Source organism: Epinephelus lanceolatus, chromosome 8 (assembly GCF_041903045.1).
Source record: "Epinephelus lanceolatus isolate andai-2023 chromosome 8, ASM4190304v1, whole genome shotgun sequence".
NCBI classification, from domain to species: Eukaryota; Metazoa; Chordata; class Actinopteri; order Perciformes; family Serranidae; genus Epinephelus; species Epinephelus lanceolatus.
In genome coordinates, this window is record NC_135741.1 from 7,519,514 (window position 1) to 7,591,602 (window position 72,089).

The 72,089-nt window shown below is 40.8% G+C and overlaps 1 protein-coding gene and 1 long non-coding RNA gene across 2 annotated transcripts; one reads left to right on the forward strand and one right to left on the reverse strand.

Moving 5' to 3' along the window:
- Positions 1–2,581: 2,581 nt before the first annotated feature.
- zfp64 (zinc finger protein 64 homolog (mouse)) lies at positions 2,582–5,922 on the reverse strand. The gene is made up of 6 exons (XM_033628146.2): positions 5,684–5,922; positions 5,385–5,543; positions 5,140–5,286; positions 4,892–4,954; positions 4,547–4,798; positions 2,582–4,450 (listed from the first exon to the last, which is right to left on the reverse strand). Exons 1-6 carry the CDS (start codon positions 5,703–5,705, stop codon positions 3,030–3,032), a joined length of 2,064 nt encoding a protein of 687 aa, XP_033484037.1. The 5' UTR covers positions 5,706–5,922; the 3' UTR covers positions 2,582–3,029.
- Positions 5,923–8,520: 2,598 nt separating this feature from the next.
- On the forward strand, positions 8,521–22,088 carry LOC117257817 (uncharacterized). Its single transcript, XR_013491923.1, has 4 exons — positions 8,521–8,657; positions 10,032–10,109; positions 12,519–12,581; positions 21,213–22,088. It is a non-coding gene; the product is annotated as an uncharacterized LOC117257817 (long non-coding RNA).
- The last annotated feature ends 50,001 nt before the right edge of the window (positions 22,089–72,089 follow it).

Genomic DNA, 72,089 nt, shown 5'->3' on the forward strand with positions numbered 1-72,089 from the left:
TCATTTCTTTTGTGTGTTAAATCCGAAAGAAATGGACATTTTGAGAAATGGCTTCTATTTGAAAAGCTACAGCGAGCAGATGGTTAGCTTAGCTTAGCATAAAGCCTGGAAAATAGGGGAAACAGTAAGCCTGGCTGTGCTCAAAAGTTCTGTGTGCAACATTAAGAGTATCAATATAGCAGCAAAGCACAAGGAGTGGGGGAAAAAATCGATACAGCATAGTATCGCGATATATTTGTGTGGCAATATCGTGTCGGCACACAATGCTTAGTACCACTTTTTATCATGTAAATGATCAATAAAATACAAATTAACTTTAGATAGCCTACTGGAATAATATAATCAGTTGCTTTTTCAGTTCACTACATACATTTTGCTGCCACAAAAAATGTCTTTAGTGAGATGAACAGACTGAAAACTTTATCTTATTAAACACATGTTGACAGTTTTCCTTTAGAGACATAAATTGAAAAAAAGGTCATATATCACAATATATTGTGCGATATATTGCAATACTTATATTGCAATATACTCATTTAAAATTGCAATAATATCGGATCATGATAATATTGTATCATGGATCCTCTAGTGATTCCCACCCCTACATACCAGTATTTGTTATGTGAAGATACAGTGGGGTAATGGCATCCTGAGCAGAGAATTAAGTCACACTCCCTCTATGTGTGTTATAACACGAGCTTCTCTGTGGTTTGTTGTGGTGAGCTGGTCTGTCATAGTGTACATGTTAGCGCATGTGTGTATCCCACTAGCTAGCTCATTGCTGCTGCTTTGCACTGTGTCTGTACAGCAGCATTCTCGGAACCCATCGGCTGTATTTGGCGTCTGACTTCCGGCAGACAGCGATATAGCCTCTGGGGGCAGACCCCCGATTTTTCGGCATTCCGGTTTGATTTGGGCGGAGGAGGCAATTTCCGTTTCCGACTTCCATTTATATATAAGTAAATATGCTGATCCATTGCGATGGATTCAGAGTTTGCAGTGACACCAATTGTGTTCCGCCTCGTTAGTTCACCGCACGGACCGTTTAACCTGGCAACAACTGCAGCCGGCTCAAACATGATTGGTCAATATCACGCGGACTACAAACAGCCTACAACCAGAAACCAGGGCTCTTCCGCTCTTCTTCCGAAGGCAAGGTCTCCGGGGTTTGCCTACAGACTCTACATTCACTGAATGTAGAATGTAGAGACTAGTACAGCAGTAACTGTTGATATCGGGACAGTGTCGTAATGGAAGTGTAGCGCCTATCCTCTGATTCCCCCCTGGTTAATGCCATTAGCTCTCTCAGCACTGTTGCCAGTTTAGCGCTAGTTATGGAGTTAGCACTGTTAGCTGCCAGCTCCGCCACCTCAATGAGAACCATTTGCAGACACTCATACATTCTGAATTTCGCATAGAGTCCCCTTAATAAAATCAACCTACCAGCACCTCTATAGCTCAGCAGTTACCAAGGTATATCTCGTTGATTTAAATCCCAAATTTAAAAACGACCAGTTGCAGTTTTACAAAACCAGGCTGCAGCTTCAAATATAACAGAGAGATGTGAGAGCGGTGTCAATGTTCTCATCTACCTTTGAACAAGAAAGTGAGTAAGAGTATTTTTACAAAATGCCCAACTATTCCTTTAATCTACTAAGTAACTAGCAATCAACTAGTAACTGTCAGTAATGAGTAGTGTAGTAAAAAATACAGTACTGCCCTCAAAAATGGCAAAGTATTAGAAGCATTAAAATGGTAAAACTCACGAAAAGTATCTGTAAAATTACTAAGTGTGGTAAAAGTACTTAGTTACATTTTACCACTGACAGTTTCACATCAAGTAAATGTATAAATTGAGAATGTTCTGCCTCTCTCAGACAATAAATGGAACAGAATAAAAGGCGTCAACAGTTAAAATATATACAAGCTCATCAAACACGTCACACCGTGTTAAATGTAAACTACAGCAACAAGAGGCGTGTGGTCTCTATATTCGTTTACTAGTAGTACCAGTCCCCCTTTGGCAGCACAAACTAACTGTGAGGTGAAACTTCAGTGCGGGCAAAGAGTCGTCCATCAAACGACTTCATCGAAATTTGTGGCCGTGCTGAGCCAGAGTCTGCATCAGCAGAGCCATTAGTGCTGAGGGACGAGAGAGAAATCAATGGTCATTCTGTTCATGGGAGACTCCTATTCAGGTGCAGCCTTCACTCTGTGCAAATACTAAGTGCTGAAGTCTGGAGTGTAAAAATGGCCACAATAATAGATAGCCACAAGCAAAACAGGCACTTTATTGAAAAATCTATTGGAAGAGCAACTTGGCTTTTAGAAACTGAGACCTTGATACGCAGACTAATGTTTTCTACGAATGGCATCTACTTCCTGGATTCAGGATGAGGACTTGAAAATGCTCATTTCAAAAAGGAAAAAAAAGCTACTGATACAGAGTATGTAGAATCAATACTACAACAGAGCAATACTCCAGAACTTCACTCTGTATCGTATCACTCTGCTGCCACCTAATGGACACACTGGAGAACTCCATGATGGCACAAAGACATCCATTCAATCCCAAGTTGTGTCAGTTTCTTTCACACTTTTATTCACTTTTTTTCTAAGATGCTGCCTGAAAATAAACCGTAATTAATTAAACAATGACTTCATTGATTCATCACTCTTTTCTCAGCTCATTTTGACGCTGACGCCTTTAAAAGTGACCCCTGAAAGTAGAGTGAGTGAAATTACATCCAAATTATTAACCTTAATATTCATAAAGTTAGTCAGTGTTAAACATGACGACATTCTGGATTCAACTACGGCGCTACAACAATGATTCATTATTCTAAAATCTGAAAACAAGTATGTCTCCGAGTCAACAGTTTTGTTATTTCAGTGGTTAATGATTAAATCGCTAGAAACAAAAGCAGTTACTGTTAATGGCCTGCACGTACGTAACCTACAGAAGAGTTCTTACTGACAAAGAAATAGCTTATGTTACAGTCTTTCTGATTTCAGTCTGAACCCTGCGCTCACTGTGGGATGCCTTCCAGTGTGTGTGTATCTGAGTAGAGTGTGTGAGGAGAGAGCTGCTGTGGCTGAGTGGACACTATGAGTGGAACGCCGTGGATGACCACGTTCTGGCTGCCCAGGCTGATGTTTGGCACCAGCAACGCACTCTCCTCACAGGGTAAGGCACTCTCCCCGACCGCAACTGTCCCTGCTGGCTTGGACATGTCCTCTGATGGAGCACACACCATGTCAGGTGGAGTTGCTGTGGTCATCATGGTGGTGTTGCCCTCCGTCACCACCGTCACCTCTGTGCCACCCTCCTGGATCAAGGCGTTGAGGCCCTCCAGCTCAGAGCAGGTTGTGATGAAAGTCTGCGAGCCGCTGCTGGAGTCCTGAGCGGTTATGGCCGTGTGCAGCAGGGCCTGGTGGAGCGGGTGGTTGGTGTTGTCGGGGCTGAGCTGCGTCAGCAGCACCGTCTGGGGTTCGAGGGTTGTGTCTGCAGTTTGGGACGACCCAAGGGGCTGCATGGGCGCCAGCAGGTTGACCTGTTGGATCATTGAGTTGACAACCATGTCCTGGTTTTCTGGGCTGAGCAGGACCATGTTGGTCTTATGCTGACTGTCCACACCTGATGGAATTAAAGGGTTCTCCTGACCCAGAGGGTGAGACACGATGATTTTGAGCTGTGCACTGTTGTAAGGAGCCATTGCGTCATGTGGGATGGGAACTTCGAGCTGGGTGTTGCCCTGTGACGTGACCAAGTTGACTGAATCGGCCGGGGTGGAGAGCTGAAGCTGCAACACATTCTGAGTGTCTCTGTGCTGCTTCTTGTGGCTCCGCAGGGAGTCCTCCCTCACAAACGATGCGTCGCAGGAGTCACAGCTAAAAGCTCGAGCTGCTTCTAGTTTGGCTCGATACCTTGAGCCGACAGGTTTCGGAGAATCGCCTCCTCCACCTTTCCGTCCACCTCTGCCACCCCTGACACCTTTCCCACCGCCACCTTTCTCAGGCTTATCCGAGTGGCACTTCTTTTTGTGGATGACGAGGTTGCTGCGCTGTTTGGAGGCGAAGTTGCAGAAGTCACATTTAAAGGGGCGCTCCTCCGAGTGGATCCTCTCGTGGACTTTGAGCGCCCCCTTGCTGGCGCAGGAGTAAGTGCACTTGGAGCACTGGATGGGCTGAGTGGGTTGGTGTTCTCGCGAGTGCTGCCGCAGAGCATTCTTGCTGGCACACTGGAAATCGCAGTGCGCACAGTGGAAAGAGTTCTCGGTGCCATGTTTGATCTGAATGTGAGATTTCAGGTTGCCTTTCATGGCGCAGCGGTACTCACAAAAGTCACACTTGTAAGGCTTTTCACCGGAGTGGATCCGGATGTGCCTCTTCAGGTCTGAGTTGATTTTGAACTTTGCATCACACTGTTGGCACTGGAAAGGTGCGTCCCCTTGGAGTGAAATAAAAGACAAGACAAAAACACTCAATGATTCTGAAAGCAGTCCACAAAACAGCATCATCTCACAGTTGGTTTTTTACCACCTACCAGTGTGCGAGCGGAGGTGGACTGTGAGCTGGCTGGAGTTGCGGCTGGCATACGGACAGATCTGGCACTTAAAAGGCCGTTCGTCATAGTGGATACGCAGGTGCTTCTTCAGACTGCTGCTGTCTGCTGCTGCGTAGGGACAGTGTTTACACTTGTGCGGCTTCTCGCCTGTGTGTGAGCGGCTGTGCATGTTGAGCTTGTCCCGCCGGCTGAAGCGCTTGTGGCACAGCTCGCATTCAAACGGCTTCTCACCTGGGTGACAAATGGAAAACACAATGTGTGTCAATATCTGATTCTGTGGTGTTTCAGCAACAGGACAATCACACGTGCAAGGCTTTGATGTACCAGTGTGGGTCTTGAGATGCCGCTCCATGTCTTTTTGGCCATACTGCGTCTTAAAAGTGCAACCTGTGGATCGACAGAAGACGTGGTTTTATAAGGTGTGCAGCCTGGGTGCATATGGAAAGTTAATCTAACAGTGTCCTAAATAAATAACAGCTAATGACATGGGACTTGGCAGAAGTGCTGTTTTCTCTGCTTGGCAGCCGAAAAGCAGGAATGTGTTACAGTCGTAAACGGCGAGAGGCACCAACCTGAGAAACAGCAGCTGTGTCTCTTTGAAGTCAGGGAAGGTTTTAATTTTTTGGAAGGTGTTTTCTGTGCTTTGGTCAGGATCTTTTTGACACCTCTCATAACACAGGTCTGGTAGGTTTCCTCGAAAACAAACTCGGCGCTGGAATCTGAGCAGAACAGGGACATGAGTGCATGAGAGAAGCAGACTGTAGATCAAGTCTGCATGTAAATTATTAACAATAAAACCAGAAGTTGAGTGTTTTACCAGTGAGGGCGGCTGTTGCAGTAGTGGCTGATGTGTCAGAGGTGGGCAGGGAGCATCCATTTTGCTTATGGGCCAGAAAGACCTCGAAATTATTATACTGCTGCTTGCAGAAGCCACAGATGTGGATGTCTGGGCTCACCTCCACCACCACAGAGTGTCCTGCACCGACACCAGAAGGCAGAAAACACAAAGCAGGAACATGTAATGTCAACAGGAAGAAGAAACTGGCAACAACATGACTTCAATGTAACGTCACAAAACCACGTCTGAGGCGTTAGTGAGCAGCGGTTTCCCTTTACCTTCGGCGTTGTATGTTGCCATTTTCGAGCTTGTTTTGCTGGCTATCAACTCATCTTCTGCCTCCTCAGAAACCTAAACGACGTCCACCATGTTGTTAAAGTGTCGCCGGCTCGAGTACAGACGCAGTTACTTTAACTATTATCATGTTAAATGTGAGAAATCAACCGTTGTTTGATTATAAATGGCTTTAACAGTTTACTTCTCTGACAAAACTGATACAAATCGGTTTTTACGACACGCTACGGGGTTTACGGCAGCGGTATAAGCACGCGTTTTGTCTAGGTGACGTCACATGATGCTTTTAGGGCTGTGGGAAAAAATAGACTTCCCCCTCAGTGTGAAAATTTGGCAAGTTGGGGACAATATCTGTCGTTATAATAACGTTAGAGAGGTCTTCTTTAAACATTTGCATCGGATATCTCTAGGGAAAAAATTAGGCTTGATATGGAAGATTCTTACTTCTGTAAATGACAAGAAGAAACAATCTGCAATTTGTTTTATTATTGTATATATATATATATATATATATATATATATATATATATATATATATATATATATATATATATATATATATATATATACCAAAATATTTAACTTGATATAAGAAAACTTACAAAACTGGGCAAACAATTCAATTACAGGATAAGACATTTTGTGTGTTTTGAATTTTTCTTTTTTTTGTACATTTAATTATTGGGAAAATTAATTATTTACTTTATATTTTTCTTTTCTTTAATTTAGTTTTTATCTGTATATCCCTGGCATGGACAGATCTGTATGTACATAATGTTTATGTACTTATGTTTGTCCAATAAACAAGTTAAAACTAAAAATAAAACAAAGTATAATAATAATAATAATAATAATAATAATAATAATAACAACAATAATTTATCCATTCACTCATTTATCTATTTATTTATTTTTGCAAGAGTTGTAGAAAATATATTACATGATATAAAATAATGTAAAAATAAATTTAATTGTACAACAAAGAAATAAAATGTAGGGAAAAGAAAAAAAACAAAAAAATTGATTGATTAAAATAAAATGTCTAAAAAAACCCAAAATAAAATAAAATAAAAACAAATAAAAAAAAGAAGTTATTCCTTTAAGACAAATCATTTTATGTATTTTATTTTATTTGGTGGTTTTTTTTTTTTTTTTTTGCAAAAATACAATAATCAAGTTATTTGTGTACTTTTTGTCAGCCAAGACATTGGGATTGTTAAAAATGAGTAATATATATTTATTAGTATGAAATCTTTATCAAAATGTTTTGAAATGACAAACTTGTCACTGTCAAAGGTGATATCTTAATCTTTCTGGACTGTAGCCAACATTGCACATCACTCCAGAGAGACTACACTGATTCACAACAGAAAAACACATGTATTCACATCAAATTAAATCTCAATCTTAAGAATTAATTCTTTCCATAAATCTCATTTAAAATTTTGAAGTTCATTCTTTTACCTTAGTAGGAAGTGGAAATAGATATATCTTTTTCTTATCTACATAACCTCTTCAACATCAGAAGTACTGAGAATATAATTTTACTGGGTTGAGGAAACATGCCTTTAACAAAAAGTTTCTAGTAACTCTGTTTGTCCCAAAAGTCAGTTCCTTCGATGCAAAGCTGTCTCAGCCCAGGAGAAACCTTTGAGTACCATAATTTCTTCTTTACCATTTATCTCATCAGTCTGTTATAGTTCTTAACACTGGAGTTTTCCTCAAAAATGCATTTCTATTCTCATCCATAAAATGAGCAACAACCCAAATCCCTTTGGAGCTACATTTCTCTATGTACACAGATTTCCTACTGAGCAATATCTATCTGCTGTACCAAAGTGGTGTGTTATGTGGTAGAATAAGATAAGATAAAATAGACTTTATTGTCCCAAATGGAAATTTGGAGCTGTTGCTATTCACAATCCCTTATACTCAGTACCTACTGTACATGTACAGACTGCCATCAGCCAACAAATTGCATGCACCACACATCTGTTTAACATAGTCATCATAAATATTAAATGGATAATATGGTGTTAAGTTGTTTTTATGTATCAATTTCCAATAGAGAAGGTCTTGCTGATGGAAAGCATGAAGTTTAACCGATAAAAAGAACTCTTTAGAAAATGTCACTGGATCATTTTAACGTTTTCACATTTATTCTGATGAAATTTCAACATTGAATTAATCACCTCACTACCTAGGATACAACTGTCTATATAAGGCAAGAAAACTTAATTTTACTTCTCTTTAGTATATTTTGATCACAAGATTAAGTACAAGTATAAGCCAAATGTACTGTTTCTTACACTTGTTAGTATAAGCCAAATATTCACAGCTATACTCTTGGTAAGATTATCTCTTATAAGTACAGAAAAAGTAAACTGAAAGTATACTCTCTTTTAGTTTAAAAGAAGTACATTAAAAACATACTTGAATAAACCTCTTTCTTTTAAGGGGAGTTATGACCGTGGGTATTTACGAGCACTTGAACGCACCATTGCCATAGTTGTAAGGAGTACGATTCAACCACCGCGCCATTATTCCTCCTTAAAATGCTATTTAACTCTTTTTAAAAGTACAAAACGCTAACTTATATGAGACTTTAATATGCAAGAAAACATTTACCAAGGAGTGAAAGACAACGGAGAAGTTTTTATGTAGTTATCACCGTGTTTTCTTCGTGTCGAAAAAGCCTAGCGAGACCGTTAATTACACGTTACCGCCACCTGTCGTCGTGGAAGTCTCATAAAAAGGCCCACAATGGCTTAACATTCATACCAAAACTCTTCATTTGTTTGTCCATGTAAATAATATGTGATACTCACCAACGTTGGCCTAAAAGTCCACTGTTTGCTAGCTGTGTTGTTCAGAGAGTAGTTGCAACACTCCAGCACATAGCCGCAGCCCTCGCTGTGGCACCTGCACCGAGTCAAGGAGTATTCCTGGTGTGAGGAGGTAAGCTTTCAGATGTAGCGCTCGCTGTAGGGCACTTAAATATACATACTCCACTATCTTTCAAGTAAGGGCAATTTACTGGGTTGTTGGGGTGAGTGAATGAGAATACCTCTTTTTTATGCCACAGCAGTCGTGCTGGTGTGAATAAGCCATGAAAGTGACTGACACACAGCTCCATTTTCAGTGGCAGGTCCTTAACTGCCTGATTGCCACTGTGAAGCTCAGGAATTTCCTTACGCTGACTTTCTTGCATGGCAAAGGCACAGGACTGATTCCTTCCCTGCTGAAACAGCAAATCCTGCAGAAACACACACACACACACACACACACACACACACACACACACACACACACACACACACAATGCAGGGCTTTTCATGGGCTGCCCAAACGAATCTGACTGGTTGATTACTGCTGTCTTTGAGTTTGATTCTGTCAGGTTTGTCCCCACAGATTCACAGAAATGTATGGTAACAGTTTATGTCATGTCAGACGGAAGCAACTGTTTTCTCAGGGCCTTTTTGAAAATTGATGACTCGGTCCAGAAGGAGGGGAAAGAAAAGAAAAAAGACATGAGAAGGAGATAATTAAATAAATAATTTGATCTGACCGAAGAGTGTGCAAATCATATGCACATAAATCCCCCCACGAACCCAGTAGAGTTAAATGTACATCAAAGACCGCATTCACATGTGACAGACAAATGACTCAGAGATGGGATAATTAAAGAAAGACTTATGTCACCAACCCTCCCCCAGCGATGGAGAACAGGCCAGTATGCTCTCTGCTTTGATCTAGGCTTCAGTTTTACTATCAAAAGAATTGTAAATCTGGTTTTTCAATTTTCACGCTCACAGTTTATGAGTCTTATGAGTGAGCGGTTGAGTCATTATAAGGCCTCATTTATGACAGTAATGTGTATCACTACAAATGTTTCCAGTAGGATGGTTATTTTCATTATTGATCAGGATGAAAATTATTTTCGGATGAAATGAAAATAATCTCCATGTTGGAATATCTACAACTACTACATTTATTGCATTTTTGCTTGAAAAATTACCTAAAGAAACTGTGTGTAAGATTTAGTGGCATCTAGTGGTGAGGACTGCAAATTGCAAACATCTGAAACTTCTCCCAGTTAGAATTCCTTCAGTGTTAATTGTTCAGGAAGTTTTTACCAGGAGCCGAATTATCTGCAGAAGTCTCCTCCTCTGGTAAACAAACAGACCATCTGATTTAAACCAGTAAGAACACTGAAAAAGCAGTTCCACGTTACAAATCAGTGTTTCTCTGATGCTGTTTGGCATGTTAGAGATGGGCTGCTAGCCTAGCACCTGGTAATGTGTGCTCACCTTTTTTCTCTGATGATTTCAGATCCAGATGTTCCGGAGGTTTTAAGCAGGAGCTGAACTATCTGTAGATGTCTCCTCTTCCCCAAAACAAACACACCAGGTGAGTGAAACTGATAAAATCACTGAATACAGCTGTTTCACATTAAAAAAAAATTGTATTTTACCAATGCTGCTCATCATGAAGGAAAAACTAACTCCGGTGCCCAATGCAAAAAGCCAAATGGCCCTATCTATAGCCAGTGTTTGCTTTGTCTGTTCTTGGCTACTGTAGAAACATGGCGGTGCAACACGGTGGACTGGGCCCCCAGGAAGTTCGCCAGGCTTTGAAGCCAATTTTTCTAGTGGCCAAATAGTGGTACTGCGATTCCCAGGGTCTGTCACCTGATGCCACTGGACCCAAAAGGACTTTATAGACTCTATTTCAATATCAAGATTTAATCCATTCCAACCGATAACACTCACAAAGTTTAAAAGAGCCACAGGATTACATTTTTTAATCCTCATTCAAGTTAGCGGAGTGCTAAACAGGAAGTTAGCTACTCAACTGGTGGTAGTTGGCTGCTTGGCTGTCCTCGATGGCCTCAAATCCCTAGTGGGCCTGCTCTGTGGGCCCAGTGATGCAGAAGCAGTGCTGATCATCTGGGTAATTTCAGACCATAGAAATAGAGCTTTTTTGGCTTCATGTGCCACTGAGCAACTTTCATAGGATGAACAGGAGCCAACCGCCAGTGTTGTATTCAGGTCTCTCAATACATCTATGACGAGGACCCGTTTCTGACATGGCTACAAACAGCTCATTCTAAGGGTGCTTTCAGACCTAGAGTCATCTCCTTTGGTTTTGAATCAGGGACTTATTTTGTTCCAAAGTTGTGTAATTGCCTAGAGTTGGTTTGTGTTCTCACGGCAGCATTTACAAGCGGACCAGATCAAATGCCTTGGGTGAGAAAGCTGCTCTTGATTGGTCAGAATTTCCATGTGGGAAAAATCCAGGAAGTAAAGCAAACGTTGAAGAAGAGTACACTTGCAAGATAAATGTGACACTTTCTAATGTCACAATGGAGGGACAACTACGCAGGTTGATTTTAGCGCTGCTCATCGTGGACTATATTGCTGTCATTGTTCATTTTAGTCAAACCATACAGTTTGAAAACGAGGCGCGGCTCCAACTAGAAAACAATGTTTTGATGCACTGGATGTGCTGAATGTGCATATTAAGGCAGTACAGGAGGAGGTGCACATTAATAATCCTCCAGGACTGTAACGTGCTCATGTTTAACCCAAACAATGTGTCATGTGACTGCAGTTGGTTCACATCCAGGTCGGAACACCTTCTCACCACAAACCAACTGCACCAGAGTTCATTTGTAACCGGATCAAGACCACCTCTTCAAGAAGGTCTCGGTCTGGTTGTTTGGTGCGCACCTGAGTGTGATTGTTGTCACACCTGCCCAAATGGACTGCACTTAGGGGGCAGAGGAACTTGAGTTTCATTGAACTGAACCAAACAGGGCAGGTGTGAAAGCACCCTAAGATAACAAAACCTTAACAATTCTTATTTTCAGGTGATTATACACCAAAGAAACCATGCTTATTATATTCAGTTTCTGCCATTATATCGTCCTAAATCCTGCACACTGGACCTTTAAATGATTAATTAATTATCATAATTGCTGCCAATTAATTCCCTGATGATTGACTGATTGTTTAGGCTCCTGTTTACAGCATTACCATTCTCAACTGCTGAAGCACACTGATGCTGGTGACTGTTTTTTCTCTGGAGTTGTGGGGGAACTCTGTGCTTTTAAAACAATGCGCTCTTTTTCATTTGTTGTACTCAGAAACAAAGTATCATTTGGACATCCTGCTGTGCCAAGTCTAATTTGTAGACGTGCCCCTTTCCCATTCATTGAGACGCCCGAGAATTCAGTGAGTGATGTAATGTCCCTCTTTTCCCCAATGAGACAAGGGCAACAATAGGGGGGAGTGCCTCTGTCACATTATTTTCCCCCACCGAGGCACGCCAGCTGCTTACAGTTGCTTAATGGCTACGAGCTGTCACAAGGCATCACAGCCCGCTGCCACACAGGAGCGGCAGATGCTTTAATTGCACAATGACTTGTAGGTTGTCAACAGCAATTATACCAGGCTTCCACCTGAGGGCACCCAAAGAACACCGTCTACTCTCCTCACTGGCAAGACACGAGGCTCAGAAGCTGGCTGCTACACATTAAACCTGATCTCTGAGTCTTGCTTCTGTCCAGACAAGAGCTGCAGACGGATTCCAAGTCTCTTTTTAGCTTAATGGTTTATCCATGTGCTGCAATAACCTGGGCAGGATTGTCAGACAGCAGGCTCAGGACCTCAAAATCATATTTAGACATAAAATATTTATCTAGCTTTGTCACCTTAGGGCCCGCTGCTCACCGTGCTGCGGCAGGTCGTGGTGTGCAGAGTTTGAGTAATTTTGCTCATTATTAATTCATGTCATTTTTTTTCCTTTGCGATTCAGGGGAGGCTCATTCGCCGCTGCCAGCCCTAAGATTATTATCATTAAGAGGAGGCAAATAAAATGGTGAGTTCAAAGCTATGCTACAACATGCCTCAGAACACATCGGTTCAAATATGTTGATAGTGTGTTATACATACATATACAGGTCTGAGACAACACTGTGTAATGTGCCTAGATTTGGTTCTATTTATAGACAGCACTGAAATTCTAATCAACTCAGGAACCAAACACACGTAGCGACCTTCTGTTTGTGTCACGTCAAATCGAATGGGTAAAAGATGTCCCGAGTCCCGTGTTTGTTTTGAGCCATAAGACAAATTATACACACATGTATGAATTCCTTTGGTCAACAGCTGCCATCTCAGCATCAGATAAAACAGAGCCAAAGTCTGGGAACCATCACATGCCTCCAACACTCCCACTTTATCATATAAAAAAAAAGAAAGAAAGAAAGAAAGAAAGAAAGAAGACAGTGTACACAAGAGCACACACAAACACGAGCAAGTGCAGCAGTGCTACACACAAAAGGCGCACATGCTCACACGCAAAACAGCGCTATGCTCTTTGTATCTGCCAACTGATGCAGATGATATGGCTGCAGATGAGTGCAGGCTAACCAGAGACTGGAGGGTACATGTGGCTTCATAGACAATAGCAGGCCGTAGCCTTAGGAGGAGAATATTCAACGCTCAGAAACATGCTGAGGTAGAAATGAAGATTTTTAATGTAGTATAAAATCTTTGATATTGCTAAAAATTAAGTTTTTGGTGATACTGGCAAATAATGCAGTCACAGCGGCAGGTGTATAAAATGTGAATGTTACCTAGAGGAAGGAAAATTAGCTTCATGTCTCCTTATTAAAAGCGCATTTCCATGCCTGTATCCTTAGTGAAGTCCGCCTTTCAAGAGAAGGTAGTGTAGGTGCCGTGTATTTTGCTGTAGTGTCAGCAGGGGGTGTCCAAAATCAGGCTAGAGAAAGAGACCCTGTGCTTGTTTGAAGCAGCTTACAAGGCAGTGCTCCAGTTTGTAGTAGCTGACATTTTGGAACCAGTGGGTCAGCAAAATGGAGAAGCCATGGAGATGTATCAAAACCAGTGAGACTTTTGATTACAGGATGGTTGCGTGTAATTTATCGCGTCTCTTTGCTTTTTTTTTTTCCCTTCGTAGCCAGCTCTAATTACGGTTGCGGTGGGGGAAGTGACCGTTGCACAAGTAGGTTTCAGGTGTTCCTTTTCTACTCCCAAGTAGGACAGAGCAGGAAGTCGTGCACGGAATATTTTGGGTCTACAGAGCTAAATCTAAACAAAAGATGTGTGCATGTGTGCGCGCGCGTGATGTGCGAATGCGTGTTGTCAATGATGTCATGACGGAGGAGGGAATCTTGATAGTTAGACAGATAACAATGAGCCCGCCGTATTCATGCCCTGCACACACACCTACAGACACACTCATGGATCCAGACACACACACACACACACACACACACACAGGGCATCATCATCGTCACAGAGGGAGAAAGGCTCATAATTGGACAGAGGTGTCTGTAGATAATGAAGCCAGACCTCACACCTGCCAAACCTTGGGGATTTCACTTGACTGGCCACTTAAATCTTCCTCACTCTGCGGGTCTGGAGGGCAAGAGAGTGAGTAAGGAACTAATGGAAAAAAAAGCACGCGCTACAGGGAGGATCCCTGTCAGCATGAGTGTAGTGTGGACCCCCCCCACCACCCCATCACACACACACACACACACACACACACACACCCTAGCTAGCTCAGCCCCCACAGCTCGTTCCATATAGCACCCACCTCACTTCACTTCACTGTAAATCCTCTGGTGTCAAGGATTTCAGACGGAAATGGGGAAATGCTGCACCAGCTATTTTGTTTCAAACTCTCAAAACACTCGCTTCTCCCAAGTTGTCTTTGGTGACAGCGTTGTGTGCGGGAAGCGTATTGTGCCAGCTTTTAGTGGGGTGTCATTCGAGGTGCTGAAAGGGAAATCAGATAGACGCTTCAACGGAGAAATACTTCTATATAGAAAGTTTACCTGACAGTCATCAGTGAAGGCGTGACACTGTATCAGTGGTTGCAAAAAGCTACACCAATTAGGGATCGAGTTTACCCTGGAAAAATCTTAACAATTTATGAGAAACAAAATGGGATTTCACTCTGTCTTTCTTCATGACTTGATCCATAAATGAGGCTCGGGAATCATTGTCATACAAATAAGGTATAGATAGAGAGGAGAAAATTCTATTCTACTCTATAAATACACAGACAGCAGTGAGATACAGCAGGGGGGTATCACTCTTTGTTAGCTTGTCATGAAGTCAGCCATGTCAGCTTTTACATACGTGGTTGTGTCTGCTGTCAAAAGGTTGTAGTGGTAAATGGTAACAATCAATAACTTTGTAGTGCTAACAGACACAAATAAAGACTGGTAGCTTGGCTTGTGGGTTAGCTGTATCCAGATGGCCGTGGTATATCTGTCATATTTTATCTTTATTCTGCAGATAATGGATAAAAAGGATAAACACGCGCTTGTCAAACTCTGCTGTCTTGTGGAAGTTGTTTTGTGCCTCTGTTGCTACCCGAAGTCAAGCCGTGCATTAATGCATTGACTTTAGGGCTGAAGCAAGGTTACTCAGAGAACCTCAATCATATTTCTCAGTGAACGCAGAGACAATAGCGATTTCTGATGGAGATCTCTAATGCACATCTGTATATGCTGCAGCAGCACACAGTCACTCAGAGAAGTTGTTAGGTGTCAGGGAAACTGCATACAATGCATACAAGCTGGCAGATTTATAGCAGGATAATGACACAAGTGCACAATATTCAATTGGGTGCAAAATCTGAATGAATTTGAAAATCATCCCTTTTGACTGGGGCTCTCATTCAACCTGAAGGGCGCCAGAAACGCCAGCCCAGTATAGTAATCTTGGATACTTTCAGTTTAATTTTCCAATGTCCAGGCCAGGTGGGAAGGTAAATGAGCCCAGGTGGCTCGCCTGGCCCGCGGTACCCAGGAGGGAAACCTTGCAATCAACAGCAACAAAAACTAGCTTCCATGGTGATGGATAGTGTCACATGTCCACCTAGTGTCTGCGCTCTAAGTGCTGTGCATGCTGAGGTGATAGCTCGCCTCATCCTCTCCTGTGATAGATTATAGATAGACAAAAAAGCTGCGTGAGCACAGACAGATTTGGGAAATGTGCTGTAACCGTAGACCCCCCGGATCATCATCGTCCCATCTTTTACCAGCTTAAACTGCCACAGGAAGACACTTTCAGTAGTTGAGCAACATTGGCAAGCGTGGATCTTCTTTCCAAATTGCGACGATAAGCAACGCTGAAATGAAATCACACGGAAACCGAAAGCTTATCAAGATGAAACTGTGCAATAATACAAGAATTATCCATCACCATCCATCATGTATTTGTTTGCAGGAAACAGATTACATGGATCTTAATTGAAATATTATTTTACCTTCATTTGAATTATTTATGGGCTCGCTGACTAGATTCATACCTCAGAGAAAAACATGAACACATTATGTGATGCAAGAATGTGTGTGTGTATTTGTGAGCGTTTCTCATATATTATTCAAAGTGTAGAGTCAGAATATGGTCTTACGTGGCCATATGAAGGATTTCAAGGGCCTGTCTTTGATACAATTTACTTGAGATCCACTGGCCAGAGCAGAGCTGTCCATTGGCCTACCATTGCTAATGAGATCGGGGGGTAAAATTGAGAGTGGTGGGCTGGCTGTCATCCGCTAGGTGATGGTTTTAAGACTAAGCAGTGATACTTCATTAATTAACCTTCACATTCTATGTAGATCTGCTCATCAAGATGCAGTTAATTAAAGAAAGGTCATTCCAAGGGCTGCTGGGAAGCGGCATTATTACAATGGAGGGATGGCACTGCTTTGAGCGAGATAACACAGGGGAGGGGGCAGGGAGAGGGTGATCACCCAGCCACTACTGAAATGGCAGATGACTTGCCAAAGCCAGTTTCTGAACTCCTGACTGCAGAGCACCTTAGTCCTGGAAAAAAAGAATCTATTTTTTAGTTGTTTTTGTTTTTTATTTCTTACATTTCCTCTTTTTTTATATATATATAGAAAGACACTGTTGAAAAGCTCTAATGGAGAAAGCCTCGGTAAAATATTCATTACACTCAATCGACAGCATCTATCTTTTAGCATCTCGCTATAGTTTTTCTACCTTCTCTCCCTTTTTTTTGCAGCTCTGTGTCTTCGCTGCCAATTTCTTGGGTGAATTCCGCTCTGACCTTGCAGAGAGGAAAAAAAATGTCATCTTGAGTAAATAAAAGGCCAGGAACTCAGCGGGATATAAAATAGTTATGCGTCATCTGTAAGTGAAATCCACTTCTGTGTGGTGACTTATTCATTTTGATTTCCGCCTATCTATCTATGTATCTATCTTTGTCACTGTCTGCTAAAGCACAGCTCAAACTGTGCAGACTTGTTTTGGAAAGTGGATCAAGTAGATACTATATTTTGTCATAAAGACACTAGTGTATAAAATGTTCCTGTTAGGCTCTTATCAAACAGGAAGCGGTTGTTTTTGTGCAGACCTGCGTACTAACATAAGGACGGAGACAGTTAAAGGCAGCTTAGTATGGAATAATGTGTGTGTGGAATTGCCTCTCAGCCAATCACACAAGTGAGATCAGACTTAGTGTTACAAATGGCTTTCTATAATGTTTTTGCCAAGCCTTATTTTTTGATAATGGCGCCCACCCCCCCTCTTCTCTCTCAGCACCGTCTTGTTTGGAACCTTGGCGTCAGTTTTTCAAAATGTTGCTTCACTGCAAAATTGTAGCGGGACATCAGCTCCTCCCCTGTGTCCACTCAGTCCTCCTGCAGTCATCCCTGAGTGTCTTTTGGCATTGCTTCCAATGGCAGGTGTAGAGACAAACGAGAAGCGGTGTGCAAGCACGCACGCGCATGCATTCAAGCGTGTGTGTGTGTGTGTATACGTGTGTGTATATATCCCTCCCACCCTGCTACGATACAGTAACTGCTGACCCCGGACACAGTGCCATTATGGCAGACGAGGCAGGGCTCCCCTGGCAGCGGCTGGGGCGGCTGGTTGCTAGGTGGAGAGACATTACCGCGGGCCTCTGCAATAATTTATCCTAAGAGCGCGGCGAGCCGTCATGTAGCCCCTGACAGAGAGCTGCAGTACTTTATCAGCCTGCCTGTAAATCAGCCATGTGTGGGTGCAGACGGCAACATTGTTTGATCTCTTTCAGACACTCTAATAATCTGCTCCCCTCTGATTGATACCTTCACACAACAAAGCACATTACACCAGCAAACCACAGCAGCCATCAGTGTGTGTGTGTGTGTGTGTGTGTGCGTGCGAGTGTGTATGTGCATGTACTAATGTCTGTCCGTAAGAAGTGTGTGTGCGTGCCCGTGCGTGTGTGTGTGTGTGTCTTTCTGGTGGTCATCAGTATTGCCAGTGGCCTGGGGAGGGAGAGGGAGGGGATGAATGAGTCTTCTGCAGAAACACAGGGTCATTTGGAGTCTCTAAACCAATGACAGGCTAACGGGTTCACAAAACGATCACCGGATGAAGGGAGGGGCAGGGAGGGAGGGAGAGAGAGGCAGTGCCACCAACCTCAACACAAGAAATACAGCAAACAGATAAAGAGCTACTGAGGCAGTTATTCTTTTCTTAAATGGTGGCTGTTTTTGTAAATGTAAAGACGCCAATAACATTACTGCCACATCAGGAGGAAAACAGTCTCACTTTTGATTTAGATGCATGAAAATATATTTTATATGTAGAATACACACTTATTGTTTAGATCTTTATGCTTACAGGTTGCACAAAGAAAATGTCCCTACGTTTTCCTGTAAAACTACAAGTCGAAAGAAGAATTCAGCCCTCCTCTCAATCTCAGTATAGCCAATATTTTGGAATGTAATATGCAGTCAGCGCTTTGAAAAATACAGCAAATGTAACTACACAGCTCAATGCATGTATCTTTTCTTTGAAATGCTGATATTTATGTTTTTTTATTCCATTCATGGCCTTCTATCAAATCAAAGCGAACTGCATCCTTTTCCAAATTGCCTCCCAACTCCTTGCTTGATATGGCTCATATACAAAGGAGAGCAATGTCCCGTCCAACAATACCCATACCATTTGTGCCGCTCAGCTTCAGAATGTCATTGGTTTGAGTGTGACAGTAAAACATAACTCTACCTTTTTCTACGGGTTGAATTGGAACATGGCCTCCAATTATTCAGCTCCAAATTCAATAGCAATTTTCTGCTCAATGAAATAGTGGTTTCAATCTCTGGAGTAATGTCACTTTAGAGAGATTTTCAAAATGGCATGTCTGTGAGTGAATAGATGGACGCAGGAGGATTCATTTTGCTTGAGGAAATGATACTTGTCTGCTGAAGCTTGTCATTTATTGATGAACAGAATACCTCTTCACAAACTATAGAATCTACAGTATAGTGTTTTTGCTCCAGTCACGGCATCCGCATTAGATATGTCTAATTTTTAGCTTTTAGTCAGAATTTCTAAAAGGATAAAAGATGCCAGGCAGATGCATAACCTTATGATTGTGTTTGGTCAGATGGAGCCCATTTTGCTTCAGTGCAGCATTAAAAGTAGCACTGAACAATAAAAAAAAATGCAATTATAAGTGTGTTTGTGTGTAATGTATCAGTAGCCCATCCAGGGCCCCATAATGAATGCAATGCAACGTGCGATCACTGAGCCGTGCGTATGCCCCGCTCAATGCATCTCTGAAAATAAACAGAGCAATGGAAATGGTTCTCATTAGTGTTGTTTTCATATTAAGTCCCTCAGACAAGGTTGACAAACCCAGCTCCCTGTGCCAGGCTCCTCAGGGACCATCGCTTCAATACAGCTAGGGCAAACAACACCAGCCGATACCAACACCATTACCACCTCCTATAGTTACTTATCCTCCCCTCCCTCCCTGCGGAGTGCTCTGTCTACACAGACCAGAGGAAAATGCATTAAGATCTTCCAGCAGCATAGAGAAAGAGTCCTGCTTTCATTTATCACCATTGCTATTGGCCCTAAAAGGGACAAATGTCTGTTCTCCATCTCTGTGCTATTAGAATGGGAGAAGTGTGTGCCGTGTGTGTGAGATGGAAGTTATTTTGTGCTCCAGAGACGATCCACTGCGAGGCTGTTTAGCAGGGAGGGAACAGGTGTGCTGAGCTTCTGGCTTCCACCATGTGTTCCAGTTGTTTCATCTGCACCTGTTTCCCAAGTCCTATATATGATGATCAAAACACTTTATTAACCATAAAGTGCTCCCGTTCGTATGCTGCTCCGTCTCTGCCTCTAAATGTTTCACAGTCACATATTACCATCAAGTAATTAATTGATGGAACAGAGGTTATTGCATCAAAAATCATGTATTAACCAGGAAAATATCGCCTGACTAAAAAAGATAAACTTTAATTTGCTACTTTGGAAATCGATTGAAACTACAGTGAAACCAGCTCATGAAGGCATTGACGAATTTTTTAATGAACAAGCTGTCTTGAAATGTAACGTATGTGCTTCATGCATGAAATCAGAGCAGTACATTTCTGCTTGGTGAAATGTGAAGACAATTTTCATTAGGACCAAAATCTAACCACAACCAAGATGAAATCTTTCCACGTGCTGAGCTACAGCAAAGATTCCTCAAACAACTGGCTGCAACAAGCGAGTATTTTTGTTATTTATTAATCTGGACGGTATTTGTTGATTAATGGATTAAATGCTTGGGCTGCAGAGTGTCAGGAAACAAAGAAAAATGCCCACCAGAATTTTGTAAAGCCCAACGTGATCATTCAAAGTGCTTTTTTGTCCAACTAACAGTCCAAAACCTAAAAATATTCAGTTTAATATCTATAAACTAAAGAAAAGCAGCAAATCATCACAGGGGACCAAGTAGGAGCTGGAACCAGATAGTTTTTAACAGTTTGCTAAAAAAAAAAAAATAAAGTCCAAACAGTTAATCTTGATCAGAATAGTTTCCTTTTAATTTACTGTTGCTCAAATAATTGATTAATCAACTAATTTAAAGTTATGTCTCTTCTGTTGCTTTGTAACTTGAACACAGGTTGATGCTACACTGCTACACTAATGAACTCCGAACAAATGATTTGACATTTCACCTTTGTCTTTTGGGCCAAAACTCCAAGGCAGGAATTTCACGGCCCTCTTTGTGGCCTTGATGGCCATCTGAAAACTGTATACTCGTCAGCCACCGTGGCCTTGGTGTCCCACTCTTCGCCTGTTTTGATTATTTCCTTCCTCTCCCCACCCCAGCACCAGAATGTTAGCACATGCACTAGATTGGTCAACGGTCAGGTGCTTTCGTAAATAGTCACTCAGAGCACCAGAGCTAACTCTAGTACAAACTTGGAATATACTGGTGATGCAGAGCACCACGTGTTCAGAGTGGCTGAGCCTTTTTGTAATTGTTTTTAATGAGAATGAAGCTTTTTGCTCGCGGTTTTTGGGTTGCGAAACTTTGTGTTTTTGTGCCCTCGGCGCCTGGTGTTTTTGCCGGAGCGCTCTGACCTCCTTTGGTTGAAAAAACTGCAACTCAAAGCAGAAACTCACCCCATGTCATCTCTTTTTTCATCATCTTTTCTCTATTGTCTAATAGGATGATTTGAGAGGCGGGCCTTCTGTGGTGGTCACGACAACAAGTTTACAGTTGGTAAACAATGGAGGAGAAACTGGTGGCAGCAGTTGCTGGATACGCAGAGCTATATAGCCCGATGATAGACAGCAGGTTGTCAGACTGCCTCTGAGTCACCCTAAAATATGCCTGGAAAGAGCCATCATGGAGGAGAAGCTCCTGGACCAACTGGTGGTACTCCCCATGATCCACCATCTTTTTTAGGGTCTCATGTACCCACACAGATCTCTGTTTCCCTGTGCCCAACAAACTATTTACTGACAGCCTCTCACCCTCAACCAGAGCTACAGCAAGTACCCTCTGCCTCAACATCGTAGCAACTAGATACTAATTACTGTGAAATAGATAAAATTAATAAATTCACTGTAGACTGATTACACAGAAAGGTTTGGATAAGGAGGTGATGGCGTGGTTGCCTGGAAACAATTTTAAAGCAACCTGCAAAACGCTCTCTGCGTGATCGGGGCCTGAGGAGACAGAGCAGCAGAGTGCTAGGCAACGTGAAAGTGGACGATCTATCTCTTCTAACAGCATTGCTCATACAGTATTTTAGTGTCCTGCATCTGATTGGAGTTTAATCAACACGTGTGGTGTGACGAATAAAAATGCGAACGTGAAATAGCTCTTATTTTGAAGTTTCTCACAGGTTGATTGGTATATGTACAACTATCAATGAAGACGAGAAGAAAGTAAGATGGCTCACTTGTTAGCTACATCTGTCATCCGCTCTGGAAAAAAACTATGTGCTATTAAATGTTATTTATGTTAATATTTAATATTATAGACTATTTCTCCATAGGGAACAATCCCATCTATAAATTTAATATATGGCAAAATATGTTAACTACATACAGTACAGTAACATTTTGAAATAAATCTTTTAATAAAAAGTGTTTTCATTTCTGTAGAAGTGTTACACTGTGTATTAAAAGGGCATTATTGCTTTTAAAAATGAATTTCTCTATTCACTCTTCTATGGCCTTGATGCCCTGGCATGTGGCCTTTGTGCCCTCCAAAAAATTACCACCCCCCTGCAGGCCAAGTCGCCTTTCCTCTAAAATTACTAAATTTCCAGGCCTGGTTGCCTCTAAATGTGACCATTCGCTAAGGTGAAAAACGGTCAAGCTTTTGTCCCATAACCTTTTATTATGGGGAAATATACTCTTCACTTAATTTGCATTCACAGGACTTTATCTGCATTTCAGTTTGTGGTGGTATCACCAAATTTTTTGAGACTGCTTTGTTTACTTTATTTGCTGTTTCAGCAGGTTCCTTCCTGGGAAAAGTAACCTCTCAACAGCAGCTCGGTGGTTTGTCTGAGAGAATTAAAAGAATAAAACACTGTTTTTCATCATGGCTAAAGTAAACAATAAAAGAAAATGCCTGTTTAGAAATGTGATTAACAGAAAACCGAAGGGACAAAAAAGACAATAGGTCACACTGATCTCTGTAAAGGGCACTTAAAGGAATATTTCACCCACAAAATGATGATTTGCATATTAGTTACTCAACCTGTGTTACGATGAATTTGTTTTTCTTGCATGGCTCCGAGGTGAACGAAGAATCCTAAAACAGAACATTCTTGATGACACATGCTTTTTTGCTAAAAACGTATTATTTAAAACAGTGGTTCCCAACTGGTCCAGCCACAGGGTCCAGATTTCTCCTTAGGCATTAATTCAAGGTCCACAGTTTAATATATTTAGTGCCATTCTTGCGTTTAGCCATGTCGTTGAGCTAGTTTGTTGTCTATGTCAAGTATCTGTCATTCTGCACCAGAAAATCGCATTTCAAAATAAATGCTCTGTGTGGGAAACTCACTGTACTTCAAAATCAAGTGTTTTGGTTTTTTTACAAATTTGACACGTTTGCGAGTCAGTTGTGGTCCATTCAGAAAAGACGCCCGACCCACTTCTGGACTGCGACCCACCAGTTCGGAACCACTGATTTAAAACACTTCCGCATATGGGTGGCGTGCCTGGGCAAGCGTTGAGCAGAGATCAAACGCATGCGCTTGCTTGGGTGCAGAGGTCGTCCATGTGTGAGACGCACAAGTAGTTTAAATAGTAACGTTTTAGCGAAAATATATGTTTGGGAAGAACTGATCATATGACTGGATAAATGTGGATAATACTAATCATATTTTATGATTTCTTGTGACAAATTACTTGATTGATTGATACTAAAAGTTTTCTAAATTGATGTGTATATTTATTTTGTAACACTGGGTGGTACTTGGACTGTAAATAAACTGGGTATATTATTTATTTATTTATTTAACTGAGTGGTAAATAGACTAAGGATAGTTATATATTAGTTGTAAATAAATCTGGGAATTTGTTGAAATAATATATGTGCTAAAAGAAGAAATGTAAGAAAGGGGTAGGGACATATAAGTTTTACTTCTGCCTATACTGTTATTATTATTATTTTTTTTTTTTAAATTTTGGTTCGAAATAAAGTCATTCATTCATTTATTCATTATACTTTTGTTGATGTTCAACGTGGCCCCCATTTACAGCAGTTCATCAAGAAATTTCTTTTGTTTTTGGATTCTTCGTTCACGGTGGAGTCATGTCAAAAAAACAAAGTTTTCCTCTCAAATTCAACGAAACATGGGGTGAGTAATTGATATACGAATGATCATTTTTGGGGGTAAAGTGTTCCTTTAAATCATTACCACCAGTCACTGATTTTAAGGCACAATTACGTTGATTACTGTTTAAAGTTCATTTGTGAGATGCTTGTAAATGCATCTCTCTGACACAGTCTCGTCCTCTTCCCAACACGGAGGAGCTCCTTGGCCCACCTGAGCTGTGATTTGGCAGGGCACATCACACTGCTGCAGGCTACTGTAAATATCACCTTTCTTGTTATCTCCAAGACCTGCTTTTCCAGTAAATAGGGGAACATGTAATTCAATACACTGTGTCGGGCCATTTGCTTTCAGAGGACATCTAGGTGACATGACTTAGTGGCCCCGGAATGAACATAAAGATTAATAAGTAATGGCCATATAAAGATGATATTTGCACTCAGATATCCCCTTTTTTTACGTTAATGCTTTTGATCACAGGGAAACTGGTAACACAAAACGAGCGGCAGACAGCAGAAGGTATGATATCTCAACACTAGCTGGCACATTGGGATCCTGGAGGGCCTCACATTGTTGATTCAAACTAAACTTAGGAGCTGGTGATTTTTTTTTCCCTTATTATAATCAGGAATTCTCCTGGTCTTGCATGATGTTTCTGACACATAGTGAATAACCCAAGCTGATCATGCAGCTACCTCATGATTTTATATATGACACTGGCGGTGATGACTCCAACTAGCTTGCATGTTACAATTTATTGACAATAACGATAGTATTGAACTGCATGTCCCACACTGAAAAATGAAATGGTATTCGGTCGTCCTCTGTAATACTGTTGTTGGTCCCCCTGGCATTTTGTAATTTGTTGCAGTGTTTGTGTTCTCTTTCACACTTTAATATCACAGTATTGCTTCAATTTGAGCTGCAAGATAAAGTTCTATTTCATTTTGTGGGATTAACTTACTGGGTAGCACACGTCTCAAGGTATTTGTTGTGTTTTGTTTTATCTATGAATTATTTAGAAGCTTCAAAAATAGAGAATGGGTTACAAGACTGTGCGTCCTGTCTCTCTCAGCAATCTCAGTCAGATGTTTAATTTGGTCTGCTAGCGTGGAATAGCACTCACCACGACTGGGATTAGGTGGTTGGCTATGTAATTTCCCTGAAGGAGGGGCATGTTGAATTGGAGAATAATGATAAGGGAGGAACTGAACATTTGGAACAAGGAAAAATGAACCCATGATTGCTACGTGTGCTTGAAGTTGTCATGGATTTTAGCTTCAGTACAAAATACTGTGCAAAAAGTAGATGGTGCTTTAAAGGAACACTTCAGCCCCCAAATGATTATTTGTATATGAATTACTCAACCCATGTTAATGTTAAATTGGGATTAAAACTTTGTATTTCTCACATACATCTACGGTGAATGATGAATCCAAAAACTGAGAAAACTCTTGATGAATTGAAGTCATTGGGGTCCACGTGTAACAACAGCAAAACCGTATGAAAACATCCATTCACAAACTCTCACACAACTTGTACAGTGTAATCCAAGTCTCATTTATCCAGTTGTATGCTCAGTACTTTATGAACATATGCTTTTGTGTATGAACAGTCTTAGGCATGTACGAGTAGTGCACGTGCACTGTTAATGCAAAAGTGTTTAAAGTAGTAAAGTTTCAGTGAAATGCATGTGTTTGGGAAGTACTTATCATCAGAAACCTACACAGGTTTGACTTTCAAGACTTGGCATCTCATTTATAAAACAATGCATAGGATCCATACTAAAAATGTACAAACAAAAACAAACAATGCACGCCAAAAATGGTGTGCACCAAAAAGTATTTGACAATTTCTACAATCAGGCTCCCTCCTCACCATCTGCGTCACCAATTTCCTGTCTCTAAAATGTTTGTAAACACGGGTCAAAGTTTCTCTCATCAAGTTTGTTTTTATAGATCAAAGCTTTTGCGTGGGAATTGATGTATGCCTCTTTCGGGCCTTTCGTGCATAGGCAATGCTTATAAATGAGACCCCTGGACCCGAAACACAACATGCAAAATCCTATTCCCCCCGCCACCCGCACATATGACCAACTAGTTCGGCAACCCAACCTGCTAAAGCAAGATCCGCGACAAGACCCGAAAACCAAAAATCTTAATGATGTGGTTTGACAGCACATTTACAGAGATAATTTTGGGACATTTCATACAAGTGAAACTAAGATGATATATTTTAAAATGAAGGTAATTTAGGAAATACAACCTGAATTATTTTTTTGTTTATTCTCATAATTTTGATCAACAGATCTCCACAGTTAATGTGCCTGAATACAATGGCTCCCGTATTCCAGCTGATGCCGAAGACAGAGACAACACACAAAGTCAGCAGTCAGAGAATTAAACATTAAAACATTAAATGATTCTTCTTCTCATAATATTTTAGTACATTTATCATCCAACACCTGCAATCCAACCCATATATTCTTTCTTTCACCCGGAACCGACCCCGGAAATAAAATGAAGACAAAATATCACCTGCAAATATTTTTTTTCCAGTCGAATGAAGATTCAATGAAGGACTGTGCGAGTTGTGTGAGTTTGTAAAAGGATGTTTTGATGTAGTTTTACTGATGCTAAATACGGCCCCCTTTTACTCCGATTCATCAAGAATGTTCTGGATTCTTACCGTGGAGGCAGGCAAGAAAAACAAAGTTTTCTCCCCAAATTCAACATAACACGGGGTGAATAATTTATGTACAAATTATCATTTGGGGGGTGAAGCATTCCTTTAACAATAAGTCTGCAGCGGTGCTATAATCATCCTGTATCAGCTCATTTTTCATAATTTACCCAACATGCTAAAGTTCACTAGGTCTATTAATGAAAGATTCCCTGTTTTTCTTTAGTCTGTAGCACTTTTTAAAAATGCTAATGGACTCCAACAAGCACCTGAGCAAGGATGAAAGTGCCCTAATTCCTGCTCAAAAGGTCACAGAGATGAGTTATAGTAGTATAAGCACCTGAAAGCTATTCCCTTGTTAGATTTGACAAAGGGAGGCTGCCATTTTCCCCCTTAAAAATAGTGTTGGGTAATAAATGATCATTTGTGGAATGTGGTTGCTACCGGCAGTGACTTTTCCTCTGACATAACTTTACTGCCGGCTGATTTACATCCCGATAGTTGTCCCCAAAATATTTAAAATGAGCATTTTATTCATGATGCACAGCAGACGGCGGTGACACACGCAAGAGCTCTTATTGTGCTTCTTAGGGGAAATGGCTAATTAGTTGGCCATGAAAAATGCAGGCGTGCCTGTTTTACTATCATCCTCTATTTGACTCAACAACACTTTAGGCTTTTGTAACAGATTTGCAGTTATACACACAGAATCAGCACAATATGAAATATCTGCATGCCCACACTTTGCTTTCACATCATCGAGTTACTGACACATGCATGCTACTATCAATTATGGAACATATTGGTCTCTGGATAGGCGTGCCTTCTGTACAGTAGGTGCTGTGTGCACCTCAGCATATGTGATAGTCCTTCTCAGCAGCCCTTCACAGGTCCCTGAAAGGTGCTCCTGGTGTGGATGCGGGGCTGTAGAGCAGAGATCACAGTGACAGTTTCAGGTGGAGGAGTCTATTAATAGTTTACCTCTCAGCCAAAGCATTTCATCATTTTTGGTGTCTGAGGGCTTCCTGCTTCAAAAAAAGGGGGTGAAGTTATGCATCTCAATCTACCCCTTCATATTTCATGCTGTTGAGGATTATAAATAAAAGGACAGATTTTGACCTGGGCTATTAGTTACCCGGGATCCTGTGGGTGGATGGTGCTTTGTCTTCTGTCAGCTTCTGGTGTTTTTCCTTCAGAAAGCAACAGGATTACAATCAAAGTCGTTGGGATACAATATGAGATATGATCTGCGCTGCCTAGAAGTGAAAAGGAGGAAGATGGTGGGGCTGAGGAACAACAAAAGGCAAAACAAAACAAAACCAATCAGTCAAAATCAGCCAAAAGGGAGCGTCAGAATGGAACAAGGTGGGGAATTTGACAGCAGGTCAAGCTATGGGTCAGTCTAAAGTACCACTCTGGTGATTGCTGTTTTCCCCCTTGTGCGACTCTCTTGTTTTGACCACACAAACTGGCCCAAAGTCTCCAGAGACGAGCCTCTCTGACAGAGTGATGAGGAAAATAGTAAGCTAGAAAGCTCTCACTCTCTCACCTTCCCCATGGTCTGATAGATGGGCCCAACATATGCCAAAGCAGCCTGTCAGTGCTTCTTGTTGTTGGACAGACCTTTGATCTTGAACAAATAGAGAGAAGAGTCTCAGAGCGCCCGCCTCGGGGCATAAGGAAATATCGGCATCACAAAGGGTCAAATTCTGGAAGACGGCAGTAAAATTAAAACCTTTATTGCCATCTTTATGGCTTCATTCCCTATGGCAATTACATTATCTATGGAAAATGGCAGAGCTTTGTTCCCATTATCAGTGAAATCTCCAGCAAGGAGTGTCTGATGTGCTGAAAATGAAAGTGATGTATGTCAATCTGAACATATCACAGTGGATGTGGACATATGTGTCAAGGCGGCTACGTTCAGCAGTTTAACACGCTGAGGTTTGATCACTTTTTGCAAATAAACACAAGTGCTTGGATATAAAACTCATCAAAGAATAATAAGAGACGTTTTTGCAGCTCAGAGTTTTTCTATCAAATCTAGATTGACAACCCTCACTTGAAATTAATGATTTTTTTTTTCTGCGACCACTCAGTCGCTAACCACCCGAAACCTCACACATTGACTTTTCTCCACAGATTGCAACTCATCCATTTTTTAATTGTGTTCATTTTTACCTGGGTCCCACCGGACCTGCAGCAGTGGTGGTCGTTGTCATCCGTCTGCTCTGACAGGAAGGGAGAGCGAGAGAGTGGCGCCACGCCACTTTCCACCCCAAGCTGATGTGTCAGGCTTATCACACAGCCGAGCGATCCTGAGGTGACATCCTCCACTGAATCAGTGACATTTCACGGACGGTGCAAATCTATCCATCTTTGTCAAACATCCGCCTCGATTTTAGCATTCCCGAGTTAGCATATTGATCACTAAGAAACGCATGAGTGAGGACTTCTTGTTTTCTGCTCCTTAAAATGGGCATTGTGAGTCCACTGGACTCCTCTGTCAAAGTCTACTGCTGTGGGCCTTAATCTGCCCTCTTCAAAGTTGCATAAAATATGGAGGGCTTTTGTCATTCAGGACCAAGAGGCTCACCGAAGACTTTCTTTGCCACTTTACTTTGTGTCAGAAAACTTTACTGGAGTAAAGTTTCAACAGAGTTTACTGCTGCAGCATTTTCATTATATTGAACAGTATGCCAGTCTTCATGGTAATATTTTAGACATTTGAAAGCAAGTGTATAAAGATAACTTGCCTCAAGATTTTGCTCTTTGCTCCCTTTTTCTTCTTTGCTTTAATAGCTTTATTATGGAATATAAAGTGTATCAGCAGTCAGGTTAAAGAAGTTTGCTAATGCTTACCATACACTAGAAGACTTTGAAAATACCTTCACAAGATTAATGTCTGACCCCTTCTCACACCCAAAGACTGAGTTTTTAGTCACACACTGAAAGATCTTGCAGAGTCACTATTGGCAAGATTGATGGATCTATCAATCTTGCTCGATATATTCAGTGATCAGCGATCCAGTATCATCAATGCAAAGTGAAAACATAGATCCATGTGGTCATCTTTAGGGTACGCCTCTATTTTGAACTTCTTTGTCCATCAGACAGAGCCAGGCAGAGCATGGCAAGCACCCAAAAAAGATCATGAGTCAGCAGTGTAGAAACTTTTTGGATTTTGAAAATACATGTCAACGGACAAAGCACATGCCGTGTGTAAACAATGGCTTTTGAAATGAAATACACAGGATATACGGACGTACCAGCGTCGCCGGGCATCTCACTCTACTAACTTCTTGATGCAACACAGCAATGTTAGCTGCTCTGTTTTAACAATGTCTGGCTGAAATAACTTAGTATAGATAATACATTTAATTTTTTAACGTATGAGTGGTGGAAAACTCTGCTAGCTGCTGAGCTAATTCATGCAATGTAAAGATGCTAAAGCTAATAATGTGTGACTAGCGAAAAACATTTGTTTTGTCTATGAACAATGACAGTTATTGAGCTGAATTTTATACTTTTGTTAAATGATCTTGTTGTCATTCCATGTTTCATGGCTGTTGGGAGAAGATTGCCTTCAGGGCCTTTAAGCCAGATAACTCTAAAGTTTTAGGATTTAATTTGTCCCATGTGCTGTTTTTTGTTTGTTAGTAGAGTCAGTTTAAAGTAAACTTTACTGTTCTTAACTGGTTACAATATTTTGCATTATTTATGTGTTGTTTTATGGCTCAAAGAGGAAAGTGGTGGCAGCTTCTAGTATAACCAGTTGTGTTAAATGAGCATGAGATGTAGTCTCATATCAATTTTCAATCAATCAATCAATCAATTTTATTTATAAAGCCCAATATCACAAATCACAATTTGCCTCACAGGTTATCAGTAGCAGATTGCTGAATTGAACTGAATTGAAATCATATCATGGCAGACATAATATTGTATTGTGATAAAACTAGTGATTTACACCCCTATTCGCAAGACCACAACTAAATTACTCTCGAGATTATTTCCCATCCCGCTCCCGGTGAAAAATATTATGCCAAACTCCTTTTTAGGAGTACGACGTATTAACAATGCCTTACATGTCCACAAAAACATGAAACTCTAAAAAACACCAGATAAAAGGCATCATATGTCGACAGTATTCTTGTCAAATTGGAATCAATATGATCTATACAGATAAACGGTATTTTTGTACAACCTTTAGATTTTGGATTTTGCTGCCTCAGCTTGGTACCAGCCTCCTTTGGTGAGATGCACTATTTTAGTCGGAGGAGACTGAGGGTATGACGGGTGAACCATTTCCCAAATTAAGATTTCTTGCTAAAGTAAGTGCTAGTTGGTGGGTCAGACACACACCGAATTAAACACAGACTCTTGTTCACTCCACAGCTCCACCAGTTTCTTCACCTTTTTCATAGTCCAAGAGAAAATTTGCTGCTTCCTGTTTAGTGCTTTAAAGAGCGCAGCTATTGGTTGTTGATAGTGTACTTGCATGAGCCGAGACCAACAATAATATTTAACATGTTTGTCAAAATGGTTTAGGTGTTCAGGCACAAATGTGTTCAATAAAACTATTCCTCCTCCAGCTGCTTTACTCAACAAATATGAAGCTTCGTTTCCATCAGTTAAATTGCTGTGATGCATTACGAGAAAACACACAAGGAGGAACCCTGTTCATGAGAGAAAGTCCCAACCACCTGGGTCCAGCCGTGTGTAAACTATGGCAGCTTCTGTTATTTGTGTTGGGGCGTGCAATGTAATAATTGATTAATAATGCAAAGCTTTAGGGGAAACTATAACCCCTAAAATGAGGGCGATGATTGTGCTTGCGCCGAAGCAAATCAACAGCGACAGAATAGCACCAGGGATTACAACATCTGCAGTCTGTGGTGTCGAGGTTAACTTGTCCTGTGATTACAAAACGCATTTCCCGGGAGCAGGTGTTACATTGACACCGTTGCGATCATGTATGTGCAAATGCTGGTGCAAACTGAGGCGCGCGCACACACACACACGCAGACAGATAAGCACCCAATCACACAAAGAGGGTGAGAGAGCAGAGAGAAAAGAATGGCTGCTTCCCTAACCATATGCTTTTGGCCTCTATGCCTGTGAGACCCGTGTGAAAACATGAATGAGAAGCCTGCAAATCGATAGGGACAAGAGATCTAGTGTCTAGCAAATCCAGTGCAGACTGACATGTTCTCCATGTAATCTCCTGCATTGTGCTGCGAGGGGAAAGATTATCCTTCTCCGACTGGCTGGTAAAAGGTTGCTTTGCTGTAGTTCATGTCTGTGTGAAGGGAGGGAGCATATGCCTCTCTGTAAACGATGCTGGCTCCCCCTCCTCCTCTGTCAGAGGCTGGATTATGTCCAACATTATCCACCCCCCCTCACACACACCCGACTCTCCAATAAAGGGCTTTCTCTCTCCCCTTCCCCTTTCAAAAATCATCGGATTTATGACAGTGGATTTCGGAAAAGTTCTGCGCCAATTTTGATGCCTGCTAAGTACCCCGGCAGGATTAGAAGAGGCCTCTTGATGAGTGCACTCCAGCGCGTTGAGCAGTGTATTGTGGTCAGGGTTATCAACTGAGGAAAAAAGGCAGTAGTACATAGTGCATAATGATAAGGCTCGTTATACACATCAAGTGCCGAAAGCAGAGAGTGAGGAAAGAGCATGCGTGTTTGTTTAGAATCAATAGAAAACACTATCACGTTTAATTTGTCTTGTGCTGCCTTTTTCCACTGCTTTGCTTTACATTCATAAACAGCAGATCGGGGAAAATGGCTAGCTCCACTGTAGCAGCACCATTATGGCAGATGCAGGGGAAACGGCGTAGGGCCTGCTTGAATGAAATGACCGCTTCCATTGACTGTAAATTGAAACTTAACACTGCGGCACAATTTACAAACGCATAATAAAAAGCAGCGACTAGCTCTGGATGGACTTGTAAAAAAAGCAGTATACATGTTGTAAATTGTAATGAAATACAGCAATGACTTTGCGATGATCTCGAAATAAACAGGAAAAAGTTGTGCAATATCTAATTCGAGATTTATTGTGCCACGCTCCTGTTGGCATATCTGTGTGTGTGTGTGTGTGTGTGTGTGTGTGTGTGTGTTCTTTAAGTCTAGACACAGGAGGCAGACAGTCACCTTCACAGCCAGCTATCCCTCCGAACAGCCCGCATGAATTTCTCTCTATGATGATGCTGGGTGGCCTGTATGTGCAGCTGTAAATTCAGGATCGCTGAAGCAGTTTTGACGGGCCGCCTGCAGTCTGACAGAAGGTCTGGTGTTGGAGCTTTGGGCAGGTGTGAGACGAGGAAGAGCCAGGTTACACTCAGTTAATAAAGCCTCAACCAGTTCCTCAGTCTGCCCTTGGAGATCACTTACATCAAAGCACCAATCAAAAACTGGTGCAGATATAATTTGTCATCAGGGATTTCCTGCTGGAGAATTATAGAGAAGATACAGGCCGATCAATACTATGGATTTTCACTGCAGTGGCTGATTGTCCAATTGCCGTGAAACATGTACCGAGATAAAAGGGCACGCCTGCCATTTTGTAACAGACTGCCGAGTCAGCATAGGGCTTGTCAGATACTTATAGGCTGCTGTGATAGAAAATTATCATGCTGCAGTGTCCAAGTACTATTTAACACATTTTCCCTCCATGGGACGTGATTCATCACAGATCCCCTCTCTCTCTGCTTTTGAGGGGGCATCACTCTGCGTCATTGTCAAGTGCGACTCTGGCCACACATGGGTGGTGTTTAAAAGGAGCAGACACACACGGATGCCAGCGCAATGCAATCCCTCCGCCAGAAGATGTCAACCAGAATTAGGGAAGACGTTGGGGGAATATGTTAAATCCCCCAAACACCGCTCAACGCTGACCACTTAAAGCTTTTACTACTGACTTCAAAAAAATCCTCATTTTACATCAACTTCCCAAAAAAACAATTATTATTCGAACAATATATTGTTAAGCATTTTTAAGAATCTGTGCTTTTGAGGACCTGTTGCATCCTTTGACACTGCCCTTCAGTCTAGACATGGAACATCAGTATATATGGTCAGAGCAAATCCTTTAGGCTTTCCAGTGCTGCTGATAAAGGTGTGTCAGAGCACTTGGTTGCAGAGCCTCTCTCTTTTTTCTTAATCCTGCTCTAGTCTGACACTGATCATAAAAACTGATGGACCAGAACCAAATAACAGCCTTGTGGACAGTACAGCATGTGGACAGCAGGGTGGCATAGTGAGTAGCAACACCCTGAGTTCACGGCCCCAGCATCGACCAGTTCATGTTCAAGCAGCGAGGCCAGCAAAAAGTCACATCTCTCTTTCAGGGATGAGCAGAGTAGCACAAGCAGGTACATAAAGGCTAGCCTCCGCTAGGTAGTCTCAGCTTGGGGCACTTTTTTAGCTGCTGGTCTGTTGGTCAGTCCCATAGACTGAGACTGTAGTATATAGAGATGTATGACACGTCTCTAATTCCTCCCACTGTTCAAAAATTAAGCCAAAATACGCTGGATACCGCTGTTGCACTCTTGCGCTTTAGGAGCCAGAGTCAGCGCAGTAGCGATCAGAAGTGGAGTTGCTGTATCAAGTTCCTGCCCATACATCCATCCAACCCAATCGTGAGACGTGATCATGACATCACACCCCCTTTTTATGGCATCAAATAACTAAGTAAACAGAAATAAGACCTAGCTTAAATAACAAATACGATTTTTGGGAAAAAAAATATTTGAGGTGCACTTTGAGTTTTTAGTTTGGACCATGTCCTATCCCCAAACCTGGAGGGGGCGGTGTTTATGACCTACACTGCAGCCAGCCACCAGGGGGCGATTGAGATCTTTTGGCCTCACTTTCCGAGTAGGTAAAGCTGTGGCTAGAGTAGCTACGTGACCCACCAACCAGCTACATGACTCCCCCACCATCATTCCACAATCAGCCCCCTTCGCTCCTTGGTCCAGAAGCAGAAGCCGTGAAGGAAATGCTAAGTTAGCGTCTACCTAGCTGGGTTAATAGAGAGGTGGTTATGGTTAGGATTAGGGTAAAGGTCAGGGTTCCATCTCTTAATTTATATAAGTTGAACCACGTCGTAGTATCTAATGAATACAGTCAATGGATAAAGTGGATTTTTTCTCAATTTGCCTCATATTTGGCCACTACAAGCGACATTGTAGCAGAGTTCAAATAACCATCACGATAGTGGGTTTGTCTTGTACTGGTAGTGGGCGTGGTTTGTAAGGGACGGGTTGTGTAGGCTTCAGACAGAATTTGGCTGCAGCTATACATGTCTCTAACTTTCCGGGAGCTGGCCCACTACTTTGGTCCAGACTAAAATATCTCAATGACTTTTAAATGTCTTGTTGTTGAATTTTGTATAGACATTGATCCACAGAGGATGAATTCTATGGATTTTGGTGTTCCTATGACTTTTCCTCTATCGTCATGAGGCTTACATTTGTAGTTTTGAGAGAAATATTTCAACAACTTTTTGATGGATTTCTATAAAATGTGAACACACCTTCATGTTCCCCTGAAGATGAATTTTAATAGTAATAGTGCCATCATCAGGTCAAAATTTGTACAATATTTTGGGTTAATAACCAAATGACATTCCAGTCAGCCTCACCTGTACTTTGTGGTTTAATGTTATCTAGCAAATGTTAGCATACTAACACATTAAGGTGGTGAATATGGTAACATGTCAGCTTTTAGCTCAAAGCCCTGCTACCTGAGTACAGCCTCACAGAGCTGCTAGCATGGCTGCAGACTCTTAGTTGATTGGTCCGAAAATTGTAAAGTGAGATGAGAGATGTTCCGATCCAATGCTGTGTATAATATTTTATTACACCATTGTCAACGTAAATAAACAGACCGAATTCTGATCCTTTCTTTACTGAATTTTACTGTGTTCTGTTCATCTCAGTCTGCTAATGTTGCAGTGCTGCTCTCATTTGTGACGGCCTACAGCATGTACATTTTCCTCAAATGTGAGTGAAAATTAGAGGGTGAGAATGTGAAAAATTATTTGGCTGCGGCAGTGCAGTTGATTTTGATTTCTAGATTTGCCAAAATCCTATGCTCACAAATCATGACTGTACAAGAATGTTTGTGGGGAAGGAATTCCACTGTGTAACACCACTGCACAAATGCTTCTTTAGTTCCAAAAACTCCAACAAATTGATTTGTCTTGTCTCATGCTGAGAGTCACATAAGTTTCAGAAGTTTCATTTACCCAGTTTAACTTTTATTCATATGTGAATAAAAGTTTTTTGGGTAAAATAGCTTGTGGTGCTTCAGATTTAGGCTACAGTTGTTATTTTGACTAGTTAGATACATATTTAATCAACAATTAGGTTAATATAAGTATCTGATTGGACTTGATTTCAAAGGTTTGGGATCGGGGCCTAAAGTGTGTGATCAGAACATCCCTTGTAAAATGTAATACCACTTGGAATTAAAGTTTCCATGCAGCCGTGTGATCTTAGCAGTAAAGATAGAAATGCACAAACTTGATGAACAGCCTAATTTATCTCCTGGAGGAACAGTTTTGGGGAAATTCCTGTCAGATGGAAAATACCGTGGCTCATGTCATAGAAAACAAGCGTTTCAGAGTGGGTGGGCCTTGTACCATGCAGCACTAAACGGAGCCCAGACTTGTCTGTCTTTGTTGTATACGCCAAGCCAGTCTCCGGACTGAGGGCAGCGACTTACAGGGCTAGATGCCAGGCAGAGAAAATGAGAGACTGCAGCTCAGTGACAGAAGCAATGACCCTCAACTCAACCATCTTTTACTGTTTACGGATGTGCTGTTGCCATAATGACCCACTTTTAAAGCCGGTCTGCCAGTTTAGAACATTACATTTTCATGTATTGAGGGAGAGCTGGCAGTACTCCCCACAGGGATGACCAAAAGGTTGACGCCGCAAGAGTCCGTATAGCAAGAATGCACAGAGGTTTTTCATTTATTGTGCAGGACCAAAGTGAGATGAGAGTTACAGTTTAGGACAAATGCAAAAATTTGATGTGACCAAACAAACTGAAAGATAAAAAGCACACAGTTCAAGAAACTTTTATTCACCTTCCCACTGGCACCAACACCCACGAAACATAATTCTCCAAACTTATTATCAAAGCCTTGCAGGGCCACCTCATACTTTAGCAGCCCAGCGTCTAAATATAGCAGCAGTTGGTTTTTAACTATGCCAGTGGTGTGGCTGGATGGCAGTGACAGTGCTGTGGATTAGTAGTGGTTAAGCAACACTCTTATGGTGTGAATATAGTGGATTTACCACAAATTATACATGCATGCACACTTCATTTACACTTTATTTTTCATTTTTATGAGGAGTTAAAGGAGCTGTTGTAAATACTTTCTCACATTTAAAATCTCAAAATGTACCTTTTAAATTAACCTTACTGGTATTCAACACAGATTTACAGGAGTATCCTTGATAATTTTACAGCACTATAGAGTTATCTCATGGTCGTCTGTCACAAAAGGTTCAGGATAGTTTCTGAGAAATGTTAAGGTGCATTGCTTTGTAGTTGAGATCAGCAACAAAATTCAAAGCTTTATTCAACCAAAATTGAACCAAAATTCAAAACTGAAATAAATAAATAGAAATAATTAAATCTGGTAGTGATGTAGTGCTTGAAAAGATTTTTCAGTCAATTTCTTTCAGTCAATTGAGAGAAAATTAATTACTTTAATGACAACTTTAGATAGATAATAAACCATTTGAACCATTAATTCACCCTCTACAATGTGAAGACCTGCAGATTTTCCCTCTTTCTTTGTGCTATTTTGAATCATATTTTTGACTTTGGTAAAAGGCAGTTTTACATCAAGCTTCTTTCATATTTGTTTGAACACATTGTTTCAATATAGTAGTGAGTTTTCAGGTGATATGTTTATTTTAGTCTCTACTAGAACATAGTGTGTAACTGAATATGCCTGTATTTACACTCTGTCTGCAATGCTCCATTGTAGCGCCTGTGTCTTTAAGCCTTCCTCCTGAAAAAACCGTGCTGTGACTGGTCAGCTTTTACGGGTTTTCCACTTCTATGCTCTTGGCATCTCTGCACCATCATTATAGCTGGAGAATAATGGTAACAAAGTATGGTGGCACTTTTAACCGTGAAAAATCAACAATAAAAGCTTCTTAACCAAATGTTATGTTAACAACTGGATATGTTCCAGCAGGAATATGATCCGAAGTCATAAAGAAATTAACGATAGTTTTGATGGTTTCATTTACAGGCTTCCCTGACATTAGCATGTAGCTATATGTAGCACTGTACTAGCAGCTAGAGAAGGACTGTAACTGAGTATAGCAGCACTTTGTATCATAAAAAATCATTAATAAAAGCTTCTAAGCCAAAATCTTAACAACCAGATATGTTCCAGCAGGAATATGATCCTCAATCTGGGAGAAAGATTACATGTTTCTCTGTCATTAGCATGGAGCTGCATGTAGAATACCACACCACATGTTTTAGTGCAAATGGAGTCTTCTCCACAAGCTGGAGAATCTTTGTCACTGAGCTGGGTATTGGTACTCAGTGCCTTTGAGATATTGACCAAAATAACCCAGTACTAAGTAGTATTGCAACTTCCAGTCAAACAAAACTTCAGTCAGGAGACTTTCAGTTGAGCTGCTGTCATCTTGCCAAATGGCCAGTTCAATGTCTGCCTGGTTAGCACGAGCTAACACAGCTAACAACCAACACCGAACCATTAAAAGGTCCAAACAAACCCTCACCAGAATGTCTCGACTCTGTTGTTAAACCCATTATTTAACTGTCAGGTAATGTTAGCGGTGTGATGCTAACAGTTAGCCCTGTCACTTTGTGTGTGTGGCCGGACTCTCACTCCTGTGGGGGAGCTCACACTCCCGCAGACACAGCTACAACACATAAAATCTGTGGTGTGGTGAAGTCGAGCGTGACCAAATCGGCAGTTCAGCATGCCAGGATGCCAACATTTTAAAGTATGGTTATATTACATGTCAGTTCATTCACATTATGGGTATTACAGTACTCTATTAGGATAGAATATACTGAAAGGGTACTGGTATTGGCACTGGTAAAATTGTAATTTTTATTAAATGATACGCAGCCCCTCACTGAACTGGTGACCCTCCTGATTTGGCTATATTTTCCTCCATATGATCTGTGTTGGAGAACAGAACCACATGCACCTTGTAAATCCAGAGCAATTTCACGAGTAGCCAAAACAAATAAGAGATCGGTCTGGCTGGACTGATTCGTCTCAAGGCCAAAGGTCAACCATAACAAAGTTTTTCATTTTGTTTTCCATTCTCTGTTGTCCTACCTGCTGCCTGTCTTAGATGACGGGCGTGGAGATGAGTGTTTTGGGAAATATGCACGGCAAAATGAATTCATACTGTAAGGTAATGAGGACTTGCATGAGCTGTAATTGTTATTATTGCTAGACACAAATTGAAAAGCATAACCTGTCTGACACCAGCTATCAGTTGTCATTATGTGGGAAAACATGCCCTCATTGCAGATAGCTGTCTGTTGACACCCAAAGTAATTGAGGAGGTAGTCGAGCTGTTGAAGGCTCTCAAAGGGGAGGACGAACACTTGATCAGAGCATTTTTATGTCTTCGGAGATGATTTGATTTCACATAATGTCTATTTTACAGCCAGATATGCCATTAATTTGCATGATAGCGAGCCAAAATGTGACATTTTTATTTAGACGTCCCCACAATGTTTGGAGAACAATTGGGTGGCGTTTTTTCTTCTGTCAGTCTTTCAGAGCGGTGGCGTCTCATTATATCATATCTAACAGAGCAGTGAATAGCTGCCTCTCTCCTCACATTGCTGTGTCAGGTCAATGTGCCATTTTTTAAGTGGTGACGGGAGAGAGGAGGTGGGGGTATATTGTTGACAGCAAGATGATGATTACACATTTAACTCTTTGTTGTTGTTTACCAACAGCAGAAAGTAATAGAAGAAACAAAGAAATTACTTTAGCCTGCACATTATTCTACATCCCATATCCTATTTATTGTAGTTCTGCTGTGGACATCCAGCCAGGAGGTACTTAGATGTGATCCAATTTCAATGTGGTGACTGCTTATCTGGAAATATATCTGCAGATGCAATGTAAGACATAAAGTATTTTAGCCATACATCTACAGCACAGGGCGATGCTCTCTCTCCTGTTAGCTCAGACTGGCAAACCGGGCAAGTCTGTGCTTGGTGCCTGAAGCGCTGAAGCGAGAACAAGGGGCTTCTTTCCCATGAACTGGAGCCAAGTGCCAGCACTTAAGGTGAAGGGCCGAAGCGCTGGAGAAGTAATTTAATCTGAGGCTCTGCCCAATTCCCTGGGCGGCCGAGTTTAAGAAAGGTCACATAGAGAAACAGGCACTGGTGACCCCTTCCCAATTACGGGCGCTACAGCAGAACATATCACAGCACCGTCCAAAGTGACAGTCATTTAGCAGCAACTCATCTGAGGGGAGGAAGTGGGAGATGGATGATAAGGAAATAAAAAATGATTTGCCAGGACCTGTTAGCCACTTCTCTACACAGGCCTGCTGCTCCCCCAGCTCATCCCTGTCTTATTCACACACACTCATATACTCTCTCCTTCTCTCTCTCTCTCTGCCCCCCCCTCTCTCTGTCTCTTCCCACCCCCTGCCACCCCTGCTGCCCATCTCCCTCCTGCTCCACAGACACGTGACGACTCCGCATGATTATTGGCGCAATCACTCATGTAACAGCCTGCCCAGCTTTCCGTGGGGGCTCCAGTATTTGTCACTGTCACTTCCCCAAGTGCTCCGCCATTGTCTTGGAAATTGTATGTGTAAGGCAAGAGATGCCTGTGACCCACTTCGACAAGGGAGCCAGCGATGTGAGGGCGCTCATCACACAAAAAAACAGCAGTTTGATGTGTCCTATTATGTGTCCCAGCAAGAGCCATAAATAATTGTGACAAGTTTTTTGTTGCGCGTGAAAGTCCTTGACTCTGCCTCCTGTTCCAGCACCTCCTCTCTCGTATGGAGACGCTGCCAAGCACCCCCGATGATAGATGGCACGGTGCAGCAAATGACAACGGGATAGATTTTTAGTTTGTGCTTTGGAAGGGATCAGTAATGGTGCTTTGCTGTACAAAGCAATAAAAGAGAAGGACAAGAGACAGAGGGGGGAGAATGAGGGGAACATACAAAAAAAAAAAGATCCATCGATGCTGGAGAGGGAAGAATGATGGTCGGTGACGCATGATTTTTGGGCGTTTGAGCACTTAGATATATGAAATCAGGGTTTGTCAAAATGGAATGGTGGTGTGGCATTTGGCCGCTCACCGCAAAACATACATAAAAAATGCATGAAATACACTCTGTGGTATTATATTGTCCACTACCACTGAAGAAGAATAGTCTTTTCTTCTTACAATAAAAGAGCAAATTGATATACCCCGGTACAACTGCATTGTTTTTGTTGTTTGTCTCTACCTTGGACAAACACAAGCTGTACGCAGTTGTTCAACTATTCATTTGAGTACATTGTTTTTGCTCTTTGTTACTTGCCAAGCTGTGATTTCGGACTGCTTAGCAGAGGAAAAATTTCTGTGAAAAATCGACATGGACATTAGATAAAGTACCACCTGCAGGTCCTGGGTGCCAGGCGGGCAGGATACTGGTAGACAGTATGATCAGTCATGGTAATGAGCACAAGGCTGACATACATGCTTTGAATTATATGACTTTGAGGCCCAGGCACCCTCAAACCAGGCCTCAGCCATTAGTTCAACCACTCTCTCCTTATCTCAGAGTCAAGCTGTGAAGTTTTAACAGCGCCATCATTCCCCTTTTTCCTCTCTAAATTGTTCCACCTCCACAGCAGTGCAGAGTGGTAACGCTCACAGAGGTAAATTAAGACTGTTTGTGTGCTTTGACATAATGTGGTCTTTAGCTAAATAAATATGAGGCGGTTATTTTGCCTGATTGCCTCAATTGCTCAAGTCAACAAGCTAAAGTTTATATCTTTAAATTGTATGAATGACATGAGATGATTCGTTGGTATCAGCAGTTTAAGCGATACAGCAGCATGTTGTGCTCATGTTTGTCTTCTTCCGTTGACCGCAGACGCATTTGCTAATTGTATTCTGCTTCCTCTATCACAATTATTAATTTATCTCTTAAGACCACTGCGGCAGTGATGATCATTCATGTCGCCGCATCCGATAGTTAAGAAGTGGGCTTCCGTAAAAATCCATCATGTACATCAATGCACATTACTGAGGTAATTAAACAGGAGGTAATACCGCCAGATATCGTAAAATATCAAGAGGTGATCAAACGCCCCTTAACACTGTACAGCCTCAGCACATGGAAATGATGCAGTAGATGAGGGATCAGCTGCAAAAAATCCAACACACAAATGTAAATGTAATTTGTCTATTTTAGAGTATCTGTACCTTACCCTATGAAAAATACTAATTATTTGAAATATACTGATTACAGCGAGCCGAGAAAGTGGCATTAAAATAATTACTTGTGAGCCCTCTCAGAGTTTGTACATTTAGCACTGTACCACCATTAGGAATAATCTGTCCAATTAAAGGTTGTGTAATTAATTAAGTGCACATTCTGTGAAGAGGAGAGGGGAGAAAATTTATCAACCTGCTGAAATATGACCTATCTTGTCCAAAAGACTAATATGTTTAAACAAAAGATGAAAATTGATGACAACATTATTTGTAACAAAATGCTCACTGTGCAACTATGATGCATCTGTACTTGGATTCGGCTTCGTAGCATTGTCCTCACAAAAGCGGTGATGTATTACCCCCGGCTGCCTGGCAATAACTTTCAATGAAGGGCGCTTTGCCTATCTGGAGGAACAGTCTGTTTATTTACACCACTTTACATCTCAGGCCTTCAGTGGAAGCATCATCTGGTAGATTAAGACATGTTTTCATATGTAGAATTGTAAATATGAATACTGTGGAGGCCCAGATATAGGCATCATATGCCACTGATATAGTAGCGACATATGATGTTGTGAGGAACTGAGGCAGTGTTGGCACTGAGTGGACATCCTGATACCACCACCCAAAAGTGTAGTAGAGCAGAAAACATCTTGCTGCGCAAAACCTGTCGGGTCATTTCTGTTATAGCAAGAAAATTTGAGCCAATGTCCTGTGTGTGTGTGTGTGTGTGTGTGTGTGTGTTTGAGAGAGTGAGGAAGATGCCAAGTGCACATTCTTTCACCTGCCATTACAGAGTGTTGCCAGTTCTACATATGGCCTAGATCAACACTTCAGGGAACAGGCACAACATTTAGTGAAGTAGAAGTACAAACACACGTCTTAGGCTACCACGACCAAGACATATACACACTGCGGTCACACTGCAACCGCACATTTATTTTAGTACCACTTCTGACTTGAGCACTCAGGACGTAGGTACAATGACAGTCGTTGCAAAATTATTTCAGCAGTAAAATAATAATGTTGTGAGAACGGCAATAATTTAATCACTCAAATAGATAGTGTCTGAGACAATGATGTAGCGCTCCAGTGCTCTGAAAGTTGGACAGGGTGACTTTGAGAGCACCTTGGATGGTCCTTTACAAAAATGTGATGCACCTGAAACCAGGTTATCTAATATTATCTAGTTTAAGAGCTGCAGCACCATCAGACCTGCAGGTCCAGACCGACCTGCGCCACCTATAGGCACGGAAAGTAACAGCAGCAGCAGTTTTGACACGTATGCACCATGGATTTATGAGGAGAACTGGAAGCAGCGTTAGAGGCAGGGCCCTGTTTATATCTATGAAAGTCAAGAGTGCAAGTGTTGCATGTGAAATTACCCAGATGCCCATAGAGCAGGCGTATTATTAAATGAATGCTAGTGTTTAAGAGAAAACTTTTGCTAAAAGCAGGACTAAAGAGTGAACAGAGTTCACACTACTCTGTCACAACGTGAAAATTAACGATGTGCACTCACTAAGTTCTGCTTAATATTTGAACTATAAACTTGCGTGTTGTTAAAATAATTGGTAGAATGGTTAGCTATGGAAAAGTGACTATTTTTCCAAACAAATAACACTTACTGCGAGGTAAGACTAACATTACTCCTGTGAGGAAAAACTCTGATGCAGGGTTGCGGAAAACAAAAACCTCACTCAATTTTCACTGCAACCCAATGCAGTGTTATCCAGTGTGGCACTGCGTTGGCCAGTCAAATAAGTACAAGCTCATGTTCCTGTTGGATTGAGTAGTGATGTTAATTCTGTATTTCTGCTGTTTACCAATCAATTATTGTGACGAGAAATTAAATTATCGCTGCATTGACAGTCTCAGAACCTTGATAAGCCTGTGGGGGTGACGGCCAGTATTTCAGGGGGTTCGGTTGTAGTCTATAGATATCTGTAGAACTTTCTCTGTGCTGGTCATTTTGGCTAATCTCTATAAATAGAGATCTGCACATGAATGCAGATAAAAAAACAAAATTAAGAAAACTGAATCAGACGATAGCTGATTGGTTCCAAGATTGTATTTCGGCCAATGTGTTCCACCTCTTTTGCTCTCCACACCAACTGTTTATCTGCCACTGACTGGTCATTACTACTCAGACTAAGAATGGAAACCAGAAAGCTTCTGAAACCAAAATCTTGTCCAGTTGCCTTCAGATTCTGCACACATATGGAGATATCTGTTTACAGAGATAACCGTTGATACGTGATAAGTTTCCATGGTTATGAAATCCTCTAAGTGTTATAAACTGCCGTGCAGTGTTTTGGCATCTGAAAACTTTAAATTCATAGTTCTGTTACTCCAAATTCATAAATCGTATTCCAGCGCCTCAACAACGCAGCCTCTCCCTTTTTTTAACACGTTGTTTTACCACTTTGGCTCACTGGTCCAATGGTACGGGGGTTGGTTTATATTTTTGTTCATGATGTTTTGAGAAATTGCTAATTTTATTCACTCTATATTTAAAAAATCTTTAAGGATGAATTGTATTTCCATCCATTAAATTATGTAAAATATAAATTTGGTGTTAGTGTTAACCAATGTTACGATTACATTTCTTATTTTTAATTAGGGCTGGGCAATATATTGATATTATACTGATATATTTATATGAGACAAGATGTCATCTTAGATTAGATATTAGATATTGTAAGTGTTGTCTTTTCCTGGTTCTAAAGGCTGCCTCACAGTAGGGTGATGTAATTTTATAAATTACCAAAGTGTTTTGGCTGTTCTATTATTTGCCTCTACCCAATTAGTCATTATACTCAATTTACTAATGATTATTCAACATAAATCTCATTGTGGAAATATTTTGTGAGAGCACCAATAGTCAACCCTATATTGTCACAATTTAAATAACAAGATATTTGTTAAAAATATTGTGATATTTGGTTTTCTCCATATCACCTGGTGCTATTTTTATTTATGTATCTCCATTCATTATTCACTAACTAACAGGGTACACAAATGTTTAATTTATAACCTAAAAAGTGCACACTTTTTATTAGTGTGCACTTTTTAATCTGATATTTTATTCTTTATAGTTGATATTTATTATTAAATAACAGCTATAAAGAAATGCTCTTAGCTCTTAATTCAGTTCAATACAACAGAACTTTCTTTATCTCGAAGGAAATTCTTGTCAGAGAATGTTTCAGATTACATTAACAATAAGTATAGTAACAACAATTTAACATTCACAACCAGTAACAGAGTATAGAGTATCAAATACAGCACATATATACATACATATATAGATACAGATAGTATATGAATCCTAAAAGATCAGTTACTTGTTAAGAGCCGATAGAGCAGGTCAGAGCTGTTGCTGTTGTTGGGAGTCACAGTCTGGAGTTATTTTCCAGCTTTCAGATGTTTTAATTTCCGAATATACATTTGTGTTCTCTTACACTGATACAACATGATTAAGGCTGAGTCTGTGGCCAGTTTGTGAAAGTTTGTTTCAAAACTGAGAAAGGCTTCACGTCCTCTGCTAAAGCGCCAGGTGACACTCTCTGTGAGGAACATAGAGAGACGAATAGGACCATATTATGGACACATTTCTGTTGTGTAAGTGATTTCACAAAGGCAGGTTGTAGGCTGAGCTCTATGAGTCCCGTGGCCCCTGTGTGCTGGGTGGTGGAGTGCAATGTACCACCGCACCTTCCTTCCCAAACTGCCATCCAGCTGACAGCTCCCAGCCAGGGGAGAGAGGAAGAGACGCTGAGAGGAGAGGGAGACATAAATCCTATGTCCTATATAAAAAGAAATACTATCCATGTCAAGGAAAGGTGGGATGCCCTAAAATGAATGATAACAGACTCATTAAAAATAACGGCCGCCTAAATGATAAATAGCTCGCCTCCTGAAAAGAGCTCCGGACAATGGCTTTAACAAATTAAGACTGCAGTGCTCTGCCTAAAGGTGTTATTGCCCCTCTTCTCTTTCACCAAAATATCAACCAGTAATAACACTGAGTCTAGTTCACCATTATGGCCATCGTGCTCCCTTATGGAAAACTTAAACCACTTAAACATGCTGCATATACCACCGACCAGTTCATTTAGTTGTACTTTAATTCTCTTTTTTTGAATGTCTGGTTGCGGTAAAACATGCTTTTAAGAAAGTTATTCACGTGTGAAATAAAAAAAACTATAAACCACTTAATTTATTCCACATCAGCTGGCATTTGCAAATGAGAGCCTAACAAGGATGCTGCTGGGCTTGGCACTACAAACAGACCACTATTAAGCATGTAAACCTGGCACCATGCTTTAGAAACCAATAGCTGGTGCCTGAGACAGATCTCACATTCCTAATGATGACAGTAAATTAAGCTAAACTATCTCCTCACATTCAAAACTGTACACATCTTTTTTCGGACTGTAAAAACTCAGCCAGCGTTCATCAAGTATAAACATTTACATCTGTGTGACATAAACAGATTCCACCGCTGTAAATACTGCAGAGAAGAGACAGAGCCTGGGCCTGTCAGAGGGAATGAAAATGAGGAATGGATGACTCGTGCGAGTCGCTGACTTCTGAACTGATAGATGTCCACTCCGCAGCAGGCTTGATGGGGGCAGACATGTCCGTGAGTGCACCCTCTCCCTGTCTCTTCTGTAAACACTGGCATTCCACACGCATGAGAACATTATTTAGCAAAAGCTCCGTCAAGAATTCAAAGACTTGCAGTGACAAGAGTTATGTGGCTCACCCAGAATGGTGTGTTTTGCGCTGCTCCATGAATCATGAGAACTCCTCTGTTTAGAATAGAGATACATGTAGTCAGATTTGGGCGGGTGGCAACACGGACAGCTGTTAAGTGGGCCCTGAGCTCAGGTTAGGTGTTGCATGTTTTCAGGGAACGTGGTAGTGACAACTTTTTAAGTTCAGAATTTAGCTTTTGGCAAGCCTCCAAATACATGGGATGACAGCTTAGTTCCTGGCATTTTAATTCCAGTCTCAGTTCTAGCAGTGCCCAGTACAGCCAAGCTCTCATGTCTGTATGTACAAACCTGCTCTAAGGACAGATACAGGAAACATGGCTTTGATCCAGCTGACAGCATGGTCCCAGCACTATATCTGGTCTGGTAAAAACAAACCACACATGTACTTGTGTTAATGTCAGTTTAATTTTTAACAAATTCACAAAGAACTTTACGCTGTCTTTGTGGCTCTGCTGATTTGTTGTGGTCCCTGTGTTTCATATTGGAGTTAACATTTATATCTTGACACCAAAAACAAATCTAATCTGTCCTTCAGGGATTCACCCAGTCTGTGTTCAGACAGAGGAGTGGACTGGGGACTTTTCACAAAAGCAAACAACAAACAAAATCCAGCTGAAGTAGGTCATCACCTGTGAGCTCTCAACAGTTGTTAGGTGTACAGGACCTGAGCATTTTATTGATTTATTTGGATTTCCATTATCCACTACCAAGGTAGCAAGTACTCTTCCTGGGGTCCACACAAGCAAACATTACCTTATGATGTAAAACAAATATGTAATTAAAAAATCCAAGGCAAAAGGCATCTGAAAAATACAGTGCATACGTATATGTTAAGTTTTGGCATGTGTGAGGGCTGCACAATATGCAAAAAAAAAAAAAAAAATTGTGATTATTTTGGCAGATATTGGGATTGCACTATGAGTCACAATTTAAGTAGGAATATTAATTTTTGTATTTAATTCTCACACAAAAAAGAAAAATGATGATAATGTAATTTGTGCTGGGGTCTGTACAAAACCAACATGTTCCCTCATGTCTGGATTATGATTTGTAGACTGGTCCGTCTCTGTAGCACCACAATGTCTCTTTTTAATGGCATGTTGTGACACATTTTTCCTTTTGGCATAAAATTGCAGCATGAGCGATTTGGATCTTGCACTTGGCCGTATTTCAATAATTGTGCAGGTGTGTGCAGGCGCTGTCACAGTTTTTATGTTATTGACTTATTGTATGATATATGGACGTGACCCCGACCATGTTGCTGACCTCAATGTTGCCCTTTGTGTTTACATGCGTGCTTGTTTATATAAGAATGTCACCAATATTTTAGCCAGCATGACGCCAGAATAAACAGCAGGGTTTGTCCGACCACTGTAAGACTTGGGCGCAAAGATTTTCCTATATTTTCCTCCACCCCTGCCTACTTGTGCCGGCCCAAAGAAAATAAACAACACTTCAAAGATGATACAGTGTAGCCTGGTCCGGTAGCCTGCAGCTGCACTGTAGGAGTGGAAGAGGCACAGTCCTGATAGTCGTTAGCTTGCCAACATGCCTAAAAGTCTGTTGTTTGTAGTTTTACCAGGCCCCAGGGATGCCGCTTAGCCTTGCCTCCAATTTTTCCCAGTGGCCACTTGTGGTATTGCAGGAAAAAAAAATCCACAACTGTAAAAGACACGTATGGACAACTGATGACAGGACACCTCAAACTCGAAAAAGGGCAATTATGACTCTTTCTGCCATGATTTTTTGATCCATAGAGGTTTTACAAAACTTTCCTTGAGCTGAGAAAAGGGATTTAAAAATCTGTGACCTCATCACAATGTTAAGTCTGCAAGCTGAGTGGGAATTTGTGGGCAGGGCCAGTGGGAGAAAGACTATAGAGCATATTCAGTAGGCCACATAACCTGCAATTAAACCTGAAAACTAGGAACTTTATTTACTTTATGCACTGGCCAAGCAATTCAATATTATTATATTAGTGCCAAAAAAACAGTCTCAACATGACAGCCATATTGTTTATTGCAATTGCTTCTGGTACAATATACCATCCAACAAAAGCAGTAATCATGACAGAGCTAGATCTGTGTCTGAGTAGTACTTTCTGAATGCAGCACAACCTGGCTACTACTTCTTAATTGCTTCTTGATGCATGAAAAACACCACATTGCTTTTAAGTGTAGCTCCTTTCATCTGGGTTCTTTTCTAGTTTGCTTCCTCAGTAAATTACTGCAGCATTTCATTCAGTGTGGTCATCTGAGACAGGAAGTGTCACCTCCAAATGGACGTCGTAAGGTTTTTATCTAAATCAGATATTATGTACTGTACTGTGTGCATTTAAATGTGCTTGCTCTGCTAACAAACAACGACCCTGTAATCTCTGTAATGATTTCAAACCAAAGTCGTTTAAAGAAAATGGTAGTTTGAGTGAAGTTGTGGACAAGAGTTGCAAGGGAGGATGATGGGGGTTTCTAGGCAATTCAAGCACTTGTACCGCTTGATTATACATAGCAACGCTGTGATAAGGCTTCATTGAAATTTACAACAAGCAATCTCTACCATATGGACTCACCAAATGGAGATCACAGACTGGCAAACGCAATCAGCTTTTTAATTAACAGAATTAACAGTGCGATGTTAAACCATAATGACAGCAATAAAAACAGTTGATGTGACAATCAAAGTGCACCAAAAACATTCATAACCATTATTTTCATTAGTCTGAGGGAAAGACAATAGCAGTGAGTGGGGTTATATTAGTGCGGGATCTCAGACCCCCCTGTAATCACACTTGAATTAGCTGCAGATACAGCGAGTCCTCCAATAGGCTATAAAACATGGGGTCACAGAGAACACTCATTTGGGTTTATCTTGGACACTTCATTTGATGTTGGCCCATTCTCTGAAGGACCGAGTGTTGTCAGAAGCAATAAACATCCTGCGTTTTGAAACATTTCTGAATGTGAGACGAGGCCCAAATCTACAAAGTTGGCTTGATCTACTGAGATTCATCTTCCAAACTGCCATTGCAGCATTACAAACACAGATCTGATCAGCAGCTGAAAGACTTTGGCAGAAAATAGCTGTTTATTGACCATAAAACATGTGCGTGTACACATAAAAGCACAAACACACGCCCACACGTTTTACACTCACACCGATACAAGTGCACACACACACACACACACACACAAACACCTACACATAGAGAGATAAACCATAGCACCACAGCAAGGGCCATACCCCCGGCAACAGCACACAAAAGAAAGTCAAATTATTAGAAATAATGAAAAGCCATCAATAAGAATTCTGCAGAGACTCATTTCATTCTGTTTTCAACAGCGCTTTTCAGCCCATTATTTTCTGTAAATGTTAACATCGCCAAGCCTGCCTATTGATTCTATTATTTTTGACCTTGCATTAGTGTCGGCTAATCTCGCATGCTATAAAATTTCATTTCATAGTGAAAAATACTCCGAGGCCCTAAGGGTGAGTTATACACAGGTTGCGGCACCCCTGGGATTCATAAGTGCACATGCGGGTAAACAAACCGTACATTTAATGTTTCTTAGATGAGTGAGCAGCGCTGGGGGTTTCATTTCTTCCTAAACCTCAGAATTTTTTCTTTTCTTTTCCTGTGAGGTGGCACAAAGTGAGGGTTAGGTAGAGAGGCTCATTCAAAGATGAATGTGAGCATCTTCCAAAACGATATTGTATTTTCACTCCCGTACACAGGCCTGAGAGGAATGCTGATCCAGTGAAGCCAAATACCTTTTTTTCTCCTTCAATGCATGTATGAGGCATCGCTGAAGATTGTTACATTTTTCAGATCACATTCAGGAATGACCCACGCTTGACCTGGATGAGAGAACAATGAAGCAGCAGACACTGTTTCCACGCTATTCAATATTCTATTCAATTGACACATAATAATACTCAGTAGTAGTCAAGAGACTTTAGAGAAATCACTAAATGTCTGATGAGAACTAGTACCTTGACTGATAAGCTGAGAAAAAATGCTGGCATTATTTTTTTAGAGGAACAGATGCCTGCAGTGATTACAGATGTAGTCTGCGGAGGTCCAGGATAGTAATATTGAAAATAAACAAACCTCATTCAAGCTGATAAATGTATTTAAATTCATAGAAAACATCGCGTTATGAAGCATATTCTAGTGCCTGTATTTCTTAAGTAAAGCAGTGTATTCACTGTGTTTTGGAAATCACTTTTACAAGCTACCGGTTTATTCTTATTGAAACACATTAAAATACAGCAATCTTTAAAAGAAACGACAAAACTTTACATTGTAAAAATGATCATAATCGATCATATGGGTGGAAAAGTGCACTTGGATAAAACGTTTTTTTTTTTTTTACGTAAGGTAGAGGAAATGTTCGGTATGAACTGAACACAAAAGTGGTTTCAGGGAATTTAATTTCAGATGCACAAGTAGCTTTCGACGTTTCTACGGACTACTTTTCTTCCTGTTGTTAAAACAAGTCTCTGGTCATCTTCCTCATGGCTAGGACTTGCGTAAACTTTGTTCCCATGAAGTATACATTTGTTTGTCCAGTATTCCTGGAGGATGTGGTGAAGTGGGAACTTTCTTTTGCATATAATCACTTCAGTATTTTGACTCCAGGGACTGCAGTTGCAACACCAACTCAGACCAAACAGCCCTTAACAAAGGTCTGAACAGTCAGCTGAACCATAGTGTTTTTAATAAGACACAAAAGGCAGCGTTATAAATAATAAGTAAATAAATACATATACTAATGAGGTAATTAGGCTCAAAAACTAGTTGAAACTGGGTTCTCTGCACATCTTCCAGCAAAATGCAGCTCAATCAATGAATCAAGTGCTCCTCGGTTTGAGAAATGTCTGAGAGAAAAAAGGGGACTGGAGTGCTCTGATTGATTTGCAGAATTTAATAGTGCAAATGCTTCTCATAAGAGACAAAATGGACAAACACATATTTAGTAAACCTGTAGTTCTAGATGTATAATTGTCAGTGAATAATTGGTTGAAGAGGATTTCAAATCTATTGGAGTGTCACACACCATACTCTAAATATCTCTTAAATTTACAAAGATAAATGTACAAACCCCACAAGTATCCATCAAGTGTAAAAAAAATAGAGGAAACATGACAAATTCAGTCTTCATTTAGGCCAAAAGGCTCAACAGCGTTAAGAGTGTGAATCCAATATGCCTCTCTGCAGTGCAGTGAATTGATAATGTCACCACCGCTAGGAGAGGGTGACATTCTTTGTATTCCCTAGAACTTTAATGGAGGCTGCAGAGCCATGGTTAGCCTGTGCATCATGTCGAGCAACAGTATAATCCATGTCTTGTGTGCGTGTTGCAGTTCTGTGTTCAGATATGCAAATCTTTAAAGCTTCTTTAGTTTGTCCGACACAAACCAGACCACAGGGACAATTCAGCATGTGTGCTGCTGCAGTTTATAAAGGATTTTATGGTGTGTGTTTTTTTTAGTGTGACACTGATGTGTAGTATTTGGCATCTGACAAGTTAGAACCATGAGGCTATCTCCAGGGTTAAAAAGGGAAGCCAAAGCAGAAGTGCCAAAAACTGCAGTTCCTCAAATGGCCACTTGAGGCTGTATCGAAGAGCGAGTCAATTCCTACAGACACACATGTTAAAATGCCAAATTTAACAGTAGAAATAAATATGTTTACAGCCTGATACAAAAAAAAAAGTTTTAGTCTCTGTAGCTAACGACTGTACGGTGGGCGTGGCTGTTTTGAGTGACAGGGGGTACTGTCTGAAAAGATGCTAACACGACAATGTTTGTTAGGTAGTTTAACCATGGTGTAACCCCAGATTCACATGGCTGTAGCTGTCGCTATGTCAGTGTGCTTTTTAGTTTATGACAATTCATGTTAATGTTTTGGTCACCTAAAAAAGTCTTGTTCATCATTTGATTGTACTAAAATACCCTCTAAGGGATTAGATGTTCAGTTTTTTTTCAGTAAGTATTGTAAAACTTAAGTTAAAAAGCAGAGTCCCAACTAAACTCTTAGTCCCTCTAATAGCCTGTGTGTGGCTACACATTTTTGCACCCTTCTTTCCCGAACTTTGCTGAGCAGCAGTTTTGTGTGAAAGGAATTACAGGCCTATCCCAAATAAAGGCCCGTTGATATTAGTGATTTAAGAAAATAATAGCCCGGGCTATTAATTAATAATTAAGTTTTTTGCTATATTTTGTTTCAATGGTTTTAAGCCTGTTTCTTGCTAGCAGAAATTGGCATTAGCATTATCACAGTTAACCATTGCTGTAAATGCACCATGCTAAGCAAGCTAGCAGCTCGCGGTAGGATTAGCTCCACCCTTTCAACCAAATATGGTAAATTCTGGCTCCAAAAATTCAAGATGGAGACAGCCAGAAAAACCAAAACTAAAACTCAAGGTTTGTGGGTGTGGGTGTTGTCAAGGTGGCTACTACCTCCATTATTTTATACAGTGAATGGATAAAACAATGTGTACAGTGGCAAGAAAAACCCCGTAGGTTGATTAGCCAACTAGAATACTGCGGGTGAGCTTGTTGGGTGCTTACTCTCAGCTTTCAGATGTGCGTTCATCTTAGGGGTTTGGGATAGATGGTAGTCTCAATAGTACTGTTACATTACAAACACATGTTTAGGTTTTTAATGCCTCCGCACTGGCAACAGGCAGCGCCGGAGGCATTAGCTGAGGGCTGTCCATCCATCAGTCCATCCCATTCTTGTGAATGAGGTATCTCAGGAACACCTGAAGGGAATTAATTCAGATTTGGCACAAACGAACAATTGGACTCCAGGGGGAACTGTTTAGATTTTGGTGGTCAAAGGTCATGGTCACTGTGACCTCACATACCTGACCTCACTGTGACCTCATAACTCAAGAATTGATCCACTGTTTATGGCAAAATTTCACACAGATGTCTAACAGGAGAAAATGATCAAGTGATGACATTTTATATCCAAAAGGTCAAAGGTCAACTTCACTGTGACATCATAATTTTCTGCCTAATATGGGGAAAAAAAACCCAGACAAAAAAAAAATCACATTATTTTTGACCAAATACCTTAATATTGATATTACAACAATATTATAGTATTGTGTGATTTCACAAAATATTACCACAGTGAGGTGGATATAATGACTAAGTGGGTAAGGGCAAATAAAAGAAAAGCTTTACTGTAATGTAGCCTTTAAAACCAAACACGATATCTAGTTTCATACACGATATTGATACCATATCGATATATTGCCAAGTCCTAAGGTAACTCAGGAACAGAAGGGAAGATTTATTGTGACCATAATTGGTTTTGAGCTTCAGGTGACATTGTAACATATGATGAAGCTCTCTGTTAGTCCTTTGTAAAAATAGTCTCTAAGTGAAAGCAACACTCAAAATTATTTACTGGAATCATACCATCCAAAATCGTGATGACCTCCATTTCGCCAAAAAAGACATTAAATGTCTATTATTAAATTCCTTCAAGTCTGCACTACATCTGTTATATGAGTCTGGACAAACATTAAACTGCAACTTGACTGGTTGGCGCAGGCAAACAACCACGAGGCGGTAATTCTAGTTTTATTACCAAAATGTCATTGTCAACTAAATACAGTTAAATCACCAGCTTTTAGTTTGTCAGCCTGATGCACAGCACTGTCTTTAATGGAGACCAGACTTGGTCAGATGGGTTCGGTCTATGTTTCTGAATGATTCAGAAATCAAACGGTCGTTTTATGACATAAATCTATCAGACCAGTCACAAATCTAATCTGTCTTTTGATCCTAGAATCATTTGATAAACGGGCCTGTGATTATCATCCTACCTTGTTCATTGTTTTGTTTTTTCCAGATTAGTCCACAGATGTGTGTTTATCTATTTTTAATGTTCCTCCTACCTTATCACACTTTTCAATTTGGAACTTTTGACACAAACACGCAGGAGCACTTTGCTGCAGCTCCAAAATTAGAGCGCGAGAAAGAGAGCGGCAGAGGGGAGAGAAGGAGAGAGACCCAGTGATTTTCCAACTGTGGATGCCTGTGTTCTGGGTGTCACTTTGGTTAATAATCTCCTACCAATCCTTCAACTTGGGTGCACGTTCAGGACGCTTCAAACCATGAAAACAGCTGGCTTTGTGCAGCCCAACTGTCAGAGTCTCCTTTGCTGTCGATGATGGAAACATCAAACCAGTGAGCCGTGAGTGGACATCTCAATCTGAGTCTCTTCAGCTCAGCTAAACCACAGCCGTCCTCCCACTGATAATTCATGCAACATACACTCACATTAGGAGCACACTGAAGCGTCCCTATACAGTCCTCGCCTTCCTGCAGTAATACACAGGCTACATCAAGCTCTGTAATTCTGTTAAACTTGAAATGAAATGGATTTTTATCATTAGACTTGGCGATCACTTTGATATACAATTGTCCAATAAGCATCAATTCAATCCATTCAGGGCCCAGCGCTGGCTCTTTTCAAATATTGAACAAAAACTGAATTTAATGAAAAAGCCTGAGTTCAGTGATGTACATAAGCGAAAGCATTTTCTCACAAAGTACATAGTTTCAGAAATGATCTCCATTCAGGGAATGAGCAGTGAACACAACATCAGTCCTTTTTGAGCTGTTTCTACATTGTCATGCTGCTCTCTGTTGCTTTGCCAGCATGCACTCAACCTCTCTTTATTTTCATCATGGCAGCAAACTAAAAAATAAAGGAGTGAGAGGTCAATCAACATACATGTCATTCGTCAAGTGAAAACAATGAATGGGTACATTCATATTCAAACTAATAATTCACTATTATTCCACTATTATTCTGAATATGATAATATTCTGATTTTGATGCGGGTCGTATAAACAGCACATTTCATTTAGATTTTCTGAACTAGGCCTTCCATTTTCCATATTTTGCATTTTCCGATTAAAGGCCCAGACTCACCAAACCAACATCAAACAGCTAGTTGTGTAAAAAGCTAGCAGCTAATGGTGCCAACAATAGCAACAGTGCTGACAGAGCTAATGGTGTTAATGTGGGGAGGAACACAAGGGTGGGTGCGACGCTTCACTTCCGCCACCATGGATCGGGACAACTTTATCAGTGGTTGCACTGTCTCACATCACCTTTGCCTCAGCTAGAAAGCTGCACCTGAACACACTGCAAAGACTGCAGCCAACAGCCAATCAGCATGTATGTTCTACTCCTGCGTGACAGGAAATAACTTTCCATGGCAATAGGCGGCAGTAGTCTGTATTTGCCTTAAAAAAGGGGAAACCTGAAGACTCACAGGATGGATTCAAGATGCTACTTAGCAAGTTAGCACATTAACAACACAACCTGATGATGAACGAACAAAGCATGTTTACACTGCATCACCGATCAATAACACAAAACATTACAAACCATTTCTGCTAAATAGCTCAATGTCTTACATAAAAAAATCGTATGTAAAATAACAAGTTTGTTTCAGTCTCACGCCCTCTTGACTTTAGTCCTTTGTTTACTTTCCTCACTTCTGTTTCTCTTCTTGTGCATTGAGTTAAACTGCTAATCAGAGTGATTTCATTCACTGATTTAACATGCTGAATCGGCTAAAAAAAAAAAGCCAACTAGGGCAGATGATGGCCAAGAGTGCAGGACACACCTCAAAGTGTTTGCGGAAGATGCTCACCGACAGCCCAACAGTGACCAATGGCCGACAATCAGCTTGGATTTTCAGGGCCTTAAGACATGTGAGATGTGCCGTTTTAATCGAGTTTTAATCGCATTATTTGGGCATGTATACAGTCCAATCAGAAAACGCATCTCAGTTGGGGTTTTTACCACAGTTTGCAACACACTGCCACTTGTCTGTTAACAGTCATTTCTTTGCATTGTCATGGATATGTTGTACACAAACCAACTCGCCAACATTTTGCTAGTGTGGTAGAGATCCGTGCCAAAGAAAAAAAGCCAACATCTCTGTCCGGAAGAAGAAACACACCCACTTATAAACATTCTGAAAGACTTCAATATCAACAGGTTTTTGGATCTGAGCAACTATTGCAACACTGACCTTTTTAAGAAGGTGGCTGAAGGAATGAAAAAGGGAGGCTGTGTTTGCAAAATCCAACAAATGGGCCACTTTTTGATGCAAGGCGTAAAACGGCACAAGCGACTCCAGCCATTCCATTGTTTTACATTTTGACGTAATGATTGTTAGGGTGCATTAATCTGAGTATGCATGGCTGCATGTAAACGGGAATATTAGTGGAATTTTAATATGAATAAAGGGCCGTACACACCAAGAACTATAACTATAAATATAACTATAAATATACAGTTTTAAAAATCATTCTAAACTCTAAAGTGGAGGGCAGCGTCCACACTACAACTATAACGAAAACGATAGTGGTGGACGATATCGTTTGGATCACTTTCAGAGCGATTTGATGAACGATAGAAACACTGACAGCCAATCAAAATCCATCCGAAATGACAGGTCGAGACATTCATCACGTCACTACGTCACTCACAGACTCATTCAACATGGTGGACGACGTAGGAGAGAGGCTAATCACCGAGGTACAAAAAAATCCACCCCTCTATGATAAGAGTGAGCGACTTTATAAAGATGCGACCAAGAGGAGGGACATCTGGGACGCAATCGGGTGCACCCTTGGCATAAGTGGTGAGTGTTTTTGTTTACGGAGATAAGACGTTTATGAATAGCCAATGCTAGCTGTTATACTAACTAGCATTACCTCATGTAGCTAAACATGAATGACAACAACTGTCTCGCCTCCTTATGATTATTATCACCACCATTCACGGACCAAAATTAGCACCATTTAACTTATCAGCTGAATGCTGGTGAAATATGCAAGTGGCTGGTAGATTTGCTGCACTCATCCCGACCGCACCGAGCAGTGTGTGTTTGGCGTAACCTAACAACACAACGATATCGTTCATTGGTGTGGATGCTGCCATTGTTATCGTTATAGTTAACGTTACAGTTACCTTTCTTGGTGTGGATGGCCCTTTAGCCATGTAAACAGGTTAGTAGAAAATTTGTCTTCCTCAGAATAATGGCAAAAAACGGAATATTGTGTGCATGTAAACGTAGTGAGTGTCTCATTATCTTGTTTGGATGTCCTGAAACTCAGATTCATTAATAGCTAGATAGGGTGGAAATTTAGGCATATTTTTATTGGATTGATTTTCCACAAAGAACAGACTGTAGTTGATGTTCAGATGAGAGGCGGAAGGAATGCTTTGTGTTTGTTTTTCTTCTCCAGACCACCATTATGTGTTTTCAATATGATGTGAGTTGGAGATAAAATTAAAGAAGTCCCTGGGGCTCATCCAAGTTTAACAAAGCACCAAGGACAGACAACCTTAAGCTCACACAGTGCTACAATGCTCCTCTCATGGTGAATGTAATAAATAAATGAGCAGATGAGTTTGGTTCTGACAAGTGAGGGACATGGCGCTCCCTGTGCATTTTTGATAGTGATCTAATTCATCTGGCAGGCGTGGATGTTGATTAAATCAGAATGTCAGCCACTTGACAAGACAAGACACAAGCCGGCGTGGAACCTGTTTGAACAGCGTGAGCTGTGCAAGATGGCCAGGGAGATTTGCAATGCTGTGTGTCCCCTGAACTCCACACACCGCCCTGTTATCGTCGCTTCCTACAACATGTCCGAAGAGACAGACAGACAGACAGACACAGAGAGACGTGGAGGAATCCACAGAGGCCCACCTCTTCTGTTCTCTCTCAGGGTGACATCAGCCCTCTGACACTCTGGGTAAACAGAAGGGTGTGATGGCACGTCCATGTTCCCCTTCACTCACATGTGCTTGATGCCTCCATCAAATCTCCTTGACAATCACAGAGCTGGAGGCAAGACATACGTACGTGCTGAAATCACAGGCCCTGTAATTATGGTGAACAAAGCCTCTCTGAGCAGACTCACTATATGAAAGACCATCAATGGAAAATCAGAGCAAAGAATGCCTAGGGTTGGTCCGTCAGTGGCGGCACACAATAGGAGTATGATAAAGGGGGAGTTTCGGAGACAGAGATCGTTGAGGCAGGTTGCTATTTAACTGATGAGTGCCTCTCCAGAATCACTATATCCATGGAAAACTATTGCTTTCCCCCAAATTCAACACAATACCCCAACCATCTGCCAAAATACGACAACAGACTGATGTAAACACACTTTGGGAGATGATAGACGTCATTTGAGATTCCTGGCGCACACAAGGTGTACAGGTGATGTTATGTGAGTTCGCTGACATCAATCAATCAAACATAATCACCATCTTTATGCAATGAATCTTTCTCACAAATTTGTTTTACTTTTCCTCACGATTCTCAACTGATGTCTCTCAATTGTCGATTTGTATTTTGGCACAAAATGAAGCACACAGAATCGGGTCCTTGGGCATCTCCTCTTCTTCCTCCTGTTAACCTTCCTGCGTGCACAGCTCCAAGGAGGTCAAAGTTATATGTACAAAGTCACTCTACTAATCTCCTTTGTCACTCATAAAATTTACACAACATCTCCCTCATGGAGGCCTGTCAGTTTGCTGCTGCCTGTGGCTGTCAGAGAACACAGATAATTACTCGGAGGGATCGGAGAAGGCCTTGATTATTTATAGGGCTGGATGTCTGAAAAGGAAAGAATATACTATATGCGACTTTGAATGATTTCTTGCTAGTAATAATGCATTCATTTTATTGTTGTTTTTTTTAAAATCTTCATTACAGTTATTAGTTTTGTAGGAAAAATACAAAGACAAAAGAAAGTGGTAAACCCAGGAGTCTTTTTTTGTTTGTTTTAACATCTAAAAGTCTTATTTACTACTCACGAAATGAAGATTTCTTTTTGTAAAAAGTCCAAAGTTTGAGATAAAACATTTTTATAATTTTAAAAGTGACCATAAAAATTGGTACTGAACAGTCAGCAAGCCAACTGCCAGAAAAAATGGTTTTTATTGTACGTTTTTGGAAACCATGGATGCAGTACATTTGAACATAATTTTGTAATGGATATGTTAAATATAAATGTTTCTCAACAACGCTGTGGTGACAGTGTGGTTAGGTGCAGGCACAAAATAATTTAGTTACGATTAGTAAAAGATCAGGTTTTGGCTTAAAACACCAATGTTTGGTGGCACAAAAGCCACCATGTAATGCTGTGATGTATTGGTGAAAAATGTCTTGGTTTGGTTAGTCGACCAGAAAGGTCCTAAGTCGGCTTTAACTTGAAAGGACAGACACAGGAAGTGTCCACGCTCAGCAGTCAGACAGGAGTCAGGGTAATTTCCAGGGCTGGTACCTGCGGTTATTCCACAGGCTAGTTAATAACATGTCGGGCAGGAAATCCAAAGTGTGGGATCATTTTGAGAAGGTGAAGGACGAACCCAAGGTGATATGTAAACTCATCTTCATTGGTCGACTACAAACATGACGTATCATCTGAGACATGGAAGTAGCTACATGCCCATTAGCCCACAGCATCATTAACAGGCGGCTCGCTCAGTGTGTGACGTGCACTTGTAGATAAAATATAGGCCTATATTAATGAAGGTTCATTAGTACGGTTTTGTATTTCTCTGTAATGTAGCACAGTGTTAACAATGTTACTGATACTATTCTTTCTCACACCTTCAACTCAAACCATTGTGTTGCCCCGCCCAAAATAAACGATTTAATAATTACATTAATATGGTAAACATGCAGGCAACTAGTTGACTAATGGCCCTAAATGAAGACTATTGGTCGACTTGGAAAATCCTTAGCCGGGGGCAGCCCTAGTTTGGTGGAGTTGGAAAACACTGCGATGTGTTGATAAAAAACAAAATAAAATAACATCTATGTTTGGTGGCTCAACACCAGTGGAAATGCTGGGACGGGTTGCCAGGAACAACCGGTGTTGTTGGTTTTGAACGGTGGTCTGCAGCTTAACAGGCGTCTTATCTAGGTGACATCGCCTAGGTGACATCATCTAGGTGACATGCCATCCACCCTTCCCTCCACTTCCTGATAACAAAAGGCTGCTTATAATTTATATGATTATATATGTATGAACGTGGTTTGCAGAAGCGTATAATGACATAACATATAACAATAACATTGTCTTCTTGGCCGCAGTCAGATATATTATAAGCATATGTTTCAGACGTGCCGTCTCTCATACTGGGCCATGACATGACACGCTGGACATGCGTCATACTCAGAGTGATCCTAGTCTGATGAATGACGTGTTTTAGCTCACCTTGTTGTTGTGACCTCACCTGCTGTTTGTGTGTAATTCTCTCCCATGATAACAGCATGAAACACTCATGAATTAAACTAAGCCTCGTGTGAGAGTAAAGAGAAAAACAAGCAGCCCTTCAAGAGGAAGTGATGATCACGTTACAGTGATGTGTGCTTTTGATTCTTCTCACCTTCAGATCCTGAACACCTCCTTTTATTTTTATCGTGCTGTAATTTACTGTATTGTTTAGATCTCTCACTTGTTTTTTGGGATTTAAAGCCCCTGAAAACTTGGTTTGAAATCTCAACTCTCTCTATAAAATAGAATATTCATGACTAAATCTGCATCACTTAAAGTAAGGTCAGTGTTAAAAGAACTGTATGCGACATTCAGAGCATTAATATAGCAGCAAACAGCTGTTTGCTATGTAAAGATATAGTGCAGTAAGAGAAGCAGAGAATGTAGTCATGCCCCCTCTCTGTGTGTTGTATTCCAAGCTTCTCCATTTGTTGTTATAGACGGTTAGGCTGTGTGTGCATGTTAGTGCATGTGAGCCCTATGTATATCCCATTAGCTAACTAATCACCACCACTCTGCCCTGCGTTGACACACTGGTTACCACTGATAACAGTGTCCCTATCCATGGTGGCAGAGCTGAAGCATATTGTCAACCCTTTGGTTCCTCCCCACATTAACCCCGTTAGCTCTGCCAGCACTGTTGCTGTTGTTAGCACTGTTAGCTGCTAGCCACTAGCTCAGCCACCTCCATGTTGAGAGCCGTATGCAGACAATCCCGGCCCACACTGTGAATCATAGATCCACTCTAAATGTTGCATACAGCTCCTTTAATTTTGTCAAGCCAAAAAAAAACCCCATAAAGTATTTGTTGATTACCTTCTTATCAATAAATTAAAACTAAACAACAATGTGAAAAATTAACTGATGCAAACGTAAGCCAATGTAAATTTCTCAAGAGTTGTGGATGTACATGTGACATTACTTTCAGTTAGCTATCTTTCGTGTTGCTATAAGTAAGTACCAGAATTAATTAGGGGTGTAATGACACATCAATCTGGATCAATATAGTGACTCAATATTATCAACGAGCTAATATTATTGATCTTTAAGATACGCTTTAATTTTGAAATTCCCATGGCATGTCTGTGTCGCTTTTTCCATCCAAACATGCCACCTTCATAAACATTCAAACAGTGCTAGCAGCCAAGCGCCAGACTGATGATGGTAAACAGCCAAGAGAAGACAATTAGGATGTTTATTTTTATTTATGTATTTATTTATCCTTTTGACCCTCGCATTAACGCTAATGCTAGGTGAGCAGGAACGACAGACAGAGAATGGTTCTGTTAAAACTGCCCTAATTTGGAAAAAGACATAGAAATAGATAACAGTAGAGTCACATGGACACTGTTTGAACAAGTAGACTGTATCTTTAACATTAAGTATAGACAAGAACGACACATGTAACTGTAGTAACTGTACACAACAAAGATGGCGACAGCATGACTAAGAATACAGTTAACAAAAGTCAGACAACGAATATGTTTCCATCAAAAGCCTAAAACAAAATTTAAATCAGGTGCTTAAAGTATATTTATAGTATTTTTATAGTAGAGTACTCATAGTAAGAAGCGACAGGACACAGTGGGTTCCCTGGCTTTTTGTGCATGTATTGAATGACAGTGTCACATACTTCTGACCATTGTCCTGGATGGTAAATGACTATGAATGATAGGAGAATAACTGGTGCAGTAATACTGAAATTGTACTGCAGTCACAGCTGTGTGTTTATAGAGTCTTTTACAGCGACTTCAAACGCAGCTCAGCCAATCATAATCAAAGACTGGAACTATCTGTTTTATAAAATAAGATTTCAGGGGCTTTAAGCCTGGTTAATTAAACCTTTAAGAGTAATAAAATACTGCGAGTGACCAGTATCCAAACCGTCTCACGGCTGGTCATACCTCCAAATCCCTGTGCCTATTTGAGTCTAATACGCTACTTAAATGCCAGCTTAATAAGAGATGACAATTCCATGTGCAAATCAATTTGATATCTGCGGGGACTGAAAAGTGCACATCACACATTACGAGCCAGGATCAAGCTGGGGGCAGGTGCCTCTCTTCTCAGAATTACAAGGAGAGTTTGCAGACAGATATGAATTTACAATTAGTCTCATCCTGGCGACTTCTTAAGGTTTGTGACAGTGTCTGGGGTTCCACTAAAGGCCATGTGTGTGAAGCCATGAATTTCTTGCGACAGGCTATGATACCAGAGAGGCTATATTTAGGGAGGATAACTAGTACTGCACGGTATAATCTGACATTTGTACCACAAGGGAGTCATACTGCATTGCTCACAAATGACAGTGTCACTGTTGGTTTGTGTCCCCGGTGGAATAGGTTAAAGAGAACAAAACATGTTTTTGCAGTGGAGTGCCGCTCGGCAAGACAGATCTAATAAAACTGTATTTGATTGTGGGGGTATGATCTGACTGTGGCTGTCACTGGTGAGTGAGCCCCCTGAGCGCGGAGACAGCAGCAGTCTGGTTGAAAAGGAACAAAGAGTCCCTGGGAGCGGTCTCAGTAGACTCTGAAACAGGAGTCTGCATGACTGGCCTGCTTTTGATGGCTGACTTCAGCAGGGCATTTCAACTTCCCTCTAATTCTCCGGCCCCCTAACCAGGGACAAAGAGAACAAGCAGAGGCCACCATTGTTCTAGCATCCCTAGCTGTCGATTTCCTTGAAATTTAAAGCACATCACGTCAAAGCAGATCACTTTATAAGAGCTGTTCATGAATAAACATCCTGCATATCCTGGGCAACGTAACATTTTATCAATCCACAGTTACATTTTCTATCTGTTCCCTCATGCGGTGTCGTAGTTTAAATTAGAACGTCAACCAGCATATTTGAGTACCTGTCAAATCCTTTTAAAGAAAACAAGCATGATGTAATTCTGTTCAACCAGGCAATTCATTAGCCCAAGTCAAACACTCGTCCTTCTGCAGTTGGCTGCTGTTGTCCTCCCTGCGGAACGCGGAGAAGCCACTTAGGTCCACATTCACCAAGGTGATCAAACCTGCGTCAGCCTACACCTGCCTCCCCTCTCAGGAGGAACCAGGACAAGCTGCACAACAAAGCTGCGGTGGCACACTTGGGGAGTTCAGCTAACTGCGTCTTCAATCACCACATCTCGGAGCTATCGGAGGATTCTGGGCGTTTATGGGGGGGTGGGGGGGCGGGGGGGGGGAGCAGGGAGTGTACATGGAGTTTGTTTAAGATGCATACTGCACCAGCTGATTGATGTATGAGGAATATTCCAGCCACTTAGCTACTGTAGTGCTTTACTGTTTGACACCTTGCATTTTCCTATGCAGCCTTTACATACTCCTCCAGAGTACCCTGCAGAAGGAGAAACAGTATTGCCAATAAATAGACATATGGAATATGAGTGTTGAAGACATCTTTACTGTGAGACATTAAAGACATGTTAGCAGAGGCAGGAGAATATTATACTGGCTAGATGCTCAGTGGAGATTTGGGGATCAGCAATGTGCAGGCTGTTTTTTTTCAATGATATGTTTGAATTATTTCTTATGGGTGTGCATAATGGCAATATAAATCTTTCTGGGTGTGCAATTACAAAGACTGGCATGGTCTATTCCCCGCTGGGTGATCGCCTGCGAACAATGACATATTACCGGCTGGCCGGCAGTGGTCATTAAGAACTGATATGGGATTTATGGCCAGTCTTTAAACATGAGATGGCATTAGAGAGATTTGAATACAGTCAAAATGGCACAAAGAATCCTGCCTGAGCAAGATGGAGCTAATGAACTGTGGTCGGAAAGCAGGGGGATATAAAGTTATTTTGGGTAAAGCAATTTCTCATCAAGCAAAATGAGTCTGATTTTAATCACGGGTTGTCAGAGTCCATAACAAGCTCGCTGTGTTATTATGGTATTGTATTGGTGAGGTTTTATAGGGTTGTAATGAGCAAAGTTGAACAATTAATACATTAACACGCGGCTCAATTTGTAATAATGAAATGCATGTTGAAAAGCAGATGACAAAATATGCAATGCTAATATGAAGTATGAAAAGCGCAGTGTGATTATATTACAAGGATTGGAAATGATACAGACCTCGAGAGGCGGTACAGTATCATCTCAGTCAGTGTTTCCGCATGACGACAGAAGCCCTCTATATAACCATCTTACTAATTTCCAGTGGCAATTAAAGAGTCTTACATTCCACACGATACCTGCTGAGAGAGTATAAGGAGCTTAAACATCAGATGTGTTCATTGGAAAGTGAGAAATAAAGACTTTGCCTCATCATATTAGTGCCAGCCCTTAAAGTGACTGTTTATCATGAGGTAGTGCTCAAGGTTTTAATGAGCTCCCTGCCTGTTCTAGTATAATTCCAATTAGTCCCTCCGTCTCATATAATGGCATGATTACCTTGTGAAGCCTCCATTGTTTTCTGTACAAGCCTTGAAAGGAACCCTGACTATTTTAATCTGTTTCCCAGTGGCAGCACACCTGCCAAGCCAGTTACACCTCCTGCAGAATGATCACAGGTGTTGGTTCATTAATACAGAGAATGGCAGTGTATGAATCCCCCCCTGGTCACACCTAGTGGATAGATGAGAAAATGAATGTTAAAGTCAGATTTTGACTGCACTTCTCCTCCGATATTATATTCACAGCGCTCAAAATTACATTGAGTAAGGAGCAGGAGGAGTTTATAACACTGCGATTCACAAAACAGCAACAATATTGTACATCTCTATTTCTGCTTTGCTCTCTCTCAGAGCACTTGTGTAATAATTCAGTGTTTCCTGAACATCGCAGCTCACTCACTATAAAGTGTGACTGATCTCAGTCAAAGTGATAACAAATCCTGCAGCTGTGTCAGCCTCTAAAGTAAGGCCCATTACCTCAATTTTGGTCGCTACCGTTTCAGAGAAAGAGAGTAGAAGGAGCTATTTTTGATCAAAACCCAGGCAAGAGGAGAATCAGTCATTAGCAGCAGCCATTTGTGCTTGCATCTTGTTTGGACAGCCTGTGGCTTCCACTTGAAGACAGTTCTGGTTCTAAAGGAAATGCACCCGCCTCGGTGCTCTCAACACACACAGGGCTGATTTACCAAGAAACTCACCGCACAGTCGTTGTGATGTCTCACTGATATCGTTTGTCAGAAGGGCATGTTGAGGAAATGCACAACGAGAGTAAAAATGTTCAGTAACTTCACGCAAACGAATAATTGAGCTAATGTTGATTCGGTAACTTTCGCAAACCGCAAGGGCAGCACGCTGTAACCACACCATATTGTTCCCAGTGTCGAGGTAATTGATTCAGAGCTTGGAGGACACTGTCTTGCACAAGAAATGTTTCATTCAAATCATAATTTAACAGGGTATCAGCAACAACGAGCACAATAGGAGAGGATGGTAATAGCCAGAGCCTAAAACTGAATTTAGATTTTCTCTCAGATTTGACACTCATGCAGAATAAGAGACAGGAGGGAAGAAATGGTAATCTGCAAGAAAACCCTTAAAAGAATCAATTTGGCAAGGTGTCTGAGAATGTGACTTTATCCGGCACTGTGATTCCGACTGTCTCCTGTTAGAGTGGGATGACTGTCTTTCTTCCCTGCTGACAGGCAGACCCAGGCCAAATTGACAGTTCTTTAAAGCGCCTGACAGAAAGCCGCATTAATTAAGTCATTGCTGGACTTTAATTGTGTTAAGAAGTTGAAAAAAAAAAATCTAATATGAGAAAAGGTTACCAAGTCCTCCGTGGTGTCAGATTTTCTACTTTCTATGAATATTAATGTGCCTAATGAAGACAATCTTCGCTTCATCTCCCCATTGTTCTGTATTCAGGTGCCAAGCTTTCACAGCCATTGATTTGTTGTTAAAGAACAAATATGTCATGGGAGAAAATGACTGCCATGTCTTTTATCTTAAATTTATCAAGAAAAACGCCTCTCTCTTCAGTTGAAGTGTGGATTTTTTTTTGTTATTCTAAAAAGATTTTAGCTGAGTGAGTGTCATGCAAAAGTTGTCAAGGTGTGTTTGGGTGTTAATTAGATGTGGTAAGCCAATTTTGCTTTTCTGCTGTGAACAGGGAACAAAAGGAAATTCAGATTTCAGGAGCTGCCATGGACAACAAATAAATACAAAGCCAGCAAAGCTAATAAAATCTTTGTCTTTAGCCAGAGGCATACAATTATTTAGCTTTTAGCATTTGGGCACATCCATTCAAAAAATATATTTGTTTGTAAAGACATGAATGCTATCAGGGTAGAAAGGAGTAAACACATTTGGAGGATCATGATTTCTCTGCGGTGGAGAGCTGCTGAGGTGCGACTGTCTGCCATTGCTGGCAGATAAAGTCATGTGATAAGATATTTGATGGCAAGTTACAAGTTCTTTGTGCCTGCCACACAGCCTGGGGGGAGAGCAACACCAAGCGCTCCCCAAACTTCAATATTAACCGGGCATCATGATTGCCAGGCATATTGGAGAGACAGAAATTCAAATGAACCTCTCTCCCCGTGATAAGACGACCTGAGTCCTTGTGAAAGATGAGCTATGGCTATTTCTGGAGAACGAAGTGCTCGGTCTCGCCACAGGGCAAACCCTGAATAGCCAGGGTTGGAATTACTTGAAAAGAGGGACTGGCTGATGTACTTGGCACTTGTCATTGAAGGAGTGCCTTTTGTTCACAACGCCATAGATCTCCATCTAAGGCAACTGTACAAAAGGACTCATGTATTTGTGAATCCTTTTGTGAAAAATTAACAGACACGTGTTACAGAGGGGAAAAGGATGGTGTCAGAAAATTAATTTTGCAATATCTCATCTGAATTTACTGTTTAAATTTTGGGGAGAAAACCTGGCGTGCAGCACACACCCCCGGGCGCATCTTTTTCTCTCCAAATGTCCTCGTCTTGGACGGCCGTTGAAAAGAGAGTAGTCACCATAGCTAATTTATGTTGTGGGTTGGGTGTACACAAAGTGTGAAGGATGGGGGACTGTGCACATGTGGACGTCCCTTTATTGCATCTGACAGAGACGACTTCTTTCTGATGTCATCCCTCTGTGCATGTGGGAGTCAGTGAAGTTCACGTTGTTTCCCACCAGAAGACACACACACACACACACACACACACACACACACACACAGAGGAGGAATCAGTCAAAGCTGCACTGAGATCAGGTCTCAGACATCATCAATTTAATGCTTCCTTCAAGGGGAACTGTGGTTTTATGTCTTAACAGAGTATATGGTAATTCAGGCCAAGATAATCTTATTCAGTCAAAGTGATAAATTTGTTAGTGTTCGCAAAACTTTTCAGCTCAAGGATGCATATAATGTGCTTTGTGTCACTTAAAGGCCCGATCTGTAATCTATAAGTCATCATTTATATCTTTAAATTATGTGTTATTAATATTCTTTATTTTGGGGGAAAATAGCAAGAAAACAGGTCTGTCATTCAAGGGCATAGGTTTCATTTCAACGTTGGTGGGGACACATATAAAACGGGAATTAGGGCCCCTCCCCCAGGAAATTTTAGCCTCAAGCACTAGATTTCCTCCATTCAGGTGTTTATATATATTTTTAATGCACAAATTCATGGTGGAAATGTCTTAATGTAAAGAAAACACAAAATTTCGGCTATGGGTATCTATTCAAAATATAGGGTATATTTAGGCAACACACATGCTGGCATAGTTTAATTTCCCCTCCTCTTTTGTGAATGTAACCTCTTCACATGTGCATGTGGCACATTAATTTGTTTTACAGGGTGTCTGCAAGCCTTAAAAGGTCTTATTTTGTAAATATTAGGCCTTAAAAGTTCGTTGTAAATTTGAATTTGTGAGGCCTTAATTGCCACAAACACTTTATCTGATTGAATTTATCCACCTTTTAATTGATTTTTGTCAAAATACGTCAAACTCTTGTGCATTTAAGTCCACTTGTTACAAATCTTTAGACCTACCGCTGAACCTAACACTGTCTTTTACTTCATTCTTGCGCTTACCTGTTGGCAAAATGTAGATTAATTGAAGTCATTATAATAAACTTTATAACGACATAAACCCTACATCTGCATGGGACTCCGTATATACTACTTACTGTTGTACTTACCTGGAATGCTTAGATAAGGAAACGATGATTTGTCCAAAAATCAGCCTTAAATGTGTTGTAAATTCATCTCGAAAAGGTCTGATACCTGTAGACACCCTGTTTTAATTCATGTATAAACCCCTGGACTTTAATATCTCACATGTTTCAGCACGTTTAAAAAATTCTGTGCAGTGAAAACATATCCCACATATCTGTGTGTCAGAATAAAGTTATAATATTTAGAAAAAATAGCTGTAATATTACAGACATTACCTTATAATTGCCCTGAAGTCCACTGTGCATTATGTTATTGCTCTGCTGATATGATATTATCTCCTTCAGGCCGTCTGACAAACACAGAACCCTGTTTGGGACTCTCAGGATGAGACAAAGTTTAAGCAGCTGCGCGCTTCTCTTCATCGGAGATGCAGTACCAACTGAAAACACTTTTGATTAGGCATGGCCCTGCATTAAAAAGTGTCCCTTACTGAATTAATACATGACTTGATTTATATTTTTGTGCACAGAACTGTTAAAATGAGCATAATGCAACAAGTTCGCTCAAATATTTGTAGGGACAATTCTGCCCTCCTTAAATAGTGGTAGAGACACGTCCCTACCATCTTTATACAAACCTACCTCCTTGCTGTTGTTTTAATGATGATAAGCCGATTTATAATCTATAACTCAAACTCCTCAGTTATTTATACTCAACATTTGCATGGACAAAAAAAAAAGAAGAGGGATTGCTGCTTTAACGCCCCTCCCTGTAACAATTTATGTTACATAAAGCAGATTTTTCAAAGGTAACTCTGCAGGGGGAAGTTCTCTCTCAGATTTACTTTGGTTCCCATGTGCTGTGAACCAGACTTGCTTTTATTTATGGGGAAAGTTTAACTTCTGGCTTGGTGCTGCAGTGATTATAATTTTGACACTGAGCTATTATCCAACTTTGAAATGAATCAAATGTAATAACTATGCAGCGTTAATCAACATCTTACTGTATGTTTTCATTTAATGCATACATACATTCCTTATTGTTGTTATTATATTATTATTATTATGAGTTTATTGCTTTTTGTCACCCTTAATTGTGACTAGACTGACCCAAAAAAGACACGGAGGAACAAATGAAGAGCAGCATCAGAGGGAAAGTAATGAAACGTCTTTCAACAACACTTTGTCTCTGTTCCTTTGGCCAAGTCTGGGATACCTATTAACATTCCCTTTAAATTATTCATTCTGATGGATAAAACACCTCCACAATTAATTGCATGTGAGCCACCCAACCCCCTTAAATCTGTTGAAGAGGCTGAAATTCACAGCGTGCACTCGTTAAATGTATAATATCCTTACACAGGACTTTTAAATATGGAGCCGAATATAAAAATAATAACTTCTAGGTAAATACAGTAAAATGGATGGCCGCTGATTAATGGGCATAGCATGAAATATTCTCTCTTCATCAGGCCCCCCTTCTGTAATAATGCGCCTTGAGGAGAAAGGAAAGAAAAAAGAGAGAGACACCCTTCTGATATGAAACTTTCCTATCGTTTGTATATTCTGTTTCATGGACATCACTTCAGAGCAAATGAGCACCACACGTCTCGCACACTCATGTAAATTACATCAGATTCCCAACCTTGCACCATCCACTGTGAAAACGTCATTCAGCGTTATGTATTAATCATATACATCATCAATATATGCACTATTAATTGCCATACTTCTTTAAGAGAAAAGAAGCGTTGGGGCTCATGTTCTGCTGTGGGGAGGTCTGCTCTGTCTGAGATGTTAATTTGTAGATAATGTGTAACGTGGTTTCATTTACTAACTCTTCATCCATATTTGATCTTATATGAAGTTCTGCTTTTCACTGCTGAACTGTAGTGTTGTTTCCACTTGGAGTGAAATGGATTATTTATCAACTGAACATCACTATCGGCCGATATTCGCCTTGTCGCCATTGGCCTATCTGCAAATTAGATGACATTTTCCGATGGCAATGGACAATGTCTTGTACAGGCTAAATTGCAGGGCTCAATGACAAACGGCGTCCCATCGTCCCAAGAACAATAGAAAATGTGTTTGCGACGAACAGAGATCTTTCCTGGGACACCGGTGGGACAAAAGGACGCAGTAAAATCACTGTCAACATCTCAGGGGACAAACCCTTTTTTTTTCGCTCTGATAATGCTAAATCATGAACAACAAATCCACGTTGAAATCGGCAGAATGCAAGCTAGTTAACGATAGCTGTCAGCAGCCGGTGGCCAGAACTAACACCCTACAGAGGTTGCACTGAGTTCCATTGTGATGCATTCAAGCTCTGCTCAGTACAAATCACAATTAGATGAGAGTAAATTCAATGCATTCCCATCTGAACTCAAACATTGCTGCTTTGTCAGTGGATTTGACGTTATGATGTGCTAGGTATCCCCCTGCATCTATCGTTAACATTTCAGGACACTGTCAATTTACGCATCTTACATGCAATGTGTCTTTTAGAATACACTTATGAAAACTACACCTTAATTTTTACAGGAAATGTACAGTTTCTGTTTGTTAGATGCACACAGTATTTTTCAAAATGAACTTACAGCATCAATAAAACACCTCTTATTTACATTTACTCAGGTCCTTAAAAGGTCTTAAATTGTTTTAAAATCAGTCTTAAAACAATTAGGCCTTAAAAGGCATTAAATAGTCTTAAATTTGAATATGTCAGGTCTTAATTTCTACATTTTATTGTATTTTATTTATCCATTTTTTTATTTTCTGTTTTTGAAAATGAGTGAAGCCTTTATATGTAAAAGTCCGCATTTCTAATGTTACAAAAAAACTATAATG

Bases quoted from the DNA above. Each gene is read 5' to 3' on its own strand.
- zfp64 (XM_033628146.2), bottom strand. From the start codon at position 5,705: ATGGCAACATACAACGCCGAAG. The intron at 4,799-4,891 runs GTACATCAAAGC...TTTGTCACCCAG, and splicing joins GCATCTCAAGACCCACACTG to GTGAGAAGCCGTTTGAATGC. The intron at 4,451-4,546 runs GTAGGTGGTAAA...TTTCACTCCAAG, and splicing joins CCACCTCCGCTCGCACACTG to GGGACGCACCTTTCCAGTGC.